The 72,089-nt window shown below is 35.6% G+C and overlaps 3 protein-coding genes, 2 long non-coding RNA genes and 2 pseudogenes across 6 annotated transcripts; 4 read left to right on the top strand and 3 right to left on the bottom strand.

The window, feature by feature from the left end:
- The first annotated feature begins 36,786 nt into the window (after positions 1-36,786).
- LOC110943394 lies at positions 36,787-39,026 on the top strand (annotated as a pseudogene).
- Positions 39,027-42,574: 3,548 nt separating this feature from the next.
- Positions 42,575-50,681, bottom strand: LOC110940933 (TATA box-binding protein-associated factor RNA polymerase I subunit B). Its single transcript, XM_022182500.2, has 5 exons — positions 50,462-50,681; positions 46,060-46,615; positions 44,538-45,347; positions 44,271-44,404; positions 42,575-43,089 (listed from the first exon to the last, which is right to left on the bottom strand). Exons 2-5 carry the CDS (start codon positions 46,613-46,615, stop codon positions 42,598-42,600), a joined length of 1,992 nt encoding a protein of 663 aa, XP_022038192.1. The 5' UTR covers positions 50,462-50,681; the 3' UTR covers positions 42,575-42,597.
- Positions 50,682-54,044: 3,363 nt separating this feature from the next.
- LOC118488437 lies at positions 54,045-54,702 on the top strand. The gene is made up of 2 exons (XR_004884708.1): positions 54,045-54,447; positions 54,615-54,702. It is a non-coding gene; the product is annotated as an uncharacterized LOC118488437 (long non-coding RNA).
- A 619-nt stretch (positions 54,703-55,321) lies between these two features.
- On the bottom strand, positions 55,322-56,878 carry LOC110940930. Its single transcript, XM_022182499.2, has 2 exons — positions 56,466-56,878; positions 55,322-56,386 (listed from the first exon to the last, which is right to left on the bottom strand). Exons 1-2 carry the CDS (start codon positions 56,664-56,666, stop codon positions 55,940-55,942), a joined length of 648 nt encoding a protein of 215 aa, XP_022038191.1. The 5' UTR covers positions 56,667-56,878; the 3' UTR covers positions 55,322-55,939.
- A 227-nt stretch (positions 56,879-57,105) lies between these two features.
- On the top strand, positions 57,106-57,539 carry LOC110940932. Its single transcript, XR_002593682.2, has 2 exons — positions 57,106-57,272; positions 57,336-57,539. It is a non-coding gene; the product is annotated as an uncharacterized LOC110940932 (long non-coding RNA).
- Positions 57,540-58,462: 923 nt separating this feature from the next.
- Positions 58,463-63,439, bottom strand: LOC110940929 (protein-L-isoaspartate O-methyltransferase 1). Of its 2 annotated transcripts, none has more exons than XM_022182498.2 (4): positions 63,164-63,439; positions 59,563-59,833; positions 58,943-59,107; positions 58,463-58,855 (listed from the first exon to the last, which is right to left on the bottom strand). In XM_022182498.2, exons 1-4 carry the CDS (start codon positions 63,167-63,169, stop codon positions 58,605-58,607), a joined length of 693 nt encoding a protein of 230 aa, XP_022038190.1. In that variant the 5' UTR covers positions 63,170-63,439; the 3' UTR covers positions 58,463-58,604. The 2 variants fall into 2 exon arrangements, with proteins under 2 accessions (XP_022038190.1, XP_022038189.1); XM_022182497.2 differs by having other exon boundaries at positions 59,563-59,896; positions 63,164-63,404.
- Positions 63,440-69,088: 5,649 nt separating this feature from the next.
- On the top strand, positions 69,089-71,060 carry LOC110940928 (annotated as a pseudogene).
- The last annotated feature ends 1,029 nt before the right edge of the window (positions 71,061-72,089 follow it).

Here is a 72,089-nt window from a genome sequence, read left to right as displayed (position 1 = left end):
GCCAAATCTGGTACGGTATAAAAACCAGATTTTAAAACATTGGTATAATCATAATTTGTCAAAAGCTACAACAGTGGAAAGATTGTAACTTTGAACTGGGGGCAGAATCTTAAATTTGATTGGGGTAAAATCGTAATTTGTCAAAATCTTCAATGATAGTAAGACTGGAATTTTGAACTAGGGGGTAAATCGTAATTCTAAGCTGGGGTAAAATCGTAATTTGTTCGGGACAACGGGGAAATGCCAGGCAGCTAGCTGCTTGAGTATTCCCCTCCATGGATTTTGTATATTGACTGGGGTCCAAATCGTAATTCTAAGCTGGGGTAAAATCATAATTTGTTCGGGTCAATGGAGAAGTGTCAGGCAGCTGCCTGACACTATTCCCCTCCATGGATTTTGTATATTGAGTAGGGTTCGCACAGAAAGTGTGTTTTTCCTAGAAAGTCTAGGAAGCGATCTAGTCCATCCGATTGGTGTGTTTAAGGGTTGAGATTAAATCAATGGCAATCTTGTAATATTTGAGTTTAATTAATTGATTGTTTTAAATGAATAGGGGCAATTTTGTCAAATGGTCGTTTTTTTAAATCAATTAGATAACTTCAATCCCTACTTTCATGGGGATTTTCCCTATCTCTCTCCATTATTGATTTGATTTTCTCTCTTTCTCTCTCCAATCCAATCCTAAACATAATAAAATCTGCGATCTCTACTCCCCCTTGCTGTTGGCAACGCAAAACAGGACCCCAAAAGCATTCAGATTTCGGTTCCAAGGCTTGTTGATACCCCTTTTCTTCACTAGGTATTCATATCTTGTGTTGTAATTAAAATTCTTGAAGTGCATATACGTTTCCGGTCTTAATCTGCTTGTAACTTGGCTGTGTTTTTTCTGTTTTAATTGATGATTGTAGAGAGGCATGTAAAACACAGCGTCAAGAATCTGCTTGCTGTTAAAACACAGCGTCAAGAATCTGCTTGCTGTTAAAACACAGCGTCAAGAATCTGCTTGCTGTTAAAACACAGCGTCAAGAATCTGATTGCTATTAAAACACAGCGTCAAGAATCTGCTTGCTGTTAAAACACAGCGTCAAGAATCTGCTTGCTGTTAAAACACCGCGTCAAGAATCTGCTTGCTGTTAAAACACAGCGTCAAGAATCTGCTTGCTGTTAAAACACAGCGTCAAGAATCTGCTTGCTGTTAAAACACCGCGTCAAGAATCTGCTTGCTGTTAAAACACAGCGTCAAGAATCTGCTTGCAGTTAAAACACAACGTCAAGAATCTGCTTGCTGTTAAAACACAATATCAAGAATCCTCCAGCAAATCTGCTGACCTAAAACACAATCAGATTTGTTAAACTCCAGTATAAAAACAAACTGTTGTAAAACACATTATGATGTAATGTAATCATCAAAAAACACAATGTAATGTAATGTGACATAGACAACAACAGAGTGTTAAAATGCAAAATAACTGTTAAAACACAACCTGATTATATATTGACTTCAGATTGTTAAAACACACTGACTTCAACATCTCTGACTGGTAAAACACATCACCAAGAACATGCTGATAGTTTCAGATAAACACATTGACTTGCAGATTTGAATTCGAAAACAATAAAAAATCCGAAAATCATGGAATTTTAGTTAATGAAGATACATTCCAAAAATAAAATTAAAATGTGAAATTACATGATAGCCCTTCTACTTAAAATCCCTCAATGACACATGTCCAAATCTTATTCCTTCCTAGACTTTCTAGGAAAAATAGACTTTCCACCCAACTCCTACTCTTGTATATTTATAAAATGAGTGCAAATAATATGAAAACGTTATAGAAATCAATTACTAGAATGATCTAATATGTTTAACTAGGGATGAGTTCGGTGTCAACTGGTATTGAAAATCCCAAGAATGGGCACCCGTACCGAAAATACCTGGTACGGTACTGGTATTTGAGTGGTAAAACCGATAAATACCGGTACCGTACCAAACCGATACCAAAAACGTCAAAAGTCGGTACCAAATATATTCGTTACCGGTACCCAACTCTATTTGCTCATCCCTATACTTAATTTAGTACGTATTATTTGTATGAGATATCTATGTTAAATGTATTTATGTTTACATCAGTCCGTGTAAAATTGGTTTTTTAACTATTTTTAAGTAACTAATATTTTTGCTTTTGATTTTTCTATTGTATATAGTATTAATATTTCTTTTGTTCATTTTTTCTTATAGATTTTCTTACGCGTCTTTTTTATTGTGTTTTGAATATTTATTTTGTTAGTTTTGCTATGGATTTTGCTACCACTATTATTAATTAATTTTAATATTTTTTTTTTGTTTTCGCAACGTATTTTACTATGGATGTTGCGATGGATATTAGTAAATTATTTTTTGAATACTTTCTTTTTTTCTTACTTTACAATGAAATTTTCTATGGATTTGCTACAGATTTTGCTACGTTAGTTTTTAAGAATTTTTCTAGATTTTGCTACCAATTTTTCTACGGACTCTATTTACTTACCATTTTGCTACCGTTTTTTTAAACCTCAGTTAGTTAGTTTTTAAATATTTATATTTATGATTTAGCTAAGGACTTTGCTACCAATTTTACTAAGCTTTTTTATTATATTTATTTTCACAATTTTACTATCGATTTTGCTATGGATTTTATTTTACTTTTTTTAGTTTATTTCTAAATACTTATTTTCATGGTTTTGCTACGGGTTTTGCTACCGGTTTTGCTACATATTATGGTTTATATTAATTTTGTCAATTTTGCTACGGATTTGCTATGAGTTTTGCTACGAATTCATTTGCGACGGAAGTTCGTAGCTAATCCGTAGCTAATTCGTAGCAAAATGTGTTCGTAGCTAATCCGTAGCTAACTCGTAGCAAAATTTGCCACCATTTTTTTGCGAAGCAAAATTTTATAGCAAAATTATATATATATATATATATATATATATATATATATATATATATGGGAGGGTTAGATAGAAAACCCTAGAAATTTGAGAAAACCCTAGAAACCCAACCTCCCGACTTTTTTTTTTTTTTTTTTTGAAAACAATAACACATGTAATATACATGTTTTTAAGAGTTTTGAGCCAAAAAAATCAAAAAAGCGCCGAGTGTTTTTTCTTTTTTTAAATAAACAAGTTTCAGCACTTTTTGTCTAACACATGTTAGTGATGAAAGTTGCTGAAACTTGTTTATTTTTTTAAAAAACATCCACTCGGCGCTTTTTTGATTTTTTTGGCTCAAAACTCTTAAAAACATGTATATTGCAAGTGTTATTTTTTTCAAAAAAAAAAGTCGGGAGGTTGGGTTTTCTAGGGTTTTCTCAAATTTTTAGGGTTTTTTATCTAGCATATATATATATATATATATATATATATATATATATATATATATATATATATATATATATATATATATATATAGTGGAGGGTTCAAATGAGAAGAATTTTTTTGTAAGAAGAAAAAAAGAAGAAGTTTCAACCAATAAGAATGTTTCATTTTACTTCATTTAATATTTGCATTTAATTTTAAGATAAGGGTATATTGTTAAACTTACAAAAATCATTAATTTGTATTCATTCCCCTTTAATAACTAACTAAATTAAATTTGTAACTCCTTGTCAAAATAGATACTTTTTCCAAATTAAAAAAAATAACTTAATTTCAAGTGTAGAGTAAATTAGTAGTTGTGTAGGATAAATTACGAGTTGTGTAGGATATATTTCGAGGTGTGTAGGATAAATTTGGACAGTGTAGGATAAAATTCTTAATGTGTAGGGTATATGTAGGAAAATTTTGATATGTGTAGGTTTTGTAGATTATATGTAGGATAATTAATGTTTAGTTGACTAATTAATTAAAGAGTTAAAAATTAATGATATGAGTTATAAAATAAATAATATTTTACTAATATGCCCTTTCTTCTTTTTCTTCTCATATTAAATTATTTCTCAAATGAACCTTCCCCTACATATATATATATATATATATATATATATGTAGAGGATCCTATAAAAAAGGTCTAAAGTGTGAGAAGGGTAAGAAAGAATCTCAGCCATTAGATCTTTTGATCTAATGGTTGAGATCAATAGGGACCAAATTGTAAAATATTTTCATTAATTTGGACTGATTTGAAATATCTAGGGGCAATATAGTCTTTTAAACTCACTAGAAATTAGGTAATGCACATATAACTTTCCCCAGTCTTTTTTAAACGTCAATAAATTTTTATACGTAACTTTTTTAAAAAAAAAAATTACACCATAATAACGAGCGTTTTTTATCTTTAATATGAGTACCATATTGCTATACTTATATAGAGAAAAAAATATGTTTCGGTCAGATGTTTAGTCAATGAATGGTGTTATATACTTGCTGAATGGTGTTATATACTTACTGAATGGTGTTATATACTTACTGAATGCTGAATGGTGTTATATACTTGCTGAATGGTGTTATATACTTGCTGAATGATGCTATATACTTACTGAATGGTGTTATATACTTGTTGAATTGTGTTATATACTTCCTATAATTAAGGTGGCGGTTATGGGAAGTTTTTAATTAATTGAATTAATGATAAAATTACTTGTTTACCCTTTTCATTTAATTTAAATCTAATGGCTGAGATTCTTTCTTACCTTTCTCTTTTTTACAATAACCTTACCCTATATATACATATATATATATATATATATATGAATCCACTTGTTTATGTGTTTAGTTAGTAATCATTTTAACACACTTTATAAAAAAAGTTATGACGTTAAGTTGACGTTTATCTATATATTTATCACTAGGTTAAAAACCTGTATATATTACACAGGTTGAAAAATGTATAAATTTGTATAAATTCAGTAAGAGAATAATACAACATATTTGGAGTTTCAATCCTTATCAACTTGCATCATTTGTTTAACACTTTACATAATCATATGCAAGATCCATGCACCTAGCTTCATCTGCTAATACAGCTACTACAATACTACTATATAGTCCTAACATGTTTTAGTATCTTGCATTGCAAGAAAAAAAAATATTCCAGTAAGGCATACTTTCTAGCATAAATTCTGATAAGTGTCGTTTATATTTGTTCACATTTTGCAATTAATCAAATTCATAAAGAGTCTCTGGATTTAAATGTGGATACAAGCCTACAAAGGAATACCTTTGTTGTGATAACTTTTATTTCCTTTAATTCCCTGTTATGAAATAAATAGATTCATTTCTCTAATTATCTTTTTCTTGAACGACAAATTTGGATCACACGATTCACTGGAGTATCATCGTGCCACCACCCGAACCACCCGATCAAATGAATCAGATTTCCTTCAATTTTAAACATCAAGCACTTAAAATTGTGTTCTTTATTCCCCCATTATGAAATAAATAGATTCATTTCTTTGAATATCATATACATACCCCGGTGGGCTGAGAAACAATAATTCACAACTCAAATGAATCAGAATTACATAACATTATGAAGAAGAAATCTTTTACATTTGAGCCAATTTACAGGCGTTGTCCTATAACTAATGAAATTACACTGGATGTCATTTATGTTACTATTTCTGAGTAGGCGACGTTCTTCTGCCCTAATCCAGTTAATTTTTTTTTTTTTTTTGTTAACTCTGAGCACGTGCCACTCACATGAGGGCATAATGGTTATTTTCCCTTAATAACTAAAAAAAATATAATAATAATAATAATAATATATTAATAACAAAAGTCCCCCCACTCACCACTCCCTGTTCTTATCTAGTTAAAATTGCAATTCAGTTTATTTATATATGTGATCTTTATTTACGATGTTTAAATTGGTTGGTTGGTTACGTATAATGTATAATACGATATGACACATCATGATACGGTACAATACATCACAATATATACTTTCTATAAAAGGAGAAATCCAAGTGACATAAGAAAAGCTGATGTGTCAGCAAGAGAGGGTGTCCAACAAGGCTTTTCTTATCTCATTATTACATCATAAAGCCTAATATATAAATCACTTTAATTTGATTTCAGACCATTGTCTTATGTATTCAAATGGTCTGGTCCACATTCCAAAGGGCAAACCACTGCTCTTCTATAAGAAAGTAGCAGATGCTTCCTTTGGTAAATGTATACCTAGCAGCAGCTGTTTTGAAAATGCGGGTAATTTGAAATTCAAAATGCATGGGGATATGTAATTTTCAATTAATGCATGTCACTCACTCACTTCTGTCAATTATCTTCTTATATAAACGTCTTCTCTACTTTTGTATTTTCAAACCACGTTTGTAATGTATCTCTCCCTCAAACCCCTTCTTCTCAATACTCGGCATTTGTTCATAAAGGATAACAGAAAATTGAAGCTCTATCCGTCCCACTTTCAGAAAAAAATTTGGGGATATGTGGTTTTCCTTGATCATGGTAATGTGATATATATGAGTATGTTTGTTTTTCTTTTTGATTTTTTCTAAAGTTTTGTTATCTGAGTTATGACTAAATGATGATTGTGAATGATCTGCTGCAGTTGATGATGATGATGATGATTGTTCTACAGTTGTTTCCAGTGTCAATGTTTCAACATCGTGTAAAGTATGTGTTTTTTGCTACTCCAGTTTTAAAATTTTGAATTCTTAATTTTCAAGTGATATACTCTAATTCTTGGTTTATAATTCAGTCTAACCTCAGTTGTTTGAAATTCATATAATCTGCTGCGGGTTATTATAGGTTTGTATTAAAAGAAGTAGAAAGTTGAATTAAACACACAGAAAGATTATTAATAATGTTCATTTAAATGATGATTATGTATATGATTTTGGGCAGATGATGATGATGTAGAACCCGCGGTAGTTCCTACTAAACGCAAGAAAGGATCTGCTACTGCTGTAAGATAACATTTTAGCTTACTAGAGTAATGGTCTTTCCTGCAGATGATGATGACGATGATTGTTTTACAGTTGTTTGCAGTGTCATTGTTTCAACTTCGTTAAAGTATGTGTTTTTTGTTACTCCAGTTTTAAAATTTTGAATTCTTAATTTTCAAGTGATATACTCTGATTCTCGGTTTATATTTCAGTCTAATCCTAGTTGTTTTAAATTCATACAATCTGCTGCGGGTTATAATAGGTTTGTATTAAAAGAAGTGTAAAGTTAAATTAAACACAAAGAAAGATTATTAATAATGTTCATTTAAATGATGATTATGTAAATGATTTTGGGCAGATGATGATGATGTAGAACCCGCAGTAGTTCTTACTAGACGCAAGAAAGGATCTGCTACTGCTCCATCTTGATCTGTTCACGAGAGATCAGGTTTCTAGAAACCTGATGTTGATGCATTGAGTACTTCCGTGGAGTTCATGGCGATTGTCGAAGATATACATTGATGGAGTTTAAAGCTAAAAGCACTAAATTTGTAGCTAAAAGCACTAAATTTTTGCTGTTAGGTTCGTAAATTTCTTGGTGGTGTTGTTAGCAGGATCTACATGAATTCCTTCGTGATTTACTACATGTCCTAAGAATTGCACTTCTTGCAGCCAAAATTCACACTTTGGGAATTTAGCATAAAGCTTTTCTTTTCTTAACAAAGTTAAGAGTACATGTAGGTGCTCACAATGCTCCTTTTGACTTTTGGAATAAATAAGTATATCATCGATGAACACGATCACAAATTTATCCAAGTATGGTTTACAGATTCGATTCATCATGTCCATAAATGCTGCTGGGGCATTTGTTAGTCCAAAGGGCATGACTGTAAACTCATAATGACCATACCTAGTTCTGAAAGCAGTTTTAGGTATGTCCTCTTCTTGTACTTTCAGTTGATGATATCCGAATCTTAGGTCTATCTTAGAAAAATACCTAGCGCCTTGTAGTTGATCAAAAAGATCGTCAATCCTAGGTAATGGGTATCGATTCTTAATTGTAACTTTATTCAGCTCTCTATAATCAATACACATCCGCATCGATCCATCTTTCTTTTTCACAAACAACACTGGTGCTCCCCAAGGGGATGAACTAGGTTGTATAAATCCTTTGCTTAGTAATTCATCTAATTGCTTTTTCAATTCTAGCATTTCGGTGGGTGCTAAACGATAAGGTGCCTTGGCTATTGGTGTAGTACCCGGAATTAAATGAATTCTAAACTCTACTTCTCTATCGGGTGGTAACCCAGGTAGTTCTTCTGGAAAAACATCTGGGTATTCTGAGACTATAGGGATGTCCTGAAGTTCCTTATCTTTAGTGTTAATGATTACAGAAATCATATATACCATTTCTTGTTTTCTCGAATAACTAGCCAATTTCATGACTGAGATGAATTTCAGTGGCTTTCGAGGTCGGTCTCCTGTAATTAAAATTACTTCTCCTGTGGGGGTACGGATTTCTACGGAATTCTTATCACATATGATTCGAGCATGGTTGGCTATTAACCAATCCATTCCTGATACCACATCGAATCCGGCTAATTTCATAGGTAACAGATTTGGAGAAAACTTATGGCCTAATAGTTCTCTTTTTCCTTCTTGCAAAACTTTATCTATGTTAACAGAATTTCCTTCTGCGGTTTCGACCGTAAAAATTTGCCTAAGGGTGGTTAAGGGTAAATTAAGAGCTTGGCAGAATGAAGTATTAATAAAACTTTGGTTTGCACCAGAGTCAAATAATACTTTTGCAAACACGTCGTGAACTAGGAACGTACCAGCTATCACATCTGGGATGAGTTCGGCTTCTTGAGTGGTCAGCTGGAATGCTCGTGCATTCTTCTTAGTAGTTCTGTCGGCTGGTTTGGCTTGGTAGTCTGTTGGTTTAACTAACTTAGGACATTCTGTCTTGTAATGTCCTGTTTCTCCGCAGTTATAGCAGACTATGGTTTTCTTTTTGCAATTTTCTTCACGATGTCCTGTCATTTTGCAGAAGTTGCAGATTACATTACATCTTCCAAAATGATTCTTTCTGCAATTTCTGCAAAAAAGCGGATTTGCAGATTGTCTCATTCCTCTCTTCTTGAACTTATTATTATTATTACCCACACGAAATCCTTGGGTAATCTTTTGAGCCAATTCCTTCTTTCGATCTTCTTCTCTTGTGCGCACCAGTTCATCAGTTAGGGTATTAGCTAATTCCACAGCATCGTCAATAGTACGAGGTCTCGCAGCTTTAACGATGTTACGGATTTCACTAATTAATCCCCAAATGTAACAGGAAATAAGTACCGGTTCTGGCGAGGCCAGTGTTGGTACTACTCTAGCGTATTCAAAGAATGTCGAAGTATAACTGTGACAATCTACACCCGTCATCCGATGATTTAGGAATTTATTCGCCATTTGATCTTTTTCATATTCGGGACAGAATTTTCTTTCTACAAGACTCTTAAATTCTTCCCAGCTCATAGCATAGGCTATTCTTCTTCCTTTTGCTTGTAATACTGTATTCCACCATTCTAGCGCTCCTTCTTTAAACAAATTTGAAGCATACATAACCTGATCTTCCTCGGCACATTTGCTTATTGCAATTACTGCTTCGGTTTTCTCTAACCAACGCAGTGTTGCAGTTTCCCCTTCATTACCTGCAAATTCAGTGGGTTTTCAAGCAAGAAATTCTTTGTAAGTGCAACCGGACGTTGCAGCTTTCATTTTCTTAGGGGGTGGGATTTGCCGTGGATCATTATCATGATCGTCATGATTGCCTCCTCCGTTTACACTATGGCTAAAATTGTCTTCCTGAGTACGTTTACTAGGAATGATTGGTTGCGATTCAACAGGTTTCCGAGCAGCAGCCATGATTGCTGGAATAGCATTGGCTATCCCTTGAGTAATTATATTTTCAATATCTTGTCTAGTCATATACTCGTTTTCCTGGTTTTGCTCAGATTGATTCTCTTCATTAACCGGCTCATTATTAGTGTTTTCCATCTGACGATTTTTATAAATATAAACTTATTAGTGTCAAGTAATTTGATAATTTAACAAAACAATTGCACGTAATCATAAAATCTTATCACAACACATCTATAGCCAAAATTGTCGATTTCTCGACTTCTATTTTGTTTTATAGATTCTATAGGCATCCATACACACTGTTTATCTTACAAAGTTTTATTTCCCATTTTACAGAATTCTATTTTACTACTAGTGCTATTATACAACATATTCCCCGACTCCACTACTCTGTTTGTTAACCGGCAGTTCTAGTAACGATGCTCCCTTTCATCGTACTTCCAGGATAGTTGTTCCCCCATCTCCCTGATCCTATTTCCTGTACCTATCAGTTCTTCTCCGAACTGTCGAAGTTCGGCTAAGTTTTCATTGCTCATTGGAGGATTAGGGATAGGTTCTGGATCAGATTGAGGAAGGAAGGTATAAGGACTATTGATCATGGTTTGAAATTGCCAGTCATTTGTCCACCATTCTTCCATTTCGCCTAAAGGTCGAGTGTGGATTAGAGGGTCTGGAATAACTGATTCCAGATTCACTGGAAGTTGGATTGTGGCCGGGTAAGGGTACAGATTATTGTGGATAGGGCTCATGACTTCACAGTTTGCCAGTAGACGGTCTATTTCGTCTTGAAACGTGATTTCTTTGGGTTGTCTAGAGCGTTCTCTGGTCTCTATTTCTTTTTGTTTAGAATTTTCTCTAGTTTCTATTTCTGCTAGTTTAGAACTTTCCCCGATCTCGATTCCCTTTCCTTTGTCTATAGGGTTTTCTATTTTGGGAAGTCTCCTAGTGGCTGGCTTCCTTCTGCGCACTTTTCTCCATCCTACATATCTTCTTCACTTTTTAGGTTTGGCTTTTTCCAGCGGTGGAGCTTGGAATTCCAGGGGTTCTTCTATGTCAGCAATATAACCAGTAAAGTCGTGGGAGACTTTAATTGGTACTGGGTAGAGGTTGAGATTCTGGAAGGCTTCCGATATCTCATTCATGCTGCATAGCATATATGCAAAATGCACAAAAATGCTAAGTTAAAACTTTGGAACAAAGTTTTACAAATAAACACTGAAGTTTTTATTGCATACTAGTTTGTACAAAGGACAACAGGAAATAACATACTAGGATTTATTTATTTACTGGGTAGTACTTTTCTACTAGACTATGCTTTATTAGTAGTTTAGAGATTTGCATTTTCTGCTACGGTAGCTAGCATATAAAGGTTTTGCCATTTTTCGTCTAATTTATCTTCCCAAGGTGGATTACTGCCTAATTCCTGGATTTCTGGATTGAATCTCACTTTCTTGGATTGGGTTTTCTTTCCTTTTTCCTGATTCTTTCTAAGTATCGAGTTTCTTTTATTGGGAGAAAGTGGCTTTTCAAATTGGGCCTTTCGGACAAATATTCCCTCGTCCATATCAATGGGATATTTTGAGGAAGTCCCTTTTTCTTTGGGTGCAGTATCTAATTTGTGGTAGATAGCAGAAAGCTTTTGTTTACCCATACTGTAGCTAACAAATAACAAGTTAATAAAACATATAATCACAGAATGGCAATTAATAGAATTAAGTATTTTGTTAAATACTTAATTTATTTAAATCAGTAAAAGGCTTAAATCGGTGGCTCGATTAGTGGCTCTGATACCACCTTTTCCTGTCACGGCCCTCGGCCCCGGTTTGACCCGGGTTAAGAGCCGCGAGGCAGGAATCATGTGGTATCTAATTTAGGCGACAACGGAAGTCTTTTAATACAGGATCTTTTAATATTAAAACTTCCCGTTCAATTATATTACATAAAGTTTAGGGATAAAATCCCATAATTTACAATAAGAGGATTTCACAAAGAAATCTTTATTTCCCAAAACATGTTTCTTTATTTATTCACATTGAGCCACTTCTCTGAGCTTGTAGTGCTTCATGGCACTTTTCTTGGATTACAACAGATCACCTGAAACATGTTTAAAAAAGGTTTTGTCAGCGGGGAAATACTGAGTGAATCATTCAGTTTACTAAAACGACTCGTTTATTATAATTTACAGTATTAAGAGAGATTACAATGTTTCTGATATCAAACCAACTACCCACAGTATTTGTCACTCGACTCATTTCGGTGACTGTGGTCATATCACCATTGGCTGCCCCAATGAATGACGAATATCACTTAATTTAGGTTCGCCCACCTAAAGTGATAACAACAGTAGTAATGTGCACAATACCCCACATACCGGCTGTAATTTGGTGATTACATAAACTTAATCACTGTAATTATAACTCTGAAAATAATTTGGAGTATTGTAAAACAGTTGATAAAAAGAGAATGACTCACATTGCAGATTTAACGAGCAGAGTATAAGCCTACTGATTAGCCCTGATTAACCTAATTTAACAACAATGCACACACACAAATGGGTTAGTAACTAATACAACAGTTACGACAATTCACGAGATTAAACCCTAACAACAATTAGTATGGTGCAATACTTAACAATTCAATGGATTCACAACGAATAACAGAGCATAGTCTGAATTCGAACAGCACTCAAATATTCAAGTTGAAATCACAATGAATAACAAAGTATCAGCTCAATTTGAGCAGCACTCAAACAATCATTGGATAGTTATAATCGATCGGACGTTGAATCATAATAGCAATCAAGTTATTACCCTGATTGCGGCAGCACGTCGTGAATCGTGTGTGTTTTGGAACTGATTCTACGATATCTCAGTGTATACAACGAATTTCTTCGTCGAAACAGTAGCAGCATGCAAGTGCCAATGTCTGCTATTTATACTGATTTTTGGACACGCTTATGGACCATAAGCCATATCCCTTACGGTCCGTAAGGGATGCAGTCTATTTATAGGGTAGCCAGGTTCGGGACTAGCTATGCTGAGTTGACAGATTTTTAATTCAATATTTTGACAACGAAAATTGTTGATAATCGTCACTAGGGTTTTACCCCCCTTGAGTTTTAGGAGCCCTGATCCTGATTCCGATTGATCTGGAAATTTTAGGGTTTATGCAGAATCACTTGGGTGTCTTATTTAGGGTTTCCTTAATCGAAAATTATCATTCTAAGTATTAATTTTAGTGAGAGTTGTTACATTTTTAATTATAATAACGTGTTTAATTTTATATTTTTCCCATGTAAATGCATTAAAAGCCTAACGACTGTCGCATCATATTCTTTAGTCATAACCGCCTTCATTGGGTATATAAAATACATTGGCCAGTGGTTTTGATCATTACCGTTTTCATCCATCTACTCAATCATCTTCAAAAGTTTGTTGACGAGATTTTCACAAGGCTCTCTTCAGAATGGAAAAAACTGCGTTTCAAGTGATTGTTGACGAGATTTTCACAAGGCTCTCTGCAGAAGATATTGGCCGTTTCAAATGTCTTTCAAAGAATTTTTATAGCGAATTGTCAAGTCATGCATTTTAGATGATGCATGCTCTCCGAAGAGGAGATTCGGTACAAAAGAAACTATTATCCTTTAAAGACACGTCAATTGTCATAGACGACGTAGTTGCTTGTACTTTGGATGTTGTTAGAAGCAAAATCTTAAGTTTTCCTAACAAATTCCACCCTAGCAACTTACGTATTCTATCGTCTTTTAATGGTTTGTTGTTAGTTTGCAATCAAGACAGTGGCTGTCAGTTGATTCTTTGGAATCCAACTACCAGGCGCTATAAGGTTTTGTGTGATGACTACTTCAATTACAATCATCATCGAAACTCTGATACTGGTGGAATTTATGACTACTTCAATTACAATCATCATCGAAACTCTGATACTGGTGGAATTTATTTTGATCAGTTCAATGATCTGAAAGTGCTGAACATCAGATGTTACCGTAATGTAACTGCTGCTCGTGTTTACTCACGACGTCGTGAGTCATGGAAAACAACAAATTTCGATAGCGTAAACAATTATGGTTCAAGTGGTTATTCATGGTCTACAGGAGTTTATGCTGATAAAACCATATATTTTTTGGTTTCAAATTATTGGTATCCACTAGGTGAGAGGAACATCGTTGCTTTTGATGTTCTAAGTGAGACTTTCAGAATGCTTCATTTTCCCGAGAGTATTGTAGTCAATCCTTGCCAAGGGCATTTTTTGACCATCGCAAAGAGGCTGCATATGATTGTTATTGGAAAGTCTGATGAGCTAACTGCTGATTTGCTCAGATATGAAGAAGAAGAAGGCTGGATGAAGGTGTTTGTTTTCAATAATCCTCGTGTCGTTGATTATGTAGATAGGCGCCGAAGAACTAATATAATTGAAGACAACAAATGGCTGATAACAAGCATCTGGGGGGTATGATTGAAGTTGATCTCAGCAACGAACTTCTGAAATACCTCCAACATGTTGACAACTTCAATGGTCCGAAAGGAGCTTTACTTATCGAGACTACTGTTTCACCAATTGATTAGGAATTAGGATCCTGTATTTTATTGAATGCTATTTGCTGTTTTGACAATTGTATTTTATATATAATTAGTTATGTTAAAATTATTAATCAAAGCTCTGTTATTTGCTGCGTTAAAATTTTATTGAATGAATATTGATGTTTGAGAGTGTAAAAGCTTGTAATATTGGCAAAGGTCTGTTTAAATGATCAAAGCTCTTTTATTGCGAACAAATGTTTCAAAATAAAACAGTGGTTGATACATCTGTTGACTTGGGTCAACAGATGGATGAACTTTATATGTTGTTTGACAGTTGTAGTTTTTACATAATTAGTTCTGTTAAAATTATTAACCATGTTTGTTATTTAAATTAAGTAAATAAATATTTAGGTTTGAGAGTGTAAAAGCTTGTAATATTGGCAAAGGTATGTTTAAATGATCAAAGCTCTGTTATTGGGAACAGATGTTTGAAAATAAAACAGTGGTTGATACATCTGTTGACTTTGGTCAACAGATGTATGAAAACAGATGTTTGTAACTACTGTTGAGAAAATTGTGGTTGAAACCGCTGTTTTGTTAAAATGGTGGTTTAAAACCACTATTGTGTTAAAATAGTGTTTTGTGGAGGTTGAAGGGGATTGAAATGACTGATGGGTTAAAGTATTGTTTTTTTTGGAGAAGGAAGATTCTTGAATTACTGTTTATATAAGACTGTAGTTAAAGCTCAGTGTTTTAATCCACCAATATTTATAGTCAGCTACTGTTTTCATTTTTAGCACTGTAATATTGGCAAAGGTATGTTTAAATGATCAAAGCTCTGTTATTGGGAACAGATGTTTGAAAATAAAACAGTGGTTGGTACATCTGTTAACTTTGTTCAACAGATGGATGAAAATAGATGTTTGGAACTACTGTTGATAAAACTGTGGTTGAAACCGCTGTTTGGTTAAAATGGTGGTTTAAAACCAGTGTTGGGTTAAAATAGTGTTTTGTGGAGGTTGAAGAGGATTGAAACGACTGATGGGTTAAAATATTGTTTTTTGGGAGAAGGAACATGCTTGAACCACTGTTTATAAAATGACTGTTGTTAAAGGTCAGTGTTTTAATTCACTGATAGTCTATCCACTAATAGTTATAGTCAGTTATTGTTTTCATTTTCAGCACTGTAAACTACTGATATTGATTCATCAGTGGTTTCCTAACAACTGTCATCCATTATTCATCAGAGGTTCTAACGTGGATAGTACTTAGCCATCAGATCTTTTGTATCTGCTGTCACGTCAGCATTCAGTTTTTCCACCTATAAAACCCTGATCAAAACCCCAAACAGGGTTTTAACTGTCGAGTCGAATTCAAAATTCCTTTCAAAAGCAGTTTTCATCAAATTTTCTCAAATCACTCATCTTCTTCCTTCGTTCTTAACTACCTTTGATTTATCATGGATCTGCCATTCAAAATCCGTCATAACTACGTGAGTACACTTGCAAAAACAAGAAAAAACAAAGGTTTTCATTCTGTGATTGATGCACTTTCATCTTCAAAGTACAAAACTTTGTTGACCTACAATGAAACCATCTACGTGGATACCCAACGAGAGTTCTGGAAAAATGCAATGCTTGAAACTAATGACAAAAAGACTTTAGCTATTACTTCATCAATAAGGGGAATTCCAGTGGTCATCACACCTCAAACCATTTCAGAGGTTTTTGAAATCAATAATCTTACAGGTAAAAGCTCTTTCCCAAAAACCGAGTACCAAACTGATTTCTCTAAGAGAGGGTATGAAGAAGAAATGAAAAAGGATACTTTAGAAAAGGGCAGTTTTCCTCCTGCTTCGAGTTTTTTTATTCCATACCCTCCTGATGTGTGTGTCAAATAAAACAACAGCTTTTAATGAAATACAACTAAAAATTCAATACCTGGGCTATGCTATCATGGTTGAACAAAATTTTAACTACTCTCAGGAAATTTTCAATGATATGGTTAAGAATGTTAATAAAAAATCATTTTTATTGTTTCCAAGGTTTTTTAGTTTTTATCTTCAAAAGAAATTTTCAAAGGATAATGCACATGTGCTTATCCAAGGAAATCCTATTCAAATAAACAGTGTAACTTCTGAAACATTCACAAGGCTGTCAAAACCTTTAAAAACCCAAATAGAGGTACCTGAGCAGAATTTAGCAGTAACAACTGCTCCTCAGGCCCCTGTTATTGAGCCCATTGCTCCTGGTGATCACAGAAGCACAACCACATCTGTGAAAGCTACACAAAAAATCACCAAAAAGACCAAAAAGAAAACTATCCAAAAGCCCTCCAAACCCACCAAAAAGGTGACTATGGAAGACGAGATCCCAGAGGTAACACCTGTGACAACACAAAAGTCACCTGAAACCACTGCTGCTACTTCCTCACAGCAGATGGAAGAAAGATCTCAACCTGAGCCTAAAACTCCTCCTGCATCCTCTCAAAAGGATCAGGTTGTATCAACAGGGACACCACAATCAATGATACCTCTGTTGGATGCACTTGATATAGCTCAGATAAATATCGGTTCTTCTCAATCACCTTTCAATGAGTATATATCACAACGAGTGACTGAGTCTGGTGTCTCTATCTCTGTTAACCCACCAACAGTTGAGAAAGCTACGCTGCAGGAATTACAAGTAATTCCTGTCAGTAGTTCAAGTGGAGCAGCTACTACTGTTGTTGAACCCACTGGTTTACACCTGGACAGTAGTTTCATTAGTGAGATTCCCTTGAAGGCAATATCTTCTTTGGGAACCATAATGTCCACTGGTGTGTTTCCATTATACGCTGGTTACGTTAAAATGGTAAGCTCTGCTGAAGAAAGAAGTCCACAGTACCGAGAACAAGGGGCATCAGTGGATGATTTTTGGGAAACTTTTCCTAAGTCAACCACTGATACAACCACCACTGGTGGGAAATCAGATGATCCCATTAACTTGGGTGATGGTTTAAAGTACAAAGAATTGATGGATAGGGTTGATAAACTTGACACATCTGTTGGAGAAATCAAAACTATACAAGCTCAAAAGGCTACACCCACTGCTGCACCATCCGCAACATCTGATCCATTTGCTGCTGAGCTATGGCATCTGTTTCAACCTCTGTTTCATAAACAAAGACAATATGCAGATCAACAGCATGAAGTTCAACTTCAAATGGTCAGAAATGTCATGGAAGCTAGGTACAAAGATACTCAAGCAGATATCAAAGCCATTAAATCTCATCTGCTTCAAACTACTGGCACTGCTCCGCCTTCAATCATCTTTGTTGAAAATCCTGATGATGTCAAAATGTCACAGCCCCCGATCCCTATCTCCCGGGAACGGGCGGCCGTGAGCCAGTTTCGGTGGTATCACATTTATTTATCCAATTTGGCAGCGGAAATTTTCATCAGGACCGTAGTTAGGAAATATTTTAATCAGAGTAAACCACCATGTTTTATAACATTAAACATATGGGTAAAAACCCAAGTTTTCAATACACACGTTTCATAGGAATAAATCCTATTTATTTAATAAAAACATCCATTTTATTCTTAGGTAACTTTATTGCCACTTTTCCAAGCCTTCAGTGCTGTCCAGCTGGCTTCTATTTGGCTTTCACATTTCGTTACCTGAAACGCGTTTTAAAAACATTTTGTCAGTGGGAAATACTGGTGAGTGATTCCCAGTTTAATCAAGTTTAAGTAAAAACCAATTTGCAGTATTGAGGGCACATCCGCAATTACATTTGTATCCAAGACATCACAATTAACATCAGTGGTACGATCATACTCAACTTATGGGATGTTACCACGCCAGTAACCAATTTTGTATACAAAACCCCAACATACCCACTATAATTGTATTCTTCACAAATACTCAATAACTGTTTTGTATATATTTAATTAAGTGAGGTTTTGTAAAAACAGTGAACAAAAGTTCACAAAAGAAGGATCAACTCACATTGCTGTCTTAGGTGATTCTTTAGTGTTTCCTGGTGAATATCTATAATTTACACAAATGCACGTGTGTTAGTATAATAACCCATTTTAACATTAGTAATACCCTCCCCGAGACGGCATTCCAACGACTACGTCGGGCAGAACCACGACAGCCGTTACGGAACCCTAGATCAATCGGGCAGCGTATCTAATACGTCTCCAGGGGTTATAATACTTACATCGTAGCAGAACCTCGCTAATTTAGGGGATATTGAACTCGGGTATAATGCCCACTATTTAAAAGTGTAGAGAGACAGAAAGAAAAGTGAACGAAACGGACTGAAGGCCGATGGCCTCCATTTATAGGGCTGTAATTGAGTCCCCTCGCGGCCCGCGTGAAAGATAGGCCGGGTCTACGCGGCCCGCGTTGATCCTGGTCAACGGACTAGCTTGTCCGATTCACCCCCTAGACTCGCCACGATGATGACACGTGTCATCACCGGGCTGTGCCACTATCTTGCTCGCTCGCGGCCCGCATCAACTAAACCGAACATGTACGCGGCCCGCTTGGGCTTATGGTTTTGGCGATATACTGGTACACACTCGCGCGGCCCGCTTAAGCTTGAGGTGAGGCCCTACGCGGCCCGCCTCAGCTTAATAATTATTGTTTTTATTTATTTTATATAGTATAATCTATTTTGGGGCTCGGTTTTCACATACGGGGTGCATATAAAGACACATTGAGATATTTAAAATATATTAGGGTGTCGGAAATATTATGAGGATGTCTGTTTTACCGAGGGTTGTTATATCCTCCCTACCTTGTTTTAGAGCTCGTCCTCGAGATCTACTGGAACAAGTGTGGATATTTCTTTTGCATTTCGGATTCAAGCTCCCACGTGTACTCGGGTCCTCTTTTGGAGTCCCACTTTACTTTGACCAGAACCAATCTCTTATGCTTGAGATTTTTAATTTTTCTATCTTCAATCTGTAGAGGCTTTTCTACAAATTTGAGTTGTTCATTAACCTCTATATCCTTGAGAGGTACTATGAGTGATTCATCAGCTAAACACTTTTTGAGATTAGATACATGAAACACATCATGTATTCCGGCCATTTCTTCTGGCAGTTGTAGCTGATAGGCTACAGGTCCTATTCTTTTAAGAATTTTGAAAGGTCCAATATACCTGGGACTAAGCTTTCCTCTTTTGATGAATCTTACCACTCCTTTCCAGGGAGAGACTTTCAATAACACTTTATCTCCTACTTGAAATTCTAATGGTTTGCGTCTGTTATCAGCATAGCTCTTTTGGCGATCACGTGCTGTTTTCAGTCGTTCCTTGACTTGAATGATTTTATCAGTTGTTTCTTGTACTATTTCAGGTCCAGATAATTGTTTTTCCCCAATTTCTGCCCAACAGACTGGGGTTCTGCACTTTCGTCCATAAAGTGCTTCGAATGGTGCAGCATTGATACTTGTGTGATAACTGTTATTTATAAGAAAATTCTATTAAAGGTAAGTGTTCGTCCCAATTACCTCCAAAATCAATTACACAAGCTCTAAGCATGTCCTCCATTGTCTGAATTGTCCTTTCGCTTTGTCCGTCCGTTTGAGGATGATAAGCTGTGCTTAATTTTAACCTGGTTCCCATTGCTTTTTGGAAACTTGACCAAAAATGAGAAGTAAAACGGCTATCTCTATCAGAAACAATTGATAAAGGAATGCCATGTAATGAAACAATTTCATTTACATACAATTTGGCTAATTGTTCCATACTAAAGGTTTCCTTCATTGGTAAGAAATGAGCTGACTTGGTTAATCTATCTACAATCACCCAGATTGTATCATTACCTTTCCTTGTTTTAGGCAATTTGGTAACAAAATCCATTGTTATCAATTCCCATTTCCAAACTGGTATTTCTAATTGTTGTAACAATCCTGAGGGTTTCTGATGTTCAGCTTTAACTTGTGAGCAAGTTAAACATTTAGAAACATAAGCTGCTACATCCTTTTTCATCCCTATCCACCAGAAATTTTTCCTTAAATCCTGGTACATTTTATCACTTCCTGGATGCATCGTATATTTAGACTTATGGGCTTCTTCTAATATACGGTAACGTAAATTTCCTAATTTAGGTATCCACATTCTCTTTTTATGGAACCTCCAAATTCCATCCGTTCCTTGTTCTAATTCCTTAATCATTCCTTTTAACTTTTCAGTATCTTCCTTGATTACTGATTCTTGTGCTTTTCTAATCTGATTGTTTAAATCTACTTGTAGATTTAATTTAAGAGAACGTATCCTTTTGGGCTTTCCGTGATATTTTCGACTTAAAGCATCAGCCACCACATTGGCTTTTCCTGCATGATACTGGATATCACAATCATAATCACTAAGTAACTCCATCCAGCGTCTCTGTCTCATATTCAACTCTTTTTGCCCGAAGACATATCTTAAACTCTTATGATCCGTGAATATGGTAAACTTACTACCATAAAGATAATGTCTCCAAATCTTAAGGGCAAAAATTATGGCTCCTAATTCCAAATCATGGGTCGAATAATTTCCTTCATGACTCTTAAGCTGTCTAGATGCATAAGCTATAACCTTATGACGTTGCATCAATACGCATCCATAACCTAATTTAGAAGCGTCACAAAAGACTACAAAGTCTTCAGTTCCTTCTGGTAATGCTAGTATGGGTGTATGGGTTAATCTTTGCTTAAGGATTCTAAAGGCTTCTTCTTGTTTTGGTCCCCATTCAAACTTAACAGATTTACAGGTTAACTTAGTTAGAGGGATGGCTATCCTAGAAAAATCTCGAATAAATCTTCTATAATAACCGGCCAATCCTAAGAAACTTCTAACTTCAGTTGGTGATTCTGGGGTTTTCCATTTGGTAATTGCCTCGATTTTCGTTGGATCTACATGAATTCCTTCATGGTTAACTAAATGTCCGAGAAATTGTACTTGTTCTAACCAAAACTCACACTTTGAAAACTTAGCATAAAGCTTCTCTTTTCTCAATAAACTTAAAAGTAAGTGCAAGTGCTTTGCATGCTCTTCTTTACTTTTAGAGTAAATTAGAATATCATCTATGAAGACAATTATGAATTTATCCAAATATGGCTTACATATTCGGTTCATCATGTCCATAAATGCGGCTGGGGCATTGGTTAAACCAAATGGCATGACAGTAAATTCATAATGACCATACCTGGTTCTGAATGCGGTTTTAGGAATATCCTCTTCCTGTACCTTTAATTGATGATATCCTGATCTTAAATCGATTTTAGAGAAAAATCGAGCTCCTTGAAGTTGATCAAACAAATCATCGATCCTCGGTAATGGGTACCGATTCTTAATCGTGACTTTGTTCAATTCACGGTAGTCAATGCACATACGCATCGATCCGTCCTTCTTTTTGACAAATAATATTGGTGCTCCCCATGGCGATGAACTTGGCTGTATGAATCCCTTTTCCAACAACTCGTCTAGTTGTTTCTTCAGTTCTTGCATTTCCGCGGGTGCCAAACGGTAAGGTGCTTTGGCAAGCGGTGCTGTTCCTGGTAACAGATGAATTCTGAATTCAACTTCCCTGTCTGGCGGTAGTCCTGGCAATTCTTCTGGAAAGACATCTGAAAATTGGGACACTACTGGGATATCTTTTAATTCTTTTCATTTAGTGTTAGTGATTATTGAAATCAAATACACTATAGATCCTTTTCTTATACAACTTGCAGTTTTCATCACAGAGATGAATTTAGTGGATCTAAAAGGTTTATCTCCTTTAATTGAGATCTTTTCACCTCTTGGGGATTTTAATTGAATTGTCTTTTGATCACATAAAATACTGGCTTTATTGGCTATTAACCAATCCATTCCTAATACTACATCAAATCCAACCAGATTCATTGGGTAAAGGTTTGCCATAAATTTTTGATTAAAAATTTCTATTCTTGCCCCCTGCAAGATTTCAGAAATCCTAACAGTTTCTCCATTTGCAGTTTCCACTAGACATTCTTGTGGTAGTTTAGTTAATGATTGATTTAGGAGTTTGCAAAACGAAGTATTAATAAAACTTTGGTTTGCACCAGAGTCAAATAATACTTTAGCAAAAATATCATTAACTAAAAACGTACCAGCAATTACGTCTGGAATCATCCTGGCTTCCTCTGTAGTTAGCACGAATGCTCTGGCATTTTTAGGATTTTTGTTGGTTGCAGCTGGAGCCAATTTCGGACAGTTTGTCCTAATGTGACCTTTTTCCCCACAATTGAAACACATTCCATTACTGGATTTCTTCTTGCAATTCTCTTCCTTGTGTCCTGGGGCCTTGCAAAAATTACAGTAAGTAGAGCATCTTCCAGAATGCTTCTTTCTGCAGGCTTTGCAGTAGGGTGCAGAGGTAGAACCTATATTCCTACGATTGGAATTCCCAGAACGGAATTCTTGAGTAAGCCTTTGGGTTAGGTTTCTCCTCTGGTCTTCTTCTCTAGTACGGATTAACTCATCTGTCAAGGTATTGGCTAGTTCTACAGCTTCCTCTATGGTTTGGGGTCTAGCTGCCTTGACTACATGTCTAATCTCCCCAATTAATCCCCAGATGTAACGGGAGATTAACACTGGTTCAGGTGATGCAAGGGTAGGTACTATCCTAGCATATTCAAAGAATGTGGTAGTGTAACCCTTACTGTCTACCCCGGTCATTCTAAGATTCAGAAACTTATTTGCTATCTGTTCTTTTTCATTGGGAGGGCAGAATTTCCTTTCTACCATGTTCTTGAATTCTTCCCATTCCATATTATAAATCTTATCACTTCCTCTGGATTGGAGGATAGTGTTCCACCATTCTAAGGCTGCATTTTTAAACAGATTTGAAGCAAACATTATTTTATCTTCTTCAGCACACTTGCTTATTTTCAGAACTGCCTCTGTTTTCTCTATCCAGCGTAAAGCTGCAATGGGTCCTTCATTGCCCGAGAATTCTATTGGTTTGCAGGACCAGAATTCCTTGTAAGAACAACCATGTGGCATGGTTCTTCTTCTTTTGGGAACGGGCGCTTGAAGTATGGGTCCATTGTTCACGCTGTTTTCGGGTTCAGTTGGTCGCTTACTGCTATGCTTACTTTTATTATTCGCTTCCTGAACCGTTTGAATAATAAATGGCATTGCATCTATAATTCCCTGTGCCACAATATGCTGAACGGCACTATTATCCATTTGATTTCCGTTGTTATTATTGTCTGAATTCTCATTAACCACGTTAATGTTACTCTGGTTATCGTTATTCAGATTTTCTTGATTTCCCGCGTCGGCCATCTGAATTTTAGACATTTACCAAATATTAATATCACAAATAATATTTATATATAGCCAATCACATGACACGCACTTTTTAACCAAAAGCGTCGAGCACTGCGACATTTACTCTATTTATATAGTATGCATCAATACACACCAGTACAGAAATTAAAATTACAGTACCGACTGAAATGTAAAACTACAATACTAATAGTATGCATCCGTAGTTTTTTTTTTTTTTTTTCTAACACATACACACATATATTATTTTTATTATTATTATTACTACTACCATTTTTACCATCACCTTCACTGATATGGATTCATCCAAAAATCCATATTACGCTCATCGTATTTCCATACGAGGCGTTCTCCCACCTGTCGCATTCTATCACTGCTTTCTAAAATTTCCTCCCCAAAAGTCCTAAGTTCCTGGACATTTTCTGCACTCATTGGGGGTGCAGGTTCTAGGACTGGGTTTGGAAACTGAGGTACGGGTTCCTGATACGGAGGCATAGGGGCTTGGTACGGGTATGGATTTTCTAAAATTTCCCTAACATATGCGTCACTAATGTTGTAGGGATCTTGAGGATCTAACCCTGGATACGCTCCTAAGTTGGGCATTGGCACATTTTCCTGAATTGGGTTTTGTTTCACGTAGTCCCTAACATCGTCCCACCAGGGGTCGTAGTTGTTTGGGTCTAGAGGATCAGGTGCAGGTACCCTAGGTATCTCCTCCGGGTTGTACTCAGGCATTTCTATCTGGTCTTCTATTTCCATGGGTTGATCAGGATTTTGTGGTTGTGGTGCTAGTATTTGTTCCAGGTTTGGGTCGGCAGCAGTGGTTGCTAAAATATGGATATTAGCGATACCCCTATTGAGCATATCCTGATTATAAGCATCAGTTTCCCTTTTTGCTGCGGCTAACACTCGCTGTTCCTGCAACTTTTTCATTCTTTTCCTACGCTCGTGCGCTCCCCTACTGAACCATCCCCTCTTTTTCTGAGGAAATGGCTCTTCAGACTGAGCCTTAAACACAAAGATCCCTTCTTCTGTGTCAGCAGAATACCCTGAGAGGGCAGGCTGAGAAGAGGAGGTGCCTTCGCTCCTAGGCGAACCAGACAGTTGACGATAGGCGTCAGAAGGTCCTTGGTCACTCATACTGTAAACTAACAAATAGTCAGATAACACATAGCAAGAAATACAATTATACACGTATTTCCATAGTTTATTTCCTAACACTTTAAATTTTGATGTCAGCAGAACACTTCTGTGGCTGAATCAGTGGCATAGCTCTGATACCACCTTCTGTCACAGCCCCCGATCCCTATCTCCCGGGAACGGGCGGCCGTGAGCCAGTTTCGGTGGTATCACATTTATTTATCCAATTTGGCAGCGGAAATTTTCATCAGGACCGTAGTTAGGAAATATTTTAATCAGAGTAAACCACCATGTTTTATAACATTAAACATATGGGTAAAAACCCAAGTTTTCAATACACACGTTTCATAGGAATAAATCCTATTTATTTAATAAAAACATCCATTTTATTCTTAGGTAACTTTATTGCCACTTTTCCAAGCCTTCAGTGCTGTCCAGCTGGCTTCTATTTGGCTTTCACATTTCGTTACCTGAAACGCGTTTTAAAAACATTTTGTCAGTGGGAAATACTGGTGAGTGATTCCCAGTTTAATCAAGTTTAAGTAAAAACCAATTTGCAGTATTGAGGGCACATCCGCAATTACATTTGTATCCAAGACATCACAATTAACATCAGTGGTACGGTCATACTCAACTTATGGGATGTTACCACGCCAGTAACCAATTTTGTATACAAAACCCCAACATACTCACTATAATTGTATTCTTCACAAATACTCAATAACTGTTTTGTATATATTTAATTAAGTGAGGTTTTGTAAAAACAGTGAACAAAAGTTCACAAAAGAAGGATCAACTCACATTGCTGTCTTAGGTGATTCTTTAGTGTTTCCTGGTGAATATCTATAATTTACACAAATGCACGTGTGTTAGTATAATAACCCATTTTAACATTAGTAATACCCTCCCCGAGACGGCATTCCAACGACTACGTCGGGCAGAACCACGACAGCCGTTACGGAACCCTAGATCAATCGGGCAGCGTATCTAATACGTCTCCAGGGGTTATAATACTTACATCGTAGCAGAACCTCGCTAATTTAGGGGATATTGAACTCGGGTATAATGCCCACTATTTAAAAGTGTAGAGAGACAGAAAGAAAAGTGAACGAAACGGACTGAAGGCCGATGGCCTCCATTTATAGGGCTGTAATTGAGTCCCCTCGCGGCCCGCGTGAAAGATAGGCCGGGTCTACGCGGCCCGCGTTGATCCTGGTCAACGGACTAGCTTGTCCGATTCACCCCTAGACTCGCCACGATGATGACACGTGTCATCACCGGGCTGTGCCACTATCTTGCTCGCTCGCGGCCCGCATCAACTAAACCGAACATGTACGCGGCCCGCTTGGGCTTATGGTTTTGGCGATATACTGGTACACACTCGCGCGGCCCGCTTAAGCTTGAGGTGAGGCCCTACGCGGCCCGCCTCAGCTTAATAATTATTGTTTTTATTTATTTTATATAGTATAATCTATTTTGGGGCTCGGTTTTCACATACGGGGTGCATATAAAGACACATTGAGATATTTAAAATATATTAGGGTGTCGGAAATATTATGAGGATGTCTGTTTTACCGAGGGTTGTTATACAAAAAGTGGGAGAAAACTAAAGGGAAGAAGGGAAAAGAAGATGGTTTATACATGGCACCAGATCGAATGTCCAAACTTGTGGTAGAAATCCCAAGACCAGATGGTTCCAAAAAGGTTGATGAGACTCAAAATGCATTTGCTGCAATAAAGGCAAACATGAAAGGATCTAAAAGGTTTGAGGAGGAGAAGAAAGTTTTGATGGAAAAAGAAGAGCAAGGTACTAATAAACCTAAAAGAAGACAGCCTACCAGAAAAGTAAGTCAACGCAAAACCACACCTTCCAAAACCACCAAACAAACTCCTCAAATTCCCAAAAGTTCCTGTCATCAAACCTCCAAACCAACAGATGTTAAAACTCATGTTGTATCAACAGTTGTTGGTACTTCAGTTGTTCAACAGATGTTATCTCAACAACTGCCATCACTACTACATCAACCCACAGTCAATCCACTGTCATACCAAAAACAATATCACTATCACAAAAACCAGCTGCCAAAAAGCAGAAAACAACAGTTGACACATCAACTGTTGTAGTGACCACAGTGGTTGGAAAACCAGTTGTTTCAACAGCTGTTAATCAGATACCAACTACTTCAATCTCTGCCACTGAACCCATAAATACACCACCAACTTCTCCAAAGCACAAAAGGAGAAAGATAACAAACAATGTAGTGGAAGATGACACTTCCCTAACTCTAACATCTACACAACCACTGTCCCTTGTCACCATTCGAAACCCTGTTCCATTATCTTCAGTTCAACTCTTCAATCAAAACACTGCCATTGACCCTGCAGGAGTACAATATCATCTAGATCTTCCAGCAGTCAGGTGGGAAATCAAATCCTTCTACTCTGAAGATGATCCTGAAAAGAGGAAACTCCCATCTGTTCAAGGTTATCCTTTGACAAGAAATATAGAAGAATATCTCAAAATAAAGGTGCAACAAGCAGAGGATATATCTAAAAGAGATACAGAGGGAAAGTCTGACAAAGAGATTCAAAGAAATTATCAATACCTGCTCAGTAAAGTTAGAACTTTAGAGTAGTTCTCAAAAGTCTTTTGTCAGAAATTATCAGAAAAATATGATGAAAGCATGAGAAATTACTATCTTGAATACATAATAGCATACAAGAAGTACATGGCAGAAAAGTATCAATACAAAGAATGGACCATCAGTGAACTGCAAGAGGAGACAGTGAGAATTCAAAAGATGATTCAAGACAACGTAAAGCAAACTCATCCGGTTTGGGCCAATTACAAGAGAAATTTACCAGAAAGGACCTTGAAACTGAAAAGAATGAAAGAAGAGCTGATAACTGCTGATTATGGGTCAAGAAACCAGGTTACAAGGTGGAGAGAAGAAAAGGTGTTTGCTACCTACAAAAAGTTGGTAGAGTTAAGGAAGAGAGATCCCACTGCTCCTAAAAAGCCTGATTATCTGGAAGCAGTGGTTCCAGTCAAACAACAAAAATTTCCAATCAGGAGACCCACTGCTCCACATGCTAGCATCCTTTATCAAAGAAGTAAAGAAAAGCAGATGGATGAATTAACAAAAGAAGACAAGGCCCAAGAAGATTACATCACCAAAATGGTTTTTCAGATATTTACGGAAGAAAACAAGACTCAGCAAAATCTAAACTTTAAGTTTTTATACTCTAAACTTTAAGTATTTACTGACTGACTTATTTATTTAATTTATTTATAAGTCTATATAAATATAATTATAATCATCATTTATATTTGTTATGCATGGTTTTCTAAGAAATCACTCGTGTTTGCACAAACTAAACTTTAAGTTTGTTAGACATCTTTTATTAAGTTTGTTAAAATCTTTTATATTTACTTATATAGTTGTCTTTTAGCTATAATAAATAACACGTTTTGGTAAAATATCTATACACGTATCTATATATTCTGTCAATATGTGTTATGCATGGTTTTCTAAGAAACGACCCGTGTTTGCACACAGGTCTTACCGCTAGTACTATATAATAAAAGAAACCAATGAAGAGACACTTGTCATTATTCTAGACCATCCTTAATTGTAGATAATAATTATTTAATTTAAATTATTAAGTATTAACTAAATTAATATAAATCTTATCAACTCTAAATTATTGGCATAAACTTAACTTTAAATCGTAAAGTTTTATCTAAACTAAAAATCATTGTTTCACTTGATAGTAGATAAACATGCATATTATTTATTGTTAATGTTATGATTGTTAACTATGAGAAATTATATTAAACAACTTCTTAATCAAACCAAAAATTTAAAATAGTATTAACCTAATTTAAAAAAATAATAAAAAAAATCTATTTTGATTTAGAAAGATCTTTTTAACGACAGATAAACCCATGTAATACACAGGGTTTTTAAAGATATAACATTTTCTATTATTTGCTATATAAAATTAGATTTATTCAACCCGTACAATACATGGAGTTTTTTTTTTTTTAAATATAACCTTTTTTATTATTTAGCATATAAAATAACAATTCTTCCACCCATGAATAAATATGGTTTTTTTAAATATAATTTTTTTATTGTTTGGTACATTAAATTACATTTATTCAACCCGCACACTAAACAAGGTTCTTAAAGATATAACTTTTTAATTATCTAATATATAAAATTATATTTACTCAACACGGGTAATAAATGAGGTTTTTAAAAAATATATATTTTTAATTTAGTATATAAAATTACATTTATTCAACTCGTGTAATACACGGGGTTCTAACCTAGTAAAATATAATACAAATACGATATGACACGTCACGATAAAATATATTACAAAATACAAATACGATAGATATGATACGTCATGATACGATATAATACGATAAAAATATAATACAAAACAGATAAAAATAATATTTTTAAAAAAATAACAATAAACACTAACAACCACTCCCAAACACCCAACTTTAAACTCAAAAAAATAATCTGGTTATTATACATCTCGTATAGCCCTATACGGATCGTATAAGACCAGCCGTCATACAAAGGCTGACCCTGTCAGTCTGTCGTGTTTAAAGTTAACCCTAAATAACTCGTATAAGACTATACAAGTCATATAGAAAAGGTAAGATGTCCAAATAGATTTCGTATAGAAAAGGTGTTTAGGTGTGCGAATAGATGGAGCCTATTTTCAAATCTCAAATTTTTATTTTCAAGATTTTGTACATTTATTTATTTTCATTCTAATCTCTAATTTTTAACTTCAAGCATAGTACAATTTTGTACATTTATTTGTTTTCATTATTAATCGGAAATGCATAAATCTTTATTTTTGCTAACTTTTGTTAAATTAGGGCTAGTTTCATGCACAATTTCAGCCATTTGATGGTTTTTAAATACGGGATGCATTTTTAACTATGTTCTTATGACCTACAATATTTTTACTTTGTTTTTCAGTTTTCAATAGGTTGATCTCCAATATATATAAAAAAACAAATATAGAATTGGTTTAGTAATTTAGATTTCTCAGGGTATTATAATTCGGTAATTGTCTTTCTCTGGCTTATTGGTCTCTAAGGGTGAAGGGGGTGTATCCATGGGTAGGGCTGTAAACGAACCGAACGAACACGACGTTAAGGAAATAAACGTGTTCACGAACGGTTCATGAACACTTACCGAACGAGATTTTATGTTCGTGTTCGTTCATTAAGGAAATGAATTTGTTCGCGAACGGTTCACGAACACAAATAAATTTGGCGAATGTGACGAAGGATAAAGGTGGATGGCCTAGAGAGTAGCACTAGAACTTGAATTCCTTATTGTGGAACGGTTGTCGATCGTATTCGTTGATGTAAATAATAAGAAACGAAAGGAAAATAGTGCATAAACAAGGTTAAATATGTTTTTTTTAGTTTAATTTTTAGGGTAATAAAATAAATATAAGTTTAATTATATAAAAAAGTATAGATAAAATATATGAAAGTACAAAAATCTTTCATTAAAAGACAAACATGCGAACATAAACGAACGCAAATGAATGAATGTTCACGAACACGTTCACGAACACCTTACCGAACATTCGCGAACACAATTGAACGAACGAGACCTTTGTTCATGTTCGTTCATTTAACTAATCGAACGAAATTTCTTGTTATTAAACGAACGAACACAAATGAACTTCCCGCCGAATGGTTCATGAACTGTACGCTGAACGTTCGGTTCGTTTACAGCCCTATCCATGGGGGGAAGTTTTCAGTCACCCAATCAGAATGTGTCATGTCAATTCACCTCTCATACACTATTCTTGCTCAAAAAACATAAGGGGTGGTTTCACCCAAACCATTATTTTATAAAAAAAAAATGCATGATTGGTTGAAAGAGAGTGAGGTCCACCATTACCCCATCTCCCTCCTCTTCCCCGCATGCGGCAACAACTCCCGGCATTCACACTTCACCGCGCGATGTTTTCCTGTTAGTGGCACATCCCCTTGCGGCAAACAACCACCCCGCAAACCCTTGTCGCACCCACCCCTCTTACCCTAATGCATCGTTTAAAACTACTCATAGTGGTTAGTAAATTGGTTAAATATACAAAGGATGTTAAAAAAATATTGGAATATTGGATTTTAATAATCCCAACTATTTGTCGTTTACCGTCAACAGTCTCAACTTTAAAAATAATCACGGGCAGGCCTAACTTTTAGAATATTGTGATCCAGTGGACCCTGACTAACCGAACTCAACATTTTTTGGCCGGAAAAACGTTTTTCTGGCCGGAAAACTCAACATTTTTGTCCTGAACCTCTTTGTAACCTTATTATGGACCTTTGGGAACCTTTTTTCTAGTAAAAGCCCCAATTAGTAAAATCACCGGAAAACTCCTTTTCGCCGGAAAACTTCTTTTTTGCCAGAAAACTCAACTTATTGGCCTGAAAACTCAACATTTTCGTCCCAAACATCTTTGTAACCTTAGATCGGACCTTTAGAAACCTTTTTCTGAACAAAAACGGTTTTTCGGAGACTGGAGACTATCGGCGTTAGGGTTCTGCCAGTAAGGGTCCATTGGTGGCCAATATGTCAATAGTTGGGACTGCCAGTGGTTATTTTTTAAGTTGGGACTGTTGTCGGCCAACGACAAATAGTTGAGATTATTAAAATCCAATATTCCAAAAATATTTTGATCATTGTTTTCTTTATTGGTCGGTTGTCAGGCCGTCCATATTCCATAAGAGCAAATAGAAAAAAACGAGCCACTTAAAAATGGGCCCTCGGACATTTAGTTTATACTACTTTCTTTTATGTCGTGTGTTGCGGCGAAACCAAGCAAATGATAATGTAAAACAAGCATGATTGAAAATAAAGCATTTTGTTTAGAAAGTCAAACTATTAAAACGGTTTAGTTTATCATTGTACCGTTTTATGATATCATATAAATACTTTATTTTGAGTACAACTTCGTTTTTAACAAAACTTATAACGGAATGCCCACGGAAAAATCAAATACAACTACGTACTTAAGTTTTTAGAAATATAAACATAAATTATTAAAGAAGTATCAAATTATTTGATAAATTAATATAGGTTCTAAAAAAAAGAAAAAAAAGAATTATTAAAAAATGGTAAAGGAAATATATGGTTTTAAAAATAAAAAAAAATTAAAAATCTTCTTATTATACTAACAAACAAAAATCTTTTTTGGACACATGTCACTTTCTGGTGCTTTCTCAACTTATTTTTCTATTTATTTCTCATATTAAATAATAGTAATTTTAAACAAAATATTAAATAAGAATAAATATTTAGATGAGGATAAACAACAATAACAACAACAGCAGCAACAGCAGCAACAACAGCAACAACAACAACAACAACAATAATTGTACACCTTATATATAATTTTATGGACAATCATGTGCAGGGGCGGAACCAGAGGGGGGTCAAGACGGTCCGTTGACCCTCCGGTCATTGGAACTTTTTGAATTTTTATTTATAAATTTTGAGTTTTTGAAGAACAAATATAGAGATGGACCCCCTAATTTGAACCGATATTAAATATAAGCTTATTATGACCCCCTAACTAAATCGTCCTGGTTCCGCCACTGAATTCATGTGTGCCGGTTATTATTAAGGTTGCATGTATACAATTATACAAATAGATAAAAAAGAAATTAGTATATAACAAAACTACATAAATGTTTTTATTATGATCATAGTAAATCATAACAATAATTTTAAGCAAAAAAAATAGATAAGAAAAAATATTTGTTTTTCTATAAATAATTCTAACAAAAATTTAGATAGGCATAAACATTTATTTTTATTATAAGTAGATATATATAGTTTGGAGTTCAGTGATAACTGTATAATTGTTTTTTTTTTTTCACTAGATATATAGTTTGGAGTTCTGTGATAACTGAATTATTGTTTTTTTTCACTATAATTTAAAAATTATTCTAGGTGGAGCATTAGGGATGGCAAAAATACCCGAGCCCGATGGGTATACCCGAAACCCGACACAAATGGGACGGGTATACCCGATACCCGACGGGTATTGGGCCGGGTATGGGATTAGTTTTAAGAATTTTCACGGGTATGGGTCGGGTATGGGATTAGGTGATATCCGACCCGATTACCCGAAAGCACATACCCGTTTACCCGAACTATATACCCGATCATATACCCGAAGTTTTTAATTTATATTTTTATTTTCCATTAACCCTAATCTATTAGTGATTTATTTTAGTATGTTCATAATGTGAAAAAATAAATTTTCTTTTAGCATATGTATTTGATGATAATATTTGTATTTTGTATGTCGTGAAGTATATACATCTAAGTGTATAAATATTATAAAGTTATTATTAATTTATGATAAAACTTATATGTATGTAATGTATATTTTAATTTATAATAGTTATTGCATAAATAAAATTATATAATAATTATAATACTAAAAAATATATTTGAAAATCCTAATGTATATTTTTTAACAAACTAATGGGTATACCCGATACCCGCGGGTATACCCGGTACCCGACGGGTAATTACCCGACATATACCCGACGGGTATTGGGTCGGGTATGGGACACGATTTTACAACCGGGTATGGGTATGGGATTACCAATACCCGACCCGAACCCGACCCATTGCCATCCCTATGGAGCATATGCTTCTATCAAATCGTAAGTGTTTTCAGACGCATCACTATAATGGTAGGCGTACTGTTATAATTAGTTAACTCATCATTTATGACACTTTTTTTTTACCGTAAACTCTCTTGAATACAAATTTAAGACGAATGTTTTACGAATGTAATAAACAAATAAATATGAAGATGCATAAAACTAACTAAAATAATGGTATCTCATAATAAATAAAAAATCAAAGTAAAATGTTATAATAAGCAATAGTACATCAAAGTTCATTTTTAAAAGATAAATCTTGACGACTGTGTGTGTTAACATATGACATTATATTTTATTCAACACGTGCAATATACGAGTTTTTTTAAAGGTTTTTCTTTTTTTTATTATTTATGCAAAATAAAAGAACAAAGTAAAATGTTATAATAAGTAAATAGTATATCAATGTTCATTTTTAAAAGATTAATTTTAATGACTATTTGTGTTAACAAATGAAATTATATTTTATTCAACACGCGTAAACAAGAGTTTTTTTTAAAGATCTATCATTTTTATTATTTATTATAAAAAATTACATTTATGCAACCCGTGTAATATACGGGATTCTAAACTCATATGTTATTAAAAGTAAATAAAATAACAATAAATTATTATAATATATTAAATAAAAAATAATAAAAAAAACTATATATTATTTTAAAAATAAAATTACTATTCATCGTCCTTCATTAATTATGGGCCCATTTCTTTATACGACTCTAAACTAAAGGGTACATTTAGTTCATGCACGGCCCATCAATATCCCTACTTATATCAATCCATCAGTGACCCATTATCAATACTATAGTCTGTAGAACACAACCTTATCTAAAGTTCTAAAACCTTCATGGAAACAATTATTATTACATGATGAAGTCGTAACAATTTTTTAAAACATTTATATATTACCTGAAATTTAAATAGTTTATTTTTATATTATTTATATTTAAAAGAATAAAAGAAGCATATTTCCTAGAAGAAAAGAAAACGTTAGAAGAGTTTTTGTTGAAACAAGAGTATTAGCTACTCAATATATGTTCTTTCATGAAATAGAGAAAAAAAAAAGCTGCTTAATATCAGTCCAACCAGTGAACACACCAATCATAAAAAAACAGACCGCTCCTATCCGGTTTTAACAACATTGACCAAAACCAATATTGTTTTTATTTTGTTTGAAACATGAATTAGGAGGCAGGATCTTGACTGTGAACAAGGCTAGCTGCTGCAAAAGGATCAAGACCAATGCGTGCAAAGCGCACACCCCAAAATTCCGAACCTTCATACACAATGTATCTCAGGAACCTACCATGGGACGTGGATGGTGAACGTCTTGAGCAGGGAACACGGGAAGGTGGTCAAAGCATGAATTGTTGTTTACGATAGGGAAAGTGGGCGATCCCGTGGTTTTGGGTTTGTGTCAATGTCATCCGAAAGTGAAATGAATGATGCTATTGAGAATCTTGATGGACAGGTATTGCAATTACTTTTTTGACTTTATGGGAATTTACCATTTCACCCCGAAGCTCAAACTTTAATACCGTGTGTTTTTTGATGAAAATTTGTAATTTATTTTGTAGAATGTGAATTGAAAAATCTTTACTGAAAATTTGTAGACTGGTTACTTGTTTTGATCTTTGGATTCAAAGAGAGAAAGCATGACTTTTATGGGAAGATGTATAAAAAGATGGCCATTTGTTGTTACATATTAGCAAATGAGCATGTTTGTTTTACCTTGCATCTATCGTGATGCACAAGGAAGTTGCCATTTTTACATTTGTGCTATATATTAATTTGAAAGGCAATTTTTTTTTTTTTTTTTTTGAATTATGCAAATTGCTTTTGTTATGACATATATAACTGTTGCAGGTTGGAAAGATAAACGCACTTGATTTTCATCGTACTGCGGACCTTTTGGTAACAACGGGGGAGGATGATTCTGTGCGACTATATGACATAGCAAATGGCAAGTCATCATCATTTTGACAAACTGTGTTTAAATTAGTAAATGATGATGGTAGCCGGTAGTTTAACCCGTTTGTTTATTTGTTTATGGTCATGTCTGGCTATGGCGTAAAATTATTGCTCGATTAACACATCCTAATCTTCATATCTATATGTGAACCTCCTTAACTGTATATATTGCTATTAGAGTTTGTGTCATTTGTTGAGAATATCTTAATTTAGAATCACCTTTATGGATATGATCTTGATATAGCTACAATTTATGCCAAATTTTCATTCGTTTATTCATCAACTACACACCATAAGAAACATGGTGCTGATCGTATATGTTTTACCCACCACCCTAGTTCTGTCATATGCTCTTCAACACGCAATATAGATTCAGGTGGAGGTAAGTGGATCCCATCACAAAGTTACTTATTTGGACCTTTCTTTTTTGCAAGGATTGCTATTCTTCATATCTCCTTTTTCAGAGGCTTTGCGTTATCTCTCCATGTATGACGACAATCGTTGCCTTGGTTACTTCAAGGGGCACAAAGATAGGTTAGCTTTTTATCAACTCGATGTTTTACAAGCACATGTTGGTCTGGAAATTTACATAGTTGATGAGGTTACGAAAAAAGGGTTTTACAAGTTTTTTCTTCTTCTTCATAATATTGGGCTTTGTCATTTGTTGAGTCTTTTTATTGATGATCTATAAAGGACTGATATCAAACATAACCTCCTAAATAATATCTATACTTTGGGTGTAGGGTTGTGTCCCTATGTACGTACATCTCCAGTTGATGTCCGGTTCTCTTGATCACTCTGTCAGGATATGGGATTTGCGTGCCAGGTTTTATTGGACTGACTTTATTCAGTTTCTTAGTTTCGGTTTGTTACCTTTTTCTTAGCCTTGTATTTTAAATAAATAAATATAGGCCATTCATTACCTCACTCAGATAAAATACTGCTATCCAAAGGATTTTTTTGGATTTATGAATCAAAACACTTTTATATTTTTTTTTTAAAGTTTATTAATATTAAATGTGTTGAAAATGATTGCAAAACTATATACAATATTAGTCTTAATAATTTATTTAGTAAAGCGATTAAGAAGGTTTTTTTTATGCATTTTTGGATGACTTTAGAGATAAAAATAACCCAACCCAAATAGACTAATTTGCATATAAATAGGTCAAAATTGCCACCTCTACAGTTTTCAATAAACTGATAGTGAAGTGAAGTGAAGTCATGTCAGTTTGATCCGTTTGCATGTCCATTTTAAAGCTACTTTAAAATTGAATAGTCAGGTTTTTTTTTTTTTTTTGCTATATCTTACTCAAAGCTCACTAGTTATACGAATGTGCATTGTAGAAGATAGAGGTCGAAGAAGACGAAACATGTATATTAGTGTGTAAATTGAAGAATGTTTGGCAAATCGTTTCCAGCGATTAATCACAAATTTTTCCGTAGTAGCTTTATGGTATTGATTGTGCTTGCCGCATTTCAGGGGATTTTACATCTAAGAGGTAGACCTACAGTTGCTGCGTATGACCAACAAGGCCGCCTTGTCTTTGCTGTATCAAGTTATTTGATTCACGCTCATATGATAAGGTTCTCATCTAACATTCATTCCCGGGAGGGCACAAAATGTAACAGATAACTACAAATGTACTTCACATTCTTACACCTGAACATGATCATCATCATTTATATAGGGCCCATTTGACACCTTTCTTGTGGGATATAAAATTCAGCAATGATGGCAAATCGATGCTTTTGACTACCAAAAGTAACAATATATATATGTTCTAGATGCGTATAATGGCGAGAAGGTTAGCAATTCATTTTTTGTTTTTGTATTTTGATAGTTTTTATATATATATATATATATATATATATTTAATTAATTTTTTATTACGCAGAGATGTGGATTCAGTGTGGATGCTTCTCCAAACACAACAATTGAGGCAACATTTACGCCTGATGGCCAATACGTAGTTTCAGGTATATTATCTTGCATTAGTTTGACTCTTATGTATTGTGGTCATGACCTGTGTTGACCAATGAATTTATAAAGTTCTATTTGTGAACTACAATTCATTTCAAAATCATATCGCATTTGTAGGCTCTGGAGATGGTACGTTAAATGCTTGGAGCATCTCCAAGGTATAACATGATTTCTCTCAGTTTTAATTTTCAAATAACATAGAAGCAAAAACGGAAAGGCCACCTTCTGTCATATAATACAGCCCTCAGTTTAGATATGTAAGCGGGCCCTTGAGTGTACTTTTGGATCAATTACATTTTGGTCCATAACTAAAGGTTGCAGTTTTGACCCATTTACTTATGAATGGGTCGATTTGGTTGAAGGAAACGAGTAGAATAAAAATAGCTAAAAAGGAATTGGGTTGAAAGTCACCAAAAGTTTATTTTTGATGCATTAAACCTCCTATAATTATTTGATTAAAACAATTAGATTATCAATGAAATATTAAAATTTGTTTGTAATCACGTGTGGCACTAACTGTATATAGAAATGCAATAATTTGGACAAAAAGTGTTTCTGGTTAAACAAATCGTATACAACAGCCTTTTGTTCCAAACTTAGTCTGTTGTTGGGAATGCCAAGATGATAAGTTGAATCCGAATGAACTGCGTAGAGGGGCGATTTTAACCATATTTGTAAAATAAAGGGTCAATTTGGGTGATATTATAAGAATTAGTTACAAAGGAAAGGAGCCTCACAGTTGTCGTCTTGTCGAAAGTGCACACAAGTGTTTACAACCATTTAAATCGTTTATTCAGCGTCAATCGGGTCATATTATCACAATAATAATAATTTAACAGTTTAAAGCGGCTAATTTTTAGTATGTTGTGAAACACTTTTTGTCCTAAGACTTCATAAACAATTAATGTGATAAATATGATTACAAAACCCATATTGTTTCAAAAACAATATTTTTGAGTAAGATACTTTAGAAGCATACATAGGGCGTGTTTCTCTTTTAGCTATTTTTTTAACTAACGTATTTGACCCGTAAAGATATAACATAACCCAAGTTGACCTATTCATAAGTAAATGGATAGAAATTGCTACTTGTACTCCTTTCTAACCATTATCACGGTTCTTTTACATACATGGCTTAACATGCTCGGGATTCCTATAAATTGGCTAATGGGTACATATAAACTTTTAAATCACATGTTTATCTACTATCTTGAGTTCTATAAATAAATAAATACATGCCAAACATGATCCCAAAAGCTATATTTTTACAACCTTATAAAATGATTTAGGAGTTTTTTTATTCATTACAATTCCCACTTTTATACTGTTCCTTTTAGTTAAATCCTTAAACTTAACCAATTTGACTTGTTAGAAAAATGTCATAACTCAATTGGACCACCCATTTAGAATTAAATGAGTCAAATTTGTCACCTCTAGATGTGGGTTTTATTAACATAGAATTTCTGTTAAGTTGATGCATGAGGCACCCGCACATACACTTTTTCAAATTAGTTTAAATTTGGTTGCCAGGTGGCGAGTTGGGTGCTTGAAATGGGCACCTCGTCGGGTGATGTTTGCTGCTGCTTCTAAGGGGGTTCTTACTTTTTGGATACCAAAAGATGCAAATTCAACTGCTACTAGTTTTGAAAGATAAATTCTCGAGTCAACTTTAAAAGTGGATGATGCAGAACCAAAATCAGGTGGGAACTTAGAACCAAACTGTAAGTATTGGTTCAGTCCAAAACCGCACTGTGAGCCAGACCTGAACTTTGGGTTTACGATTCAGTCAGACCAAAACAGTGTTTCATTAAAGTGAAAAATATCTAGTTTGGACTAGACGAGACGAAATATATATGGTTCCAGCTCGGTCTATTTGTCTCTGTATCAACTTTCTCATTCTTTTGCCAGTCTGAAAAAACTTGCTATGTTACATTACAAACAAAAAAAAAAAAAAAAAAAAAAAAAAATCAGTTTGCTATGTTACGAAAACAATATACGTTGTTTGGAATGACATTCTCATTCAGGTCGAGTTTGATTACTTTATTTTGTTTTCGTCTAAAAAAAAAAAAAAATACAGCTATCAATTTTGGTTAGTATTCCGTATTCGTAACAATGAGTGATGAATTTTAAATACAACTACACAAAGGTATAGGTAATTAATCAACAGGTCCGTCCGTGTTCATCCTAGTCTTCATTCATGAAAATCAGTCTCTTAATTGATGGCCAAAAAATCTTCAACATGCGTTAAAAAAAGGACGTCCGACGCAATTTAAGAAAAAAAAAAAAAACGCCCCTGGGGCGGTCGTGTGGCGTGAATGGGCGTTTTTTAGGAAAAATGCCAAAAAACCCCACACTACGGGTGGTCTAAAATACCGTATTCAACCAAAAACCAAAGACGAAAGAGGTTGGTCTTTTTGGTAATTGTTGAAAATTCCATTTCCAAAGGAATATTTTGAATTCCATGGTTATAGGAAGGAAAGTTGAATTCCAATGAGTGGATGAATGTTTTTATAGAAAATTCCTTTCCTTATTAATCAAATACAATTTTGGAAAGAATTTTTTCTAATTCTATTCAATTTTTTCAAATCCAATAAACCAAACGGACCCTTAATATTCTTGTAACAAATAATATTCTTGTTTAAGGTAACAAATAATGTTTAAGGTAACAAATTATATTTTTGTTTAGGTGGAGTTGCTTTCTTTATTACTATCTTTTTTTATCTAGAAAAAACTTGGTGAGCTCTTATATTTGTTTCAAATGATATTTCTTAATCGGGTCGAGATTGATTTCTTTATTTTTTCAGCTAGCAAAGATATAACAAACTCTTTTATACTCATTTATGGGTAACGAGTAATGGTTCTTTTTTTTTCTATATGAAAAAGTGTATAAAAACTGTACTACAAATAAACAATGGGTGGTTTGGGTAACAGATCAAAACAAATAACTTTTTGTTGCGGGCCGGTTAGATCATGCTGACCAAGACCACTTTTTATCATAAATTTTCATTAACAATTAGTGTGTCAATATGTCTAGAACAGTTATAATTGTCAATATAATCGTTTTTTAATGAGAATGATTCAGGAGTTTCCGCATCAAGATTACACTTCGTGTGACTTTGACATGTTTCCTTTTTAGCTACGATGTTATTTTACATGTTTGATCAGTTATAAGCATGGTTGTAAAACAAGGTCTCCAAGGCCGAGTACTCCCCGAGTAGTCGCTACAAGGTAGGCTGCCGAGGCGACTTTCTTCAACTCCGACTAATTACTCGGAATCGATCAAATGCGATCTACATCGGCCAAAATCGGATCTAGTAAGTCAATTCGGGCTCAGTTTGACTTAAAATAAAATAAAACATAATTTCTATATCTATCGTGTTAAAGAATGAATATCAATTTCACGTATTTTGTTATAAAAATTAGTAAATTTATTTTATTTGACATATATTTAATTTCTGAAAACTAATTTCTTTATAATTTGGCATGTCCGAGTACTCCTCGTGTACTCTCCGCCTAGGCCGAATACTCTCAACTCCCCGGGCGACCGATTAGGGAGCGTCTAGCGACTTTTGCAACCATGGTTATAAGTAAATAATAACCGAATTGACACATTGATTAGCAAACAGGTTGGCCTTTTGTCTTTCATGACGATGGGAGATCGGTGATGAAGTTAGTGGGATGATAGGATGGTTGCACAAGAAGTTTTGATACTTGATAGCCTTGTGTTATAAACAAAGTACAATTAAAACATATGCGATAAGACTTGGCTCTAAGTATGGGAATGGTCAGGGCCGGCATTGGACAAGAGATGGTTGATTGACTTCATCGGGAAACCTAGCCGCTTGGTGCGCATTAATGAAGGTACAATCCAACACATATTACTGTAGGATAGGGTTCTAGAGTGAACACTAGTGTATTTGTGAACTGAGTGAACAAATCTTGAACAGATCATGGCCATTGATTTACACTTGTGTATTGACAATCAAGTGCTAGGATTAGTGCACACGGTTCACTATCAAGTGGGTTGTTCACAAATGAACCTAACCCTAGTAGTGTAAACTAGCTTTTTCATTGATATTTTATACTACATACAATACAACAATACAAGACAAATTAATATGTTGAAAAAACACAGATCTAGAAACTTTTGGTGGAGAAAAATAACAAGATGTGGTTCGTTGTCGTGGAGTTCAGATGGTGGGAGCTAATGAATAAAAACGAAATCAGCTCTGGGGTGATTTAAACCGCTTTCTCTAAGAGACTGAGAATGACACCTTGTTCTTCCTCTTGGATCTAGATCTGCAATAGAGAAGAAAGAAAAGTGGGATTGTAGAGATGGCTAGTAGAGGAAGAATCCCTTATTTCCAGCTACAAAAAGTGTGTTTGTCCTACACCTATTGCCCTAATAATGAAGTGAAGGCCTCCTTATATAGGAGAAATAGGCAACCCTAACCTCAATAAGTCAGGCCCAGTTAGGGGTTGTCTCTATAAGCTCACAGCCTAGTGTAATGTCAACTACACCGTGCTGGGCTTCGCGGGTTAGTACACAATAACAAATAACATAATAAAATGCAATAACGGAAGTGAGTGATCGTTTGAGTCGGGTCCATTACCATACCTCATCACACTTGTAATTATTTTGCACTTTACTAAAAATAGATCGCAGTCTTCTAGCACATTTATGACTCATCAAATCGAACAAAAGTTGTAATATATTTTTCCAAATCATATGCAATGGATGATGCAAAATTGGATCTCATTTCTTTGGACAAAATTTGGATCCTTGTTAGGCTATAGGGTGTGAGGGGCATGGTTGGGTCATTAATCGCCACGTAGGACCATTAATGGATTGCTACACCACCCCCTTGTCTCATCCACCATGATTCCCATGGATTAAACCATGGCAACCATGAGCCTACTTTCCATATTTAATATTTTCTTTCCTTTTCACAAAAATAAATTAAAGTAAGATAATAGTGGTTTGAGTCATGACCACACCCTTAGGGTAGTGGTTTTGGATGATGGATTAGAAGTAGGTGACATGGCGCTGATGTGGAGGGTCATGGTAATCATGAGGGTCATGACCACACCCTATAGCCTTACAGGAGGGATAAACAACAAAATATGAACAAATCTCACAAGTTTAACTTGGAAAGATTTATAGCATTGCCATCATGACAAAGTTGGCAATCTTCATTACAAGGCAATTGTTTCAACGAGTGTTGTATGTTCTTCTCTAACCAAACCAATCGTCTCTTGAAACTAAGCACTGCGGCATGCATACTCCTGATATCAAGTTGAGCCACTCGTGCACAAGAACGTAGTAGAATGTAATAATCCGCATGTGCAGCATAAACATACGCCCCGTCCCCTTTTTTCCTTGTGTAGTGTAAGTAATCATGTCTTTTCACTCTTTTCCTTGGAGGAATGTAACAAAATTTGTTCTCTTCCATGTTTGATTTCATCCGCCTTATTTCTCTATCTTTGTGGGAATCCTTCGAGTCGGGGGTAATTTCATCTTTGGGTTTCTTAGTCTTGGTCTTGTTCTTTTGGCTTTGTGAATGATCTCGAGGTCTCTTGTGGAGACTACTCGGGCTCAAAGAACATAACTCAGATGGTTTATGATCCTACAATGAAACACCAAAAAATATAACCAATTTTAAGTAGAGAACTATAAGAACCGCATAAGCAATGGTATCTGGGGCTGTAATCTAGCCGAGCCAAGTTCAGCTTGAGCTCGAACTTAAATGAGCCAATCAAGCTGAAACGTCGAGCTCGAGCCAGCTCATTAAATTTTTTTATTTTTTATTTTTGTTACAAATATTGTTAACATAAAAAACAAAAGAAATAAAATTACACATATATCTATATGCATTATTTATATTTTTCCAATAATTTAAAGAAAAGAAAGGCATATTAAAAATAGGGATGAGCTTTTTTTTTCCAAAATACCCGTACCCATACACATACCATACGCGTACCGATTTTAGGTATACGGTACATGTATCCGTACCCAATTTTATTGATTTTGGTATTCGGTACTTTCAGTATCGGTACGAGTATGGGTAAAAACGGGTACTAGTACCGAATTTTATATAGAACTTTAAAAGTTTTTTTTATATTATGTAATATTTCGTATTATAGTATTTATGGTACTCATACCGATTTTACCTATTTGGTACTCATATCGTATTGGTACTCGTACCGGTTTTACCTATTTGGTACTTGTATTGTATGGCACTCGTGCCGATTTTACCTATTTAGTACTTGTACGAGTGATAAAAAATAAAATAAAAACAAAATGGTACCAACGAATACCCGTACCAATACCAATACCCATACCCATACCCATACCCGTACCATACCATACCAATATATTCGGTACGGTATATGGTACCCAGTTTTGTTCAAATTTGGTACCAGTATTTTCGGTACTGGTACGGGTACGGGTACAGTACCAATCCCATCCCTAATTAAAAATATAATTTTTGTTTATTTTCCTATATTTTTATATGTTGTTGATTAATTAAACTTAAAAGATTAACACTTCAACCCCTCCTATTTTATTTTATATTAATACATTTAAAATGAAAATTCATCTATATAAAATAAAATAATTCGAGCCGGCTAGCGAGCTCACAAGCCAAGATCGGCTCCTTTACAAGCCTAGCTGGCAACCAAGCTTTTTTCAAGCTGAGCTTTTTTCTGAGCGAGCCGCGAGCTTTTTGAACACCCCTACTTGCGTATGCCATACATATATGGCAATGATAAATTAATATACAATTGAAAAGAATAAATACAGACGTACCTTTTTATTCTCGTAACACTTCCAAAGGTCCTCTATAATCTTGTCTTCCTCTTGATCCTCATATGACAGTTCCACGCCAGCAAAAACAACATCTTTACAATATTTAAGATATTCTTTTAAATCCTTACCGTGATCTACCAAACACAAATATGTTAGACAACAATTAAATTATAAACCAACGCCACACATGTCGATGATCGATAAACAAGTTGATGACCGTCTTTTCGATAAAGGTATAACATTTGAAGGGAACCTTTAACATCTTACCACTTGTATCAAAGAGCTCATTGTATTTTGAGTGTAGTAAAACTAAAATCTCCGTAGCATCGAAGTTGGATTGTTCGGACCGCTTACTGTAAGGCTCTGCAGCAGAATCATCTACATCTGACTGGCTGCTACTATGCTGTGACAGCTCATCGTCATTATTAACTTGCGACTTTTTTCCATCTTTTCTTTTAACTGCACAGGACAACGACATTTCCCACTTCCCGAAGCCATGGATATTGTAAAGAATCCTAATGGAAACTATAAGTATAGACAATATAAAAGCACGTGTAGGAAGTCTGAACTCGTTAGCAGATAACCACAGCTCGGGTGGCATAGACCACTCATATATCCGGCATGCATGAGGGAGAATAATATTAACTGGAAGAGATAACTGCTTAAGATAACGGGAAGCGATTGCATAAAAGTTAACCGGAGGTAATTCTAATCCTCCGATTTCTTGAGCAATAGAAGCTGCTAATGACTCCAGTTTTTGCATTGAAATTGCTTGTGTAGGTCTAAACATACGGCTTGAACTTAGGGGACATGCCTTAGTAGGGGATCCTATTTTTTTATCGATTTCGACAAAAGCGGCAAAATAGGGAAGTTTTCCATCAAGTGTCCACTTAACTATATCGGTTGATAAGATTGGCTCCCTTGCCAAATGGCATGCCAAAAAAGAAATTATTAAAGAGTAATATAAAGGTATTGTCTTGCTCACTGATTGGTACCATATCATTACCGATCGTTTACCGAGTAAATTATGAGGCTCAGATTTATGCTCAGCCCTAACCCCAACACCTTCTGTTACCCCTGCAATGTTAACAAGAATTTAAAAATCACTGGTGATGAAAAAAATAGTCTCCATATAAAACGTAAGATATTTGACAAACTTTTGCTATTTAATCAGTCAAAACCGCTTTTGGGATTCGGTCAGCCAATGCTAATAATTGACATTTGAATATGTTATCATAAGCCTGTACAATTTGCATTCTTTCTAGAGTAAAATGCCATTTTCGTTCCTGAGGTTTGACCACATTTCGTCCAAGGGTTTGTTTTTTCCGCATCTAGATTCAAAAGATTTGAAAACTTGTCATTTTCATCCCCGACTCGTTAACTCCATCCATTTTTCTCCGTTAAGTCAGTGGTATTTTCGTCCTTTTTATTTAGTAAATAAAGTGAAAAGACCAAATTGCCCTTTAAGTTAACAAAAAAGCAAAAACACTCCTGACTTAACAGAGAAAAATAGGATGGAGTTAGTGAGCCGGTAAGATTTCAAACCTTTTGGATCTCGATGTGAAAAGACAAACCTTTGGACGGAAGTCGCAAAACTGGCCAAAACCTCAGGGACAAAAATGGCACTTTACTCTTCTTTCTATGATAAAAGGACCAGAGAAAAAAGATTCGGGTTTACTTAGACTCTCAAAGGCTCAAAGATCTTGACATTTCAGGAACACATGTAAAAAATTGCAGGTGCTAGCTACGTCAATTCTCTTTTTTTAACTAACAGAAAAGTATAAAATACCTTGCACTTGAGATTCCGATTCATTAATAGCCTCATCAGCCCAATCGTCAGAGAAAAGCTTAGTAGATGCTACAAATCTTAACCAAACGGGCTCAATCATGCCAACAATTATTGGACACACGTTAAATTCTTCAACCAAAGCCTTGACCTGCAATTCGATCATTATCTGGACACCCATCACATATCTCATTCTAATTTCTGAATAATAATCTTCATAACCCAATGGTTTAGGGCCTTCAGGCTCACTCCCAAAATCAGCAGGCTTAGTAGGACCCACCCCATCACCTGCTTCAGCGTCTTCGGCCATTAGAGTTTCCCAAAACTGTGAAAGCGGTTGGGACTGGGTGATAGGCTCAGGTTTAACAACACTTACTCGCCTTTGAACAACACTCCCTATATTCTCTTTGGTCAAAAGCATTTCATCTTGATCGACAGCGGTGTCCCTGATTCCGTCAGCTTGAGCCCCGCATCGCTGGCAGTAAAAAAAGCCATCGGAACCGTCATCCATCCCCACATGCCCACAAACTATGCATTCCGAACCCAATCCATTAGCCATCTATAAAGACACAACACCATCAGTATGAAATTTACTTAAAAAAAACAGTTTTGTATATTACCACAATCATTATATGAAATGGAACAAGACAAATCGTGATCACAATGTGATTAAAGTAAAAGATACATGATATTTGAAAGTAAAAACAAAACCCAATTTGTATGAAGTGGATCATGTGAAAGTTAAATATATTACATAGAGGCCTGTTATTGTACAAATTGCCTTAACGTACGCTGCGTACGAGATGCAGTATCAACATGCAATTTTGGTTTTTTTCAGCAACATGCAATTTTTTTTAACATGTGAACTTTTTTTTTGGTAAATTACACTTTCCGTCCTTTATGTTTGTACCGGATAGCCTTTAACTTCAATAATTACAGTCACAATCCTTTATTTGCAAAACCCGTTACACTCTACGTCCTTTAGCACTAACTAGATTAAAATTTTCAGTTAAGTTTATTTAGTTAAGGGTATTCTGGTCAATTCATGCTTTTATTTAAATGTTTAATAAATAAAACCAAAAAAAATTACATATACACATCTCTTCCCCAATTTCCTAACCCTAAAACCCTAACCACCACATTGCCACCACCACCTCATCCTGCCGCTGCCACCACCACCATCACCACATTCTGCCGCCAAAACTCTGTGTATGACTAGATGCATGAACTATGAATTGATTTGTTTTAGAAAGTTCAAATACCTAATTCCAAACCAATAAACCTATGTGAAACCAATATGGATCAGACCAATAAACACCAATATGGATCAGACCAATAAACCTGATAAGAACAAATCAAGAAGGGAAAGAAGAGATAGAGAGAAGAAGAATAAATAGAGACAGTGGCGGATCCAAAAATTTTTTCCACTGGGTTCACTTTTTTAGGTGCTCGAATTTCGTTCAACCCGACGTTAGAATTTTCGGGTCGGTTCCATAGTTGTCAATAGCGGCTATAGCGACCGCTATGACCAAGTGTCGCTATTTGGGTCATAGCGACCAATAGCGACAGTTAGTTTTATATACATGTAAAATGGCATATATACATACCAAGGTATTTTGATATAATAAACATATAAAAATTTTCAAAATTCTTTTTCTAGTGTATCGCTATATATAAAATAGCGGTCACTATTTGCCGCTATTCGCTATGTAGCATATAGGTCCCTTGTTTCGCTGTTTGTCGCCATTCGCTATTAACCACTATGGTCGAGTCGGGCTTCATCGCTAAAGATTTCTATCCTATTTTCTATCTTCGTCTCCATAGAAACACATTTCTCTAAAGTGATATCTAATAAACTTCATATAAATTGGGGGTGCCGGGGTGATGAAGAAGAGTTGATGCAATTATTTTTGTTTTATAAAAATATTCAACCAAATAATTGCATCAACTCTTCTTCATCACCCCCAATTTCCTGACCTAAAACCCTAACCACCGCCTCATCCTGCCACCATCTCATCCTACCGCCACCACCACCACCACATCCTGCCACCACCATCATCTTCCTCCAGCTGCATCTTCCTTACCCTCTCCGGGAGCCATCTCACAATCGCGGGAGCCATCCCCGGGTGCAACGCAGTGTCCGCAGGGTCAAACAAGTGGTACGCAGCCCACATGGTGGCCACGGTCTTGACCGTGACATTCCAAGGTGTGGTGGGTTACAGGTTGTTAGAGGGTTTATAAACCTAGCTACTCATAACTGAATAAAGCCTCGAATTGGTGAACATCTATCAGGGGCGGATTTAGGCGAACAACCACCACTCGCCAGCCGCCTCCACCTCCACCTCCGGCCGTCCACGTTCCACCTATCCAATTCTAGCCGTTGGTTCCACCACTCCTAATCTCTCAGGTTTGTTATAAATTGTTGATGTTAATCTTCAATTTGTTTATGCTTTAACCTGAAAATGTTTGTATGTTTGAATAAAACTTAAGAGCTGTATCTGTAACTTGTCGATGATTAGCAAAATTTGGGTATCATCTCATTAACTTGAAATTGTTTGTATTGAGAATGCATACAACCACCTACTTTAGCCATTATGCTCAATATTACATCTTTTTATATTTTAGATGAAACGAATTGTATGCAACTTGTGTATGCATTATTTCTGATTCTCGGTAAATGGATTCGGTTTTTTATTATTTTTTAGTTGTGTTCAAAAGTTACATGAAGTGAACACACCAGTTTGATTCCTCAATGCAACAGCATTTGGGTATGGTTTCCTGGGTTCTGAAATTATTGAAAAGCAGGGGTCAACACAACAATTACTTCATCTTGTCATGCTTAGACTATTGGAGGAGATTTAGCCGAGTCATTTAGTTCACTAACTTCCAAAGATGATAGGGAAAAAGTGACTTTGTGATAAAGCCCGACCCGACCTGACCCGTCTTGACTCATATTACTTTTGTAAAAGTTTATTAGATATCACTTTAGAGAAATGTGTTTCTATGGAGACGAAGATAGAAAATAGGATAGAAATCTTTAGCGATGAAGCCCGACTCGACCATAGTGGTTAATAGCGAATGGCGACAAACAGCGAAACAAGGGACCTATATGCTACATAGCGAATAGCGGCAAATAGTGACCGCTATTTTATATATAGCGATACACTAGAAAAAGAATTTTGAAAATTTTTATATGTTTATTATATCAAAATACCTTGGTATGTATATATGCCATTTTACATGTATATTTAACAAAAACCTATAAATCTAGCTATTTTATAGTTGTATCTAATTGCTATTTGCATAAAAAAAACTAACTGTCGCTATTGGTCGCTATGACCCAAATAGCGACACTTGGTCATAGCGGTCGCTATAGCCGCTATTGACAACTATGGAACCGACCCGAAAATTCTAACGTCGGGTTGAACGAAATTCGAGCACCTAAAAAAGTGAACCCAGTGGAAAAAAATTTTGGATCCGCCACTGTCTCTATTTATTCTTCTTATCTCTATCTCTTCTTTCCCTTCTTGATTTGTTCTTATCAGGTTTATTGGTCTGATCCATATTGGTGTTTATTGGTCTGATCCATATTGGTTCCACATAGGTTTATTGGTTTGGAATTAGGTATTTGAACTTTCTAAAACAAATCAATTCATAGTTCATGCATCTAGTCATACACAGAGTTTTGGCGGCAGAATGTGGTGATGGTGGTGGTGGCAGCGGCAGGATGAGGTGGTGGTGGCAATGTGGTGGTTAGGGTTTTAGGGTTAGGAAATTGGGGAAGAGATGTGTATATGTAATTTTTTTTGGTTTTATTTATTAAACATTTAAATAAAAGCATGAATTGACCAGAATACCCTTAACTAAATAAACTTAACTGAAAATTTTAATCTAGTTAGTGCTAAAGGACGTAGAGTGTAACGGGTTTTGCAAATAAAGGATTGTGACTGTAATTATTGAAGTTAAAGGCTATCCGGTACAAACATAAAGGACGGAAAGTGTAATTTACCAAAAAAAAAGTTCACATGTTAAAAAAAATTGCATGTTGCTGAAAAAAACCAAAATTGCATGCTAAAAAAAATTGCATGTTGATACTGCATCTCGTACGCAGCGTACGTTAAGGCAATTTGTACAATAACAGGCCTCTATGTAATATATTTAACTTTCACATGATCCACTTCATATAAATTGGGTTTTGTTTTTACTTTCAAATATCATGTATCTTTTACTTTAATATGCTTGTGTTCACTTTCACTGTGAAAAACTAAACTGCATAAAAACGTCATTAAAGGGACTACTAAACGACATCAGTTGATTAAACTGCATCAGTTTGTAAAGCCCATCTCAGATATAAGCAAGATGTTATAAACAAAACATTGAAAGTTTGAAACAGTAACAAAATTACCTTTAGTTTTTGAAATAAGACTCAAGGAGATGACCGGCGGTGGATGACCGGTTGTGAATGACCGATGCTGGTGGATGACCGGCGATGGATGACCGATGCTGGTGGATGACCGGCGATGGATGACCGGCAGTGGATGACCGGCGCAGCGGCGCTGGATCAGTCGGCTGTAACTTGAGAGCATTAGGGTTTCTTTTTTTTTTTAACTAAAGAAGAGAGAGTCACAGGTCACGTTCCATCTATAATTCTATATTTGAGTAAATGACTAAATGAGTAATGGTATATTTTTTATTTAATTAAAATTAAAATCTTAACATGTCTTAACAGGTACACGTACCCAACGGGATTTTATGTTCGTGTTCGTTCATTAAGGAAATGGACGTGTTCACGAACGGTTCACGAACAAAACACAAATAAAATCAACGAAAGCGACGTAGTCTAGCAGGTGGATGGCGGAGGAATGAACGCTGGAACTTGAAGCAATAATAGTGGAGCGGAGGTTGATAGTGTTTGTTAATGTGAATATTGAGAAATGATAGGGGAACGATGCATAAGCACGCTGGGAATCAGGTTTTCTATTTTAATTTTTAGGATGATAAAATAAATAAAAGTTAATGAATATAAAATTTTAGATAAAATAAGTAAAAGTACAAAAAAAACTCATGAACAACATAAACAAACGAACATGAACGAATGTTCACGAACACATTACCGAACGTTCACGAACACAGTTGAATGAACATGACCTTTGTTCATGTTCGTTCATTTAACTAATCGAACAAAATTTCTTGTTCGTGTTCGTTCATTTATTAAACGAACGAACGTTAACGAACATCCTGCCGAACGGTTCACGAACTGTTCGCTGAACGTTCGGTTCGTTTACAACCCTAACTGTGAGTAAGAGATTGCCAGCTTGTGGGATTATTATCGTATACATCTACTTGTCTTATTGTGTTATGTAAACAAATAATTTTCATTATTAAACTCATGTAATACACGGGACTATAACACAGTTTATATAATATATAGAACTTAATTACAACATTTACAACAGATCCTTCATATTTATGTGAGTCTAACCTCTATACGTGATATACGTGAGAGTAGTTGTAAATTGTTGTGAGTGGAGGAGAGAGAAAAGAAAGAACAAGTTACTATTCATCAGTGAATTTGGAGGAGACAGTGTTCACCTCTATAATTTTTAATATTTTTTTGAAAGGATTGTGAGTGGAGGAAAGAGAAAAGATAATGATAAAATATAAAAATATATTTACTTGAAAATGTGGTGTTTTTAATGTAATTATAGAGATGGAGTGAAAAAAATCAATTGCTCTTGGAGCATTCACATTGAAGCCTCCATTTTCATCTATATAATTTAATAAAAAAACACATTTTCTCCAAATTATTTTTTGTTTGTAGAAACCTCTCACGTTCAACTCTTTATCTATATCTTTATAAACCTCTAAACATAAAGGTTTACTTTAGCATTTATAAAATTTTATCTATTATAAAGATTCTAATGTAATAGTATTTTTGTTGTTTTCTTTATTTCTTTCTCTATATTATATTGAATTTATTTCTTCTACGCGACCTCCATTTTTTATGTTACCTACATAATACATGCACAACGTATAGGAAACAAACCGATAAGTACCAAATATGTGTTTCCGATAACCTGTGAGTCGATGTGAAGAAGATGATCACTTAACCTATGACAATCCAATAGATTTATAAGAAAGTGGCTACTCCTTTAATTTTGGTTAAACTTCTTATTTGGATAAATACTTTTTGATATATTTTGTTGATTTGAAGTTTAAGTTTTAAATGTAGTTTTACTAAGTATCAAAACTTTATAAATAAATAATATTTTTTATACATGGGTATTCAAATTAGAACCAAGAATTTGTTTAGAACAGAACTGCATAATACACATGTACATGCTACATAGTAGTGTTTTGAATGTGGCGTAACCTTTTCTCTTCGAGTACTATGATTATCTTCTTCTATGCACTATCACACTATGTACAAGTGCATTATGAGATATTGTAGTATTGTAGTTCTCAACATATGTGGAGGCGTAAAGGTCCATCGTAGGAAAAAGTAAATAAATTGCGGATGGGTATAGGTCGATTGTAGTTTTCAATGTATTACCGTGCATTTTCTTCTTTAATCTTTACCTAGATCCGATCGCGCATTAACTTATGAAATTAACCAATTGAACCTTCTGAATTTTGATTTTCCTCACATTCTAATGACATGTTATGATTTGAGTACGTTATATGTTTTGATTTAGTAAGTGAAGCCAACCTTTTTCATTTGTTAATTATGAAAATGCATGTTTTGATAGTGTTGTATATAACGGTTGGCAGTTAATTTGGTTATCTTCAGTAGAAACGAACCTATCATCGATAACATAGTTACAATTGGCTTCTTTTAGCAGTAACTTACACAGACCTTAGATCACAATTGCAAGTTGTTTCTCAACACCCAATTGTTGTTGATAGCATAGTTACTGCCGATCACACAGTTCCTCCTAATGATTAATAAGTTACTGCTAATCTCTACTAATGACCAGTTTCTAATGTTAAAAGATGACGATTCAACCAGGCAGATCAAAAGCAATTTTCAAAGCCTTACAAATAAGAAATCGATTTTTCACCCTTAGTGGTGCCACTCGCTGATCATCAGTTCAACAGCCCAGTCAGTGACACCTGGCTCAACCCCTTGGACCCGTTTGGGGTACTTCACACCTTATAACTCATACCAATGTTTTACGAAATTTTCTTTTGGTCTTAAGCAAATCCTAATTAACTAAAATGACATGATGACATTAAGGTGGTATTTGTTTTTCTAAAAAAGATCTGTGCAACCTCTTCTGTCTGCGCCACACAGGCCACACGCAGACATTGCCATCTGCAGACTGTTTGTTTTTTCGAAGACGTTTCATTAAAAAACGTATGTGCGAGCTCTTCTTGGTGCAGACTTTACCCAACCACTTCTAAGATTTTCTAAGGTCTGTACAACCACCCACCACCCACCACCACCACCACCGTCCATCACCACCACCGTCCACAACAACCACCGTCCACCACCACCACCGTATAGTGAAATAATAGAACTGTTATTCAAATTGACTATTGTATTGCATTAGTAAATTAACCTTTTTTAGATTTCTTTTGTCGAACATGTTCATTAGTTATGGAATCAAATTATGTGTTGTTTTGTTTTCTGTAATAGTGACACGTCATTCCCGGGGTTGGGGAGTTATATTATAATTGTTTTTATTAGTTTACTATATAAGTTTCTTTTTGTTATAGATTTTTAACCTCATTTGATTTTGATTGTTGCCTATCATGTTTTAAATGTTTATATTTAATTATAGAGTAAACTGCAATTTTACACCCTGTGGTTAGGGGTCATTGGCACCCTTACCCCCTAAGGAAATAATTGCAATTTTACCCCCCACTGTTTGCTGTTATGTTGCAACCTTACCCTGCGGCCTCAATTTGTTGACTAATCTGTTGACTACCACCTGAAATGACTATAATGCCCTTTCATATTACCCCCTGTGTTTTGTGCACTCTGTGATATTACCCCTCGCCACCACTGACACTGCCATTCACCACCACAACCACCACTGCCACCTCCAGCCACCATAAAACTTTAAAATTAATGTATCTACAAATCTGCCTTAATGCAATCAGATCCAAACCCAGTTCAAATCGGCGGTGGTGTCGGATGTGATCAACGGCGGAGATGAAGCTCCGGCGGTGGAAGTAGCTAAGAGGGGATCAGTGGAGAAGGTTTACGTGAAGCGCAAGAAAAGTAAAGTTCAAGTGGATAGCGGTGGTGTCGGATGTGATCAGATCCAAACCCAGTTCAAATCGGTTCTTCCTGTTCAATTTGGGCTTCAATCATTCTAATTTGTATAAAGAACCCAGTTCAAATCGGTTCTTCCTGTTCAAATCGGTGAATCGGTACACTTTCCGGTGAGCTTTTCGACGAGCGAGTTCGACCGGAGAAGCAATTGAACTGAGATCGAGCTTCCAATGCGAAAGCTAGCTCTCTCTTCATAGCTTCCAATCGAACTGAGAAGCAATTATTGTTAGGATTTGTGAATTTATGTGATTTGTTGCTCCATCTGCATGAATTGCAGATATTGCAATTGGAATGTGAACAGGAAGATACAGATATAGAGACAGAGAGAGTATATGTATAGGTGGAGAGTGAAGCCCAAATTAGAATGATTGTTAGGATTTCTAATTTGATCATCTCCGCCGTTGATCACATCCAAACCCAGAGAGAGTATATGTATAGGTGGAGAGTATATGTATATGTTTGGATAGCGCCGTCGATCACATCCGACATCACATCTGACATCAGTTTATCATCATCATGGTCTCCGTCTTCGTTTGATCAAGATTTCTTAGGGTTCTTTATTGAAAAACCGAGTCCTAGTCCTTCACCTGAAAACATTATATTCTGTGGAAATGGCATGTGTTTATGGCTGGAGGTGGCAGTGGTGGTTGTGGTGGTGAATGGCGGTGGCAGTGGTGGCAGGGGGTAATATCACAGGAGTGCACAAAACACAGGGGGTAATATGAAAGGGAATTATAGTTATTTCAAGTTATAGTCAACAGATTAGTCAACAAATTTGAGGCTGGGGGGGGGGGGGGGTAAGGTTGCAACATAACAGCAAATAGTGGGGGGTAAAATTGCAATTATTTCCTTAGGGGGAGTAAGGGTGCCAATGACCCCTAACCTCAGGGGGTAAAATTGCAGTTTACTCTTATATGATAGTATTTATATTAATTTAAACAATAATCTTATTGAGTGTTCATTGCATGGAGTGGGAGCTTTATGTTCTTATTGAGATGGTTTCGTTGTTCAAACTGGTTCATTACATAAACTCATAAAGGAAACTTGTTTAACATAATAATAAATAGATGTTTTACATTTCACTCAAGCACACAATGCATATATGCAAAATAATACCGCATCATCGAGCTTTTGCTCGCATTTCTCCTCAAGTTTCTGATTCCTGTTGAACCATTTTTATTCCTTGGGAGACTTGCACCATGATCTAACTTGCTAACCGGTCACTTGATTTTTCGCTTTTGGTGATGTTGATTTTGTAGGAGAAGACTTACCAGTTATTGCTTTCTTCACCTTGGCGATTGAATGTTTAACCTTTGAACCAACACCTGATAATATATTATGAGATTTCTTATGAGCCTTGACTTCCATGCTTCTACCATAACCGGTGCATCAGAGCATGAACCCGTTTTTTCATCTTCTTCAAGTTCCCTTGTTGAAGTTTTCACCTGTTTGAAGAGAACGGAATGATTTCATAACAATCTAAACAAAAAGTGGAACTGAACATGCAGCATGAATGCATAATGTGCAAGAAAAGCGCATACATCTTCAACTGGAATCACATCCTTTATATATGCTTTCATCGGCTTCTTTTTTCTGATCTTTTTAATTCACTTGGTTTGTGTCGAAATGCCGTGTTTCAATTTCTGAGCATTCTACATTGCTCACAACATCAGCAATTTTAACTTCGGTTTCATGACCAAGATCCTTCTCATGCTTTCGAACATCTGTGACATCTTTCTCTACTGATGGTAGAACCTCCGGATCTTCAGGTTTTGCTAGTAGCATCTCGGGGGAAGCTTCTGGAACTATTTTAGCCGCTTCAGTTACAATTTCAGAACTTAATATTGAATCATAAGTGGTTTTTCCTGAGTCATCTGTATGCGGCTCGTCTAGTGTTTCTGTCACCGTATCCTCCAACTTTTTGAATTCAGAAGCAACAATTTCACTCTCTTCATTTGATTTTTTAATTTCAGTGATTGTTTCATCCGTTACACCCAGCTGTAAACTTCGCATCTTTTGTATCTTCAACCGAGTACTTGACCTTTCAATCTGTTTGACGAGAACCTTTGTTAGTAAAAAAAGCAGCATTCTTTTTACGAAAAGTTATTTTTTAAACATTAAAACAGACCTGGAAAACATCTGTGTCTGATGTCAATTGAGTAAGCTTAGCTTCCTCGTTGATAATATCTTCTGAAAAAGTTTGTAATTCCGATATCGGTTTGTCATCCTTTTCTTCCAATATCTCTCTGTCTGCTAACTGAGAAGTGAGTGCACCCTGTTCTTCAATAGTTTCTCGTGTCTTGCAGGACACGTCTTCTTCTAGTTTCATGCTATCTTGGTCATTCGAGGGAGTATCAGTAGATTCTATTTCTGGTAAGTTAACTTGACGTTCTGAAGCCTTGGAATCTTCTAGAACTTTTGATGCTTCATCTTTTACTTCTCCAATGTCTGCTGAGGATCGTCACGTATTTCCGCTTTTGATTTTGACAAACAACTGAGATCTTCTGCAGCCTGACTTCTATTTGGCTTTCTGCTTTTACTTCTGTTACTTCAATGTTTCCAACTGGTATTGGATCTGCTAAATTAATTTTCATCTTAGAATTATTATTATATTAATAAATAAATAAAAATTAAAATATAGTTTTCTTCTTACTGACCTCATTTGAACTGGCGTTGGTGTACTATCGAGTTCTGTAGGACAATTATCGTCCTCTGAAACCTGTTTTTCAATTTCATTTCTTTCCTTTTCTTTTTCCGTCTCCACAGCAACCTCCTTCCTTGATTCATATAACATTGGTATGTAAACATAACTTTTCTATTATATTGTAAACAAGAAACTCTTATCACCTAGTGTTATTTTTACGTACCTCGTCAGTCAATTTGATATTCTTTCTTGTCTCATGCAGATTTTCTATGCCTTTAGTCTCAATTTCAGGTGCTCTTCTGTATCTTTTGCGCTCGTTCGATTCGGAAGTCTGATCGTTTGTTATGTTTTCAGATGTGATGTCTGATTGTTCTAGTTGAGGTTTTGTTTCAATAGTAACTTGATCTTCTATCACGGGTTCGAGTTCTCCATGATTCTATTTTGCAAAAAAAGAACACAGAGAGATGGGATGGGATGGCACTAAATTAGAAACAATAATCTTGTTGATAGCTAGAGTGAACATTCGTACAAGAAAAGATGTTCTTTTAATTTTCTAAACAGCAATGCTATTATACACATGGATTTGCCCTGCTTGCAGTGTGCACATATAATGTATATATGTGTGGGCGCTTGAGGGGCAAAAGTGAAATGGTACAAACTTTAACGTTATTTTACTATTTTTTTTGAAAATAACGTTAAAAGCAGCGGATGGTTAATCATGCATCATGTGGTGGCGTTGATAGATGAAAGACACGGGGGTACATGCACTAATCGTTTTCTGTCCCGATGGTTTGAGTGTTATGTGCCTTAGGTCCCAGGCTTGATACAAAACTACAATCGAGCTGGGGGGTCTCACTAGAAGCAGCCTTTCTATTCCTACGGGGTAGAGGTAAGGCTGTCTACATCTTCCCTCCTCAGACCCTGCCTTAGCTTTGCTATTTGTGGGATTTACTGAGTATGATGATGATGATGATGCTTGTTAAGTTAGAATTGTTTACAAGAAAATACCACATTGGATGTGATACTTTCATAACTTTGTATGTGTGATAAAAAAGAAATCATTGAAAAGGAAGAATGTGATGAATTTTTGATGATAAATACCATCAAAAACAAAAACCACGGTATTGATGAAAGAGAGCGATCAGGGTGAATGTAGCGGATGAGAGACCGAGACATGGTGGTTTCTGACTGACAAGAACTTAATTGATCTTTTTCAGAGTGGTATAATGGTATTTGTGTCTTTTTGCAGGGTTTAAAATGGGTAATAGTTTTGTGTAGGGCATATAGAGTGTAGATGTCAAAATCCGACTCCAATAAACCACGTTTGTAGAGTGTGAGCCGGTAAGTTCGATTAATGAATGACTATTATATTCTTGTCCGTATTCATCTTGTTGTGGCTCGTATCCTTCACTTGAAACTTATATATAATGTTGAAGATAACAATAGAGGGGGGGGGGGGGGGGGGGGGGTTCGATATACAATAAACTCGTCAACCCGAAGCAATACAAACAAACACCTAATTTACAATGTCTCAAAAGTTTATGTGCAGAAAAGTAGCATAAGTTTAATGAAAGTCTGAAACGTAAACATTATCATCGACGGACCTGACTGTGCTATCGCCTATCAGTAGCCACGCAGCTGGGCTTCCCTACTAGTGAGGGGAACATAACGTACTGAAGTCTCGGTACACACTTTCACAGAACCATCCTCATTCTTATCAACGACTTTCAATTCCTGAAATGTGTTCCCAACTGGAATCACCAACCTCCCCCCTGGTTTTAATTGATCAATAAGTGGTTTCGGGATTTCTGGTGCTGCTGCACCGACATGAATAGCATCATAAGGTGCAAACTCTGGCCACCCTTCTCTGCCGTCTGTCGTCATAAATATAAATTTCATAAATCATTACTCGCAAGATGAAAAAAAAAAAAAAAAACTATAAATCCACAAATGTGACTCACCACCAACATGCAAAGCGAGAGACCCGTCTTTGAGTAACGGACCAGCTGCACTTTTTTCAACATTCTTGATTGACATTTCAACCAGCTCTGGAATATGGTCAACGCCAATTGCACGACCCTGCGGGCCAACCAAATGTGCAAAACATGCGGTCAAGTACCCGGTTCCTACAAAGGTTCAATAAGGAAGCAATCAGTGAGAAGAAACCAACCAGATTCGACGTATGATCAAGGTTTAAAAAAACGGAAACGAGTTTCGAGGCGTTTTCACTTCGCCTCACGAGGCGTAAGCCTTGAGGCGAACCGAGGCGGAATTAAAAAATAAATATAAATATTATATATCTTATAAAAACAGTAATACTAACTAAATTCATCATCAAAATAATCAAAAACACACATAAAAAAGACATAAATTGCTTGAAATTGACAAAAAAAAAAAAAACGCAAAAACATCAAAAACAAATATCTAAACCCCTGAGGCGCACCTCAGAATCGTTTTTTGGCCGTTTCGCCTTGCCTCAACCGTTTTTTAAAACCAGGCGTATGATATAAATCAATCAAAATGACTCATTCAGGTTCATAAGTATGTACAACCAGCGACAAGAAATAAAAATAAGAAATACCTGAACCGACATCTAAAGCATGCATCCCAGGCTGTAAATTATTCTCCAACAACTGAAGGCAAGTAGCATGCATATGAGGTGCAGAAATGGTGGCATTAAAACCTATCGGCATGGGACTGTCTTCATAGGCTAGGGATCCATCGGGTGCAAACAATGCCCTGTCGACACTCTCCATAGCTTCAGCTACTTTCTTTGACTGAATGATTCCGTAACGCTGCAACTGCTCCACCATGGCTTTATTCTTACTGATGCTACTTCCTGCCCAGAATTGCTGTTGTATGCAAACATAAAACAATATTGAGCTAAAAAGTAACGCACGATTCCATGACATTACCTGCCCAAATTTAATGTCAGCCAGCAATATCGAAGACACCGACATAAAAAAGAAGTCTTTTAACACATATTTTACACATTCGTTCATCATGTCATAATGCTAACAAACAGATTTCAGAGCTCACACGCCTAGACCTGTAAACGAACCGAACGTTCAGCGAAAAGTTCGTGAACCGTTCGGCGGCAAGTTCGTTCGATTAGCTTAACGAACGAACACGAACAAAAAATTTTGTTCGGTTAGCTTAGCGAACGAACACGAACACAGGTCTCGTTAGTTCGACTGTGTTCGTGAACGTTCGGTAATATGTTCGCTTGATTATATTAGAAAAATAATAAATAATAAACCTATTATCTAAACATATTGAAAACTTGAAACGCTATTTTTTCTAAGTTAGCTAAAATTTGGACATTCTAAGACATTTTTGGAGATAATTATGTCTAAGTTAGTTAAACTTTATTCATCGTTTGATGGTGTGGTAGACTTCTTGTGTTTTGATTTATCATTTGATGGTTGTATTTAACTACTTATAACCAATGTTTAAAGATAACGATGTTTTCATTTTTTTTATTTTCAAGTTAAATGTTCGTTTGTGTTCGAGACCAGTGTTCACGAACTGTTCGTGAACAACTGAATTTCCTTAACGAACGAACACGAACATAAACTTATGTTCGGTATGTGTTCATGAACAGTTCGCGAACATGTTAATTTCCTTAACGACATGGCCTTGTTCGTGTTCGTTCAGTTCGTTTACAGCCCTACACACGCCACCTCATGCTTCTTAATGTTGTTGATCATAGGCTAATATTCTGTTAATGACACATGGTATTTGATAAAAAGAAGGTATACATGTTTTTGTTTACAATGCCTCACCACCAATAAATTATATCCGTGTGCCTCATTTCCAATGTTAGACTTCTGTAATTACATGTAGCCTAAAGACCAAAGTTCCCCATCACACATGTAAAGTAAGTGATAGGAATCATAGTTATCAAAGGCGCTAGGCTTGGTTTAAAAAAGCGGGAAGCGCACAAAAGCGATGAGGCCTAAAACCGATTTTTAAAAAGCGAAGCGCAAAAGCGGTGTACGCGAAGCGCAAAGTGATTATATAATTTATTTTATATAGTGTTTAGCATCCAATACCTATAATTTAGTTATAATTAAGCTTTATATATGTTTTAAAATGAAAAAAAAAAACATAAATGTACAGCATAAAAAGCCTGGTGTACAACACTCAGAAGCATAAAAACACCCCATGTACAAAAAGCGTGCGCCTCAGCTGCGCCTTATGTCGATTTTCCCCCTAAAAAGCGCGCCTCAGCTGCGCTTCTTGTACACCCTGCGCCTTATGTCACACAAGGCGATCTACTTTGCGCCTAGGTGCGCTTCGCGCTTAAGGCGCGCTTTTTTAAACCAAGGCGCTAGGCGCATAAAAAGCGAGGGATTGAAAAAAAAAAGCGCACTTATATCAAAACAAAATAAAAATATATTATGTATTAGAATAATACTATTCTTCAAATGAAATAAACAAAAGCTATCATATAACATTTAAATAGTGAAAATTCAAAGGTAATGGAATGGTGGGGAGCGGGTTGACTGACAAGCGTGCGTTCAGGAGCAGCTAGTAACAATTTAGAGAACTAATAACAGGCTATGTTCTTTATTTTGTTTTAAATTTAATTAATTAGCAGTTCGTATGTATTTGGAGACTCAGCCCCTCTCGAATCGAGCCAGCCTTTTGAATTCAATCAATTCAAATGTCTGCTTATTTTCCTTTTCTTATCAGTAAGGCATACACATGACACAACCACAATACATGTGATATATGTATCAGCATTTTCAATCATCACCTAGACCAGTACAAATAATACAAACTCTGAATGATTAAACAGGATTAGAGCATTCACAACCGATTATCCATCTTCATCTCCATAATTACACAAAAAATCACTATTCACTACCATAATTTTTGTACTTTCTTTTCACTCTCCTCCACTTACAAGAAATATTAAAAAGTCATAGGGTATGTTTGGCATGGAGTTTTTAGAAGCTTTTAAGAAAAAGCTCATACTCAATAAAAAACCTTGTTTGGTTGAAGGAGCTTGAAGCTTTTAGGTTAGGAGGTTGAAGCTTTTGGTTGAACGCTCCTACTAGTAGCGTTTAGAAGGAGCTACAAGCTTTTAGGGAAAAAATGACTATTTTAACCTCTAAAGATAATGAAGTTTTTAATGCACAAACTTTTTAAATTTTTTACTTGTGTCCATTTTGGTCATTTTATACATTTTATTAAAAGTTCCAGCTACTCTGCCTATATCTAAAAAGCTACAACTACCAGCTACAGCTATCAGCTTCCAGCCACCAACTACTTTTGCCAAACATACCCATAGAGTGTATTACCAAATTCACTGCTGAACAGTCTCCTCCACCTAGAACCATTCCATACAATATAGAGAACTCACCCACATAAATATGGAGGATCGAATGCGAATGCTCTTGGTAACATAATTTCCAGCTAAAGTAACACACAGCCCCTTAGAGTTTATAAAGTTAAGAAATGTTTTATACTTGAATTGAATAAAGCATGGCAATCAATATTATCCATATTACACAAATTGCTTGCTGATTGTATGCCCATAGTTGTCAATAGCGGTCACTATAGCGAATAGCGTAGTGTATAGGTTAGCAGGATTCTGTTTTTTTTAATATAAATAGCGATTAAATATAGCTGGATTTTAGGTTTTTTTTTAAATATATGTAAAACAGCATATATATACTAGGGTATTTTGATATAATATACATATAAAAAATTTAAAACTTTTTAAAGTGTATCGCTATAGCGTCTGCTATTTATTGCTATTCGCTATGTAGCATTCAGGTACCTTATCGTTATTTGTCGTTAACAACATGCCTAATTAGTAATTACCCCTAAAACACACAATTTCCGAAAGGAATATTCAAATACAATGGCAAAAAAAACAGACGAATAACCATGGGCGAAGCTTTCAAGGGACGGCCCTGAACTTTCGCTCAGTAGTGGAGCGTATGTAGTTTTCGTATAGAAACTTTTGGGTATATACGTTTTCGACCCCATAGTTTTATAAAAATTTTAGGTCAGGTGAGGTGACGCCCAGGTCGGAAATCTCAAGCTTCGGCACTGCCATAACATATTGAACACTTATACAACTTTAATTTTATAAAGTACACATAATAGAAAACTAAGCGATAATCAAAAGCACCAAAAACAGAATAATAAATTATTAAGAAGATTACCTTCATTATACGAAACGAAGAAAATTAGCTAGGAGATGAAGAGGTTGTCACGATAACGGTGCACGGTGACGGATCCGGCTACCGGAAACGGTGTTGAAGAGATAACGAAGGGAGAGGACGGTGGTTTAATGAGGGGCATGCCGGAATCGACATTTTTATTATTCACTTTTCTTTTCTGTAGAAACTTCCAAATAGTATTCTGGATTACAATTGGCTTTTTGGTTGGGTGGACAGAAAATCGAGCGCTAATACAAATGACTGAAAAACCGAACCGAAGTAAAAATCGATGATTCGTTTTCGGATTTTTAAGGGTGTAAGGAGTGGTTAAACATTTTGGAGTGGTAAACCAAAAAACTGACTAATTAGAGCGTGCCATGTCAATCAGTCAAAAATGTTTAAACTTTGCTGAAAAGTGTTGGCAATGGTTTAAACATTTGGTGAAGTGGTAAACTTTTTAAATAAAAAAAAGGAAAAAAATGTGATTGGTTGAGATTGGAATGGACCCACCCCACACCCCCCCCCTCTCTCTTCCTTTCTCCTTTCCCGCATCGGTAAAGCATCACCGATTTGTTACCCATTTCGTCAACATTGTATGCGGCAATGGGGTTGGCAGTGGTTTGCCGCCCATTGCCGAATCGGTGAAAGCCGTTTGCCGCCCCCACTCCTTACCCCCTAATAAATAAAAAATCTGGTTCGGTTTTCTGTAACTATTTTCAATAATAACTGAAAAAACCGAACTGTACCAATAAGTTACAATACTAGGCCTAGTCTATATAATTTTATGTTTAAGTTTAATTTGTTTAAGTGTTTAGCTCATGCGAGTAGAAATTATTAATTTTAGAGTAAATTACAAGTTTTGTCCTTTATGTTAATACCAAATTGCAAGCATTGCCCTTTGACGCAAAACTTGAGAACTTTTGTATTTAATGTTTCAAAATCTTGCATGTTCTCTCCTTTAGGCAAAACCCAGTTAATTTTTTTTAGTTAAATTTGATTAGAAAAAGGTTATTTAGTCTTTTTAACCATTGATAAAATATGTTTTAACAAATTCAGATTCAAAATCTTGTATGTTCTCTCCTTTAGGCCAAACTCCCTTGTCGCCACTACGAACCCACCAGCCGCCACCACCCCAACATGTCACCACTCTCCACCACAGTGAACACCATCACCGCCACCATAAGCATCATCTACAAACACCACTATCGTTCATACACAAAACCCCCAAATCACCAACCACCACTGCACCAACCAAAACCCACCATCCCTCCGTTCACCGTCACCATCCCTAAATCACCTACCACCATTGCGCCGACACACCACTGACATAACTTAAATTTAAAAATTTAACTGAGTTTGGCCTAAAGGATAGAACGTGCAAGATTTTGAAACATTAAATACATAACTTGTCAAGTTTTGCGCCAAAGGACAATGCCTGCAAATTGGTGTAAACATAAAAGACAAAACTTGTAATTTACTCTTAATTTTTATTTTTTTTAATGTTAAGTACTTATAATAAAAATATTAACATGTTTATTTATAATTGAAATAATTTATTTATTGCCTACAACAAATATCAAAATTTAATATAGATATTAAATAATCTTTAAAGTATTATAAAAGAAAATGTATTAATAAAAATTTTGAAAAAACATAAAAATATATTGAAAAGGTTAGGTTTATGTTAACAATATTAATTAAAAAGGTTGAATATAATAACTTACATGTAAACATATAAGAAAGATTCTTAAATTATAAATTATACTATTTATTTTTTGAATCTTACATAATTTTGTTCCAAGGGTATAAAAACCGAAACCTAATTATAAATTAAACTTTTTATTTTTTGAGTCTTACATAATTATGTTCCAAGGGTATAAAAATCGAAACCGAACAGGTTTCAAAAACTGAAAACCGACATTTTGGTTTTGTTTTTGCCCCATAACCGTACCAAACTAAACCATGCACACCCCTACTTTTGGGGCCGATAAAACAACCCTGTAGATGCAAAAGCCAGCCTGTAGAGCATTTAATTCTGTTATAATGATTGTCCTATGGACTTGTATAGATTGTATTGTACGATATAATTATACATTATATTGTACAATACAAACCTATAATTATACATTTCATAGAGGAGTCACAAACAGGAGCTAACAACAACCTCGCAATGATGATTGCATATGTTGATGTATATAATGCAACTTGCCATGGGATTTTAAGAAATGTAATTAGTATACTCAAAGTTGTAAACACCATATCTCGACCATTGGAGATTTATAGTGTTGACTATGTTGTCGTTATTTTCTCGAATAATAACAGTTTGAGTGGAGCTAGATTATATCTTTATACAAAGTTTTTGTTCGTACGTAAACAAGTAGAGGAAAATAACCTTTTATTGAATACATTAACGCTAAATACATGCTAGCGGGTCCAATGACTAAAAGGTGTACCACCTAAAACTTTCCAAGAATTTGTAATAAGAATGGGTTTTAGTAATGACCTTGTATGATAGCATTATAATGTGTATGAATGATTATTATTTCCTTAAATGCTTTTTTTTTATACTAATGCTTTTTATACACTTATGATCTATAGACAAAATTTATGCAAATTAATAATCTTAAAGAGATTATTCCAGCCATTTTGGCTCTACACTTTAAATGTTTCATGTTAAGACATTAGTATGACTTTTGGCAAATTAATAATCTTAAAGGGATTATTCCAGCCATTTTGGCTTCAAACTTTAAGTGTTTCATGTTAAGACTTTAGTATGACTTTTGGAGGGTCTCGAAGTTGTCAGCAACTCTAAATGACTAACTATCTACTATAGTTTTGATGTGAATTTTGTGAGTATTTAACTTGATTTAACTCAATGAATTAATTACTGATCATAAATGAATATTCAGATAAGAGAAAGATAATTTTAACAAAGGCTTATTTAAGGGTAAATTACTTTTTGAGTCTCTGTGCTTTAGTGGTTTTAACCACTTGAGTCTAAAATCAAAATGTTTAACGCCATTAGCCACTTTTTTTAACTATTTGAGTCCAAATTTCTAACACCATTTACCAAGTTTGTTAACTAAAAGGGCAATTTAGTCATTTACACACAAAGAGTAATTTACCCTTATAAAAACCTAAATCCTTCTTTATCTTCTTCTTCTTCTAGTCTCTAGATCAGAACCACCATCACCACCACCTCTATCATAACCACCACCACCTACCTTCCACCTCTGACTACTACCACCACTAGCCGTAACCACCACCACCTTTAGCAACTGATCTTGTTTTACCGAACACCATGCTTCAAACCTTCACCTGAAGCCCTAATCGAACCACCCACCTTCGACCTTAACCACCCACATCTGAACCCCCGAATAAAACCACCCAAAACCTTCACACGAAGTTGATGGCTTGACAAAGTTCAATCCAATGGATCCCCAAAAGCTTCTCCCAAGAAATATGCAAATCAGATTTTCACCCTCGCCGATCGATTGAAAGATCGCCGTTCTCCGTGCTTAACTGTGTTCTCTATACTGCGAAGTTATGTCAAATAATACTTCAACTATTCATAAATTGCTAACCTAATACTTCAATTGTACATTTCAATACAAACTAGAACCACCAGTAAAGAATATACCTGTAATGTTCTAGGCTCTTGAGCCTCACGAATAGCTTGCACAAGCGCAACTGTTACAAGTGCCTCCACGCTCCAATTCCTCAAACAAGATTCTGAAGAACAATCCCTAAACAACTTAAACACATGATCTGAAATGTCACAATCCAGCCCTAAAATAGAAGCCACATCAATTTACAAATAAGCCCTATGGTTATCCACAACAATAGACGGGCCAGAAGCAGACGAAGACGACATCGTTTCAAACACTTGTTCAAATAAGTCGTGGTGGTGCCGGATGTTAGTACATATGTCTGTAGCTTCCATCTACATCAAGTCTTGTATTTTGTCCTGTTTGTGTATTTTCGTATATGTATGTACTTGTATGTATTTGTTTGTTTAGACAGATCAGGGAACGGCTCTTAACTGTTAAAGTGAAATCCGTCGGGCGATGTGTGTCAATCGAACGGATGGTCATTCGATCGGATGACCAACCGACCGGGTGACACTATTACCTTCCTTGATTGCCTATAAATGGCTGGTTAGTGCTAGTTGTTTAGGACCTTTGTCTGATCATTGTAGCGAAGCTCTGTCTGTCTGACTTTCATCTGGTTCTTCTGTACTTTCACAATCATTCAATGAAATCAGACGTGTTAATCGTTGAAACTGTTGTTAGTGATTCTTTGACGGTGTCGAGGGATTCCACACCTTGACACTGATCGATTCAGCTGCGTTCTACGTCAAGAACAGATCCAGTCCGTGGCCCTAACAAGTGGTATCAGAGCTAACGGAAGCCGAATCGGAGATAACAACAACATTTCACCGGATTTTCAGCCATATTCTGCAGATTTCTGTCAAATCTCACCGGAGATTTTGACAAATTCTTCATCTTCTACTTCATTTCTTACAGTTTTTACATTTTCACACCTTAAAACAGGAAAAACTCAAAATTAAGCAAGATTTCACGGACAAATTTGACTAATTTTCATATCATTCGAATCGGAATTGAACATAGAACAATCCTAGATATGTTTTCATTACTAATTTCATCTAAATATCAATCAATCAAGTTCAAATTTTGATTTCTCATGTTCATCAAAATTCTAAGATGTAACCAAAAGATGAAATTTAACATACCTTGTGATCCCTTCACTTAGGTGATCACTAAAATAAGCTTGGATTTCGATTTGGGACTGATTTAGCCTTCCAAGTGCTTGCTTTTTGGCTAGTTAGGGTTTAAACTAAGAGTTCTTTGGCTCCTCTAGAATTTTCAACCAGAACACACACTTAGAGTGTGTGTTTTGGTGTTTAATGTTTTATTTAGTTAAAAGTTGTTTCAAGTTCGTCACATTTGGCCCCTATACTTTACCAAGTTGCATTTAGTGTGTTTTTAACCAATTTTCTTATTACTACAAGACTTGTGACTAACTAGGTTAGTTATTCCTAGTTACTTTATCTTGTTTATTACTGACATTTATTTTTTAATATAAAGATTTATATTTCGGGGTGTTACATATAAGAAAGATTCTTAAGTTACAAATTTTACTTTTTATTTTTTGAGTCATACATAATTTTGTTCCAAAAACCAAAAAACGAACCGAAGCGGTGTAAAAACCGAACGGTTTTCAAAAACTGAAAACCGACATTTCGGTTTTGTTTTTGCCTAAAAACCGTACCAAACTAAACCATGCACACCGCTACTTTTTGGGCCGATAAAGCAACCCTGTAGATGCAAAAGCCAACCTGTAGAGCATTTATATCTGTTATGACGATTGTCCTATAGACTTTTGTATTGTACGATATAATTGTGCATTGTATTGTAGAATACAAACCTATAATTATAAATTTTATAGAGGGGTCACAACAGGAGCTAACAACAACCTCAACAATGATGATTGTATATCTTGATGTATATAATGCAACTTGCCATGGGATTTTAAGAAATGTAATTAGTATACTCACAGTTGTAAACACCATATCTCGACCAATGGAGATTTATAGTGTTAACTATGTTGTCGTTATTTTCCCAAATAATAGCAGTTTGAGTGTAGCTTGATTATATCTTTATACGAAGTTTTTGTTCGTACGTAAATAAGTGGAGGAAAATAACCTTTCTATCGAATACATTAACGCTAAATATATGCTAACGGGTCCAATAACTAAAAGGGGTACCACCTAAAACTTTCCAAGAACTTGTAGCGAGAATGAGTTTTAGTAATGACCTATGATAGCGTTATAATGTGTATGAATGATTATTATTTCCTTAAATTAGCTCCAAAAGTCCATTTCAAAACAAACTCAAACACCCACTAAGTTATTAAAATATCATATTCTTCATCAATCTCTTCCGGTCAATCACCACCGGCAATGGCCACCGTCGGTCACTTCTTTCTCATCCTCTTCTTCACTCTCACCCTACTGGTTCAAGCCAGATTGAATCTCCAAACTACCGACCATGAAGCTCTCTTATCAATCCACAACAACTTGGGTATCACCACGCGCTCCACCAGCCTTTGCAACGCCCCTGGAATATTCTGTGAACCGAGAATCTCCAACAACATCACCGTCCTCCGCGTCACACGCATAGTCTTCAAACACCGCCGCCTGAGAGGCTCCATCTCTCCGGCGATCGGAAAACTCTCTGAGCTCAAAGAGCTTTCTCTACCTAACAACCACCTTGTCAACCAAATCCCAGTTCAAATCACCAACTGCCGGAAACTTGAAGTTTTAAACCTTAAAAGCAATAGATTTTCCGGCAAAGTCCCGACTGATTTATCCTCCCTCGTTCGTCTCCGGATCATAGATCTGTCCTCCAATAAGTTCACCGGTAAACTACCTGCCTCATTGCAGTCGTTCAGAAATCTCCGGTTCTTCAACATCTCCGGCAATAGTTTTCTTGAAGGCTCAATGCCGACAATGAACAAAAAAGTTGTGCTAAAACGCTATGTCTTCGCCGAGTTTAACTCAGAAGGTAACAACTCTGATAATCCTCAACCTCCGGCACCATCTCCGACGTATGAGTTAATTCATAAACATAAAAACAAGAAGAAAAGACTCATACGTTGGATCCTAGAGTTTTCGTTTGGAACACTAGCCGTAATTATATGTGGGACGATCCTCTATGTCCTCTTTAATCTGGTTATGAAGATGATTAAAAGCAAGAAACAAGAATTAGGCCCAGCGCTCTTTAGTCCCTTGATAAAAGCCGAAGACCTGGCATTCTTGGAGAAAGATGACGAAGTAGCATCGCTTCAGATCATCGGAAATGGTGGGTGTGGAGTAGTTTACAAAGCTGAATTACAAGAAAGCGGAGTCAAAGCAATTGCAATAAAGAAGGTAATAGGGACCCAAAAAAATGTTGCAGAGCTCATGGAAGAAGATGCTGAGCTACTCAGCAAGAAAATGCAACAAATCAGATCAGAAATACAAACCGTTGGCCATATGAGACACCCTAACTTACTTCCGTTACTAGCTCATGTTGCCCGGCCACATTGTCATTACCTAGTTTACGAATTCATGAAAAATGGTAGTTTACAAGAAGTTAAACATGGCATCCGAGGCTGACTAGACACAGGATCGCACTAGGAGTAGCCATTGGGCTCGAGCATCTTCACATGGCTCACACTCCTCGTGTAGTCCATAGAGATTTAAAGCCCGCGAATATTCTTATTGATGATAACATGAAGCCCGTATAACTGATTTTGGGCTTGCAGAGTCTATCCCGAATGCTGACACCCATATTCAGACTTTCAGTGTTGTTGCTGGAACTCTAGGGTACATGGCACCTGAGTATTATTATGAAACGAGGGTAGTTACAGATAAGTGTGATATTTATAGTTTTGGGGTGTTGTTGGCCACTTTGGTAATGGGGAAGCTTCCAACAGATGATTTTTTCAAATATACTTATGAGATGGGTTTGGTGACATGGATGCAAAATTTGTTGACTTCTGAGGATCCAAAACAATTAATTGATCCGAAACTGATGGGAAACGGGTATGAGGAACAAATGATTCGTGTTCTTAAGATTGCTTGCTTTTGTACGCTAGATAATCCTAAAGAGAGGCCGAATAGTAAGGATGCTAGATTGATGTTGGCTCATATCCACCCTGAAAATGTAAGTTTGTGAATTTAGAATGAAGATGCATGACAAATATGATACTTTCCATGTTAAGTGTTATGTGTCTAATGATTTTTTTTGTTCCTTGTAAGTCTACTAACTTCTATCCCAATGTTCATATGGGAATATGTAACATATTTTTTATCATTTGAATCTTCTGTTTTTAAGGAATTCGTATACGAATCCCCTTTGCTGGTTCAATCAGTTTGGATGATAATGGTCTTATGCATCTAGTTATATCATTTTACTCATGCGCCTGTCGACCTGTGTTAAATTTATAACAAAAAATTTCAATCATAGGTTTGTCACATGAGAGTCAAATTATTAATTTGGATAATTTCAAACGGATTCCCAAACTCCTCCTAATCCCTTGAAACCCAACTTCAGAACTCGCTTATTAGAATGTATATTCTAATAGGAACAAGATATTGTCGACAGCAGCTGAAAAAAAAAAACAGAGAACGCTGGCCATGGTATACTTTTTTGGTGATTGGTAATGAATATAGAGACGAGAGGCCACTAAGAAAGGTGAGGCGCCCCTGCCACATAGAGTCGAGTACTCAGCATAATATCGATACCAAGAGTCTCAAGAAGAATTTAAAGAAAAAGTTATACAAACAGATTTTAGAGCTCACTCATCACCTCATGCTTCTTAATGTTATGGATCATAGGCTAATATTCTCTTAATGACACATGGTATCTGATTTAAGGAAGCTATACATGTTTTGTTACAACGCCACACCACCAATAAACTATATCCTTCTGCCTCCTTTTAGATTTTAGAATTCCGTAATTACATGCAACCCAAAGACCAAAATTTTCAATCATACATGCTCCTAGCAGTCTACCACATGTAAAGTAAACACATGACACACGGACACAATCACAATACATGCGATATATGTATCACCATTTTCAATCATTACCCAGAACTGAAAACTAGAACAGCACAAATAATATAAATCCAAAATCCAATAGGCTTTATGACACGCCGGCCCACCTATTCTGGATTTTTCCAATGGGCTAATTGGGCCTGTAATCAAAACCCACTGTAAACTGTAAAGCAGTCTCGGGCCTTCAGCCCAATAAAAAGGTGATTCTTAGAGACTCAATTACTCAAACAACCAACCCAAAAAAAATATGTGTAAAGATCCGGTTTTTGATGATTATATTTAGGGTGTGAATTATGGAAGGCA

This window comes from Helianthus annuus, chromosome 16, assembly GCF_002127325.2.
Source record: "Helianthus annuus cultivar XRQ/B chromosome 16, HanXRQr2.0-SUNRISE, whole genome shotgun sequence".
In the NCBI taxonomy this organism is placed as follows: Eukaryota; Viridiplantae; Streptophyta; class Magnoliopsida; order Asterales; family Asteraceae; genus Helianthus; species Helianthus annuus.
The sequence above is the reverse complement of the archived record's forward strand: the minus strand, read 5'-3'. Positions and strand labels throughout refer to the sequence as shown.

Excerpts from the sequence above, each read along its gene's own strand:
- LOC110940933 (XM_022182500.2), bottom strand. The coding sequence starts at position 46,615 with ATGGCTAATGGATTGGGTTCGGAATGCATAGTTTGTGGGCATGTGGGG. Across the intron at positions 45,348-46,059 it reads ATCGGAATCTCAAGTGCAAG|GGGTAACAGAAGGTGTTGGG; the intron begins GTATTTTATACT and ends TTAACATTGCAG. Across the intron at positions 43,090-44,270 it reads AGTGTTACGAGAATAAAAAG|GATCATAAACCATCTGAGTT; the intron begins GTACGTCTGTAT and ends GTTTCATTGTAG.
- LOC110940930 (XM_022182499.2), bottom strand. The coding sequence starts at position 56,666 with ATGAAACTAGAAGAAGACGTGTCCTGCAAGACACGAGAAACTATTGAA. Across the intron at positions 56,387-56,465 it reads CAGACACAGATGTTTTCCAG|ATTGAAAGGTCAAGTACTCG; the intron begins GTCTGTTTTAAT and ends CTCGTCAAACAG.
- LOC110940929 (XM_022182497.2), bottom strand. Across the intron at positions 59,108-59,562 it reads TGCTTTAGATGTCGGTTCAG|GAACCGGGTACTTGACCGCA; the intron begins GTATTTCTTATT and ends GAACCTTTGTAG. Across the intron at positions 58,856-58,942 it reads TCTCGCTTTGCATGTTGGTG|ACGGCAGAGAAGGGTGGCCA; the intron begins GTGAGTCACATT and ends TTATGACGACAG.